The sequence below is a fragment of the Engystomops pustulosus genome, chromosome 3 (genome assembly GCF_040894005.1).
Source record: "Engystomops pustulosus chromosome 3, aEngPut4.maternal, whole genome shotgun sequence".
In the NCBI taxonomy this organism is placed as follows: Eukaryota; Metazoa; Chordata; class Amphibia; order Anura; family Leptodactylidae; genus Engystomops; species Engystomops pustulosus.
This window is the reverse complement of record NC_092413.1, coordinates 111,804,168-111,861,628: the sequence shown is the minus strand read 5'-3', so window position 1 is coordinate 111,861,628 and position 57,461 is coordinate 111,804,168. Positions and strand designations below refer to the sequence as shown.

General features: G+C 39.1%; 1 protein-coding gene across 4 annotated transcripts; it reads right to left on the bottom strand.

Moving 5' to 3' along the window:
- Positions 1–3,588: 3,588 nt before the first annotated feature.
- Positions 3,589–56,839, bottom strand: SCML4 (Scm polycomb group protein like 4). Of its 4 annotated transcripts, none has more exons than XM_072141840.1 (9): positions 56,239–56,839; positions 34,380–34,591; positions 22,835–22,954; positions 18,270–18,399; positions 16,926–17,126; positions 14,070–14,264; positions 11,991–12,269; positions 11,340–11,485; positions 3,589–7,532 (listed from the first exon to the last, which is right to left on the bottom strand). In XM_072141840.1, exons 2-9 carry the CDS (start codon positions 34,575–34,577, stop codon positions 7,407–7,409), a joined length of 1,395 nt encoding a protein of 464 aa, XP_071997941.1. In that variant the 5' UTR covers positions 34,578–34,591; positions 56,239–56,839; the 3' UTR covers positions 3,589–7,406. The 4 variants fall into 4 exon arrangements, with proteins under 4 accessions (XP_071997941.1, XP_071997943.1, XP_071997942.1 ...); XM_072141842.1 differs by having other exon boundaries at positions 11,991–12,266; XM_072141841.1 differs by lacking the exon at positions 56,239–56,839 and adding an exon at positions 36,083–36,153.
- Between the last annotated feature and the right edge of the window lie 622 nt (positions 56,840–57,461).

The following is a 57,461-nucleotide window of genomic DNA, read 5'->3' as shown; positions in this document are numbered from 1 at the left end:
AAAGGTACAATATAACATATCTTTTTTTCTGTAAAACCTATTTTTAATACAAAATCACTTTGGCAGTGTATGTACTATGCCCTGTGGGGACTGGGGGAGTGCTAAAAATGGGTCTACTGGTGACACTCCGGCTTCACTAGCAGTTATACACAGGCGCTGAAAGCCTCGAACTGCGTTTACAAACAATGATCATACAGGGAGATTTGGAACACTAAACCACTAGTCCATTAGGACCTGTGGGTGGTTTAGCGTCCTAAATCCACCTGACCTGTTCCCTTTGTTTACAACAAGATGTATGTATTGAACGTTTGCAGAGATGTCTTCAATGACAGATATAAATCTGTCTTTATATCCATCAACCTTGATTTACTACTAGTACTGTGCTGTACCCATATATACAGGAAAGGAGTAGTAGTACTGTACTGAGCTGTGCCCATATATACAGGATAAGAGTAGTAGTACTCTGCTGTGCCCATATATACAGGATAGGAATAGTAGTACTGATATGTGCCCACATATCCATGATAGGAGTAGCAGTACTAAGCTGTGCCCATACATTAAGGATAGGGCTAGTAGTACTGAACTGCACCCTTATTTAACGGATAGTAGTAGTAGTACTGATCTGTACCCATATATACTGGATAGGAGTAGTAGTACTAATATGTGCCCATATATACCAGATAGGAATAGTAGTACTAATCTGTGTCCATATATACTGAATATGAGTAGTAGTACTGATCTGTGCCCATATATACAGGATAGTTATAGAAGTACTGATTTGTGCTTATATATACAGGATATGAGTAGTAGTACTGAATTGTGTGCATATATACAGGATAGGAGGAGTAGTGCAACACTGTGCCCATATATACATATACAGGATAGGATTAGAAGTTCAGGGGATTCCATTCCTTGAATCCCTTCCCTTCCTTGGTTGAACTTGATGGACAATTGTGTCTTTTTTTAACCGTATAAACTATGATACCGTGAAGATAGTAGTAGTAGTGCAGCACTGTGCTCAAATATATCTATAGAGCAGTGGTGGTGCACCTTTTAGAGACAGAGTGCCCAAACTATATTCAAAATCCACTTATTCACTGTGAAGTGCCAACATTGCAATTTAAGCAGTAACTTATTGCTACCTGTTCTTCAATATCTTTCAATTGTATCGGCCCCCTGAGGCCACCTATACAGTTAAAAGAAGGGTCTCTCCTTACTGAAAGAATGGTGGGTCCAGAAGGAGGACCTACAAAGATAATGCAGTTCTGTCAACACCTTCTCAATTTTCCTGCAGTTCCAAACAGACAATGAAGTGTTGCTTTAAAATAGCGCTGAGAGCAGCATCTCTTAAGTTGCATGGGACTGGAGGAAGATTCAGAGGATTTGGTCCTGTTTGGTGAACTCTGTCCTGGGGTCGATGATTGAGAAAGGGCTCTGAGTGCACCTCTGGCACCCGTGCCATAGGTTCGCCATCACTGCTATAGAGGATAGGAGTAATAGTGCAGTGTTGTGTCCATACAAATATACAAGATAGGAGGTGTAGTGTAGTGCTGTGCCCATAATTATACAATTATACAGGATGGGAGTAGTAATGCAGTGCTGTGCATATCTATCTATCTATCTATCTATATCTATAAGTCCAAAAAAATAGGCAGCACTCCTATTTTTTGGACTTATTTACAAAAGACCGTTTGCCACGGAACTTACGGCTTTGCCCCACCTTACCATTTAAACCAGTAGTGCTGCTCCGGATTTTTCTTTTTCTATCTATATCTATCTATATATATCTATATATATATATATACACAATGGGAGTAGTAGTAAAGTGCTGTGCCCATGCATATACACAATTGGAATAGTACTACAGTGTTGGCTAAGTAATAGTATTAGTGTAGTAGTAGTAGTAGTAGTGTAGATAGAAACAGCAAACACGCAGACAGACAGACATGCACAGGTGGATTACTGTTCCATTCATAGCTGATGTTAAAAATTGTACAATGTTTAATAAATGTTTTAAAAACCCTACAAGTAATAATGACAGGGAATGATAGCATTTATATAGTTGTGTTTAATCACAATTATTTCATTTGACAGTATTGAAAACATAAATCATCATATATGAAAGAAAATTAAAAAGTTACTTTTAATTGTAATTAAAAACATTAAGGCTCCATATATTCCATTGTAATTATTCTGCAAACACGTAACAATCAATGTACAATTACAATATTCAAAACATGCCTCTAAATAGTGACATCATACACTTGAATAAATTACAAATAAAATATTGGAAAAATTGAAAGCACATTTGACACTTTTAATATGGTACATTTGGTTGTATTTGTCCTAAAACACTGTAGATATGTACGTATTGGCACCCATAAAAAACATGCATTTCTGCAGTGAGCGGTTTACAGTGGGCATGATAGACCGGTGCATATATACAAATAGGTTCATTACACATATGGTATTATACTGGTAGGCAGATAGGGGAGATTTATCAAGCTGTCTGATGCAGAATTCCACATTTTCTTGTCCCACATTAATTAAGGGTTTGACACAGTTTTCAGAAAGTACAAAAAGGGGCGTGACCTCTGGAAAAAAGGGGACGTGGTTTTGCGGTAAAAAAGTCTGTGCGGCAAAAAAATACATAAATACATCAACAAAATGTGCAGTGAACTAGACCAACTAATAGATGGTGCAAAATATGACTTGACAGATTTATAATCTAGCAGAAGACACAGTGATAAATCTAGTCATATTCTGCACTAGTCTAATGTTTGACAAATTGTTAAATCTCCCCCATTAATGTCTATTGGAACATATTGGTATAATAAACATTTCTCTTTCAATGTACTGCTTCCATGGTTATTTATTTCAGACATAGCTTATATAGCTGGAGTGTTGGAGTTATAGGGCTATTATTTTGGATGTTTTAGAAGTATATATATATATATACACACACACAAACACACATATACCTGTACTTATTTCTTGGACGCAAATTAATTTATTTTTAGGGTGCTGCAGAGAGGTAGCATTAAAATTCCAGGAGAAGTAGACATAGGGTAAGGAGCAGCTAGCAGTAGAAATGGGAGAGGTGAGTACACTTACTTTAAAAAGAATGTACTGTCTAATTTTAGCTTTATCACCCATTGATGCAGCTTGATAGGTATGAAAATGTATAATGTATTGTATAAATGTGTCTGTTTATAGCTAAAATAACAGAGAAACGCTGCATATAAAGATTTATATTTATGTAAATGCAGCAGAAGTGTTACCAGAGCCCCTACAGGCTCCTGCTTCTCTGACTATTTCACACTCCCGAAGCACTTCTATCACGCCTCCTTGCTTTTTTGGTGCTTTTTCCTCTTGCAATGAGTATCAGCTATGTGCAGCTACATGTAAACATACAGCTGAATTCATGATGCTGGGATCTATCAAACGGCATTAGTTGATAAAGCGAAAGTTAGAGATTAGATTTCCTTTAATGAAATTCTACAATCAAAATCAAGCATGAATAAACCAGGGACACTTACTCATATATCCAGCAAATGTGACTGTGGTAATCTTATTATATTTATTATCCATGGCCTCCTTCCTTCTAAAATAAACTTTTTAATTATACTAATGAGCCTGAGGAGCTCTGGTGGATATTGTGCAGATTCACAGGCAGTTACAATGAGCATAACCTCCTACTCTCTCCTTCCTCCTTCTGGCTGTGTATTCTAGCAGCAGCAGGAAGTGCAGGTTGGAGGGGAGTCCTGCTCTTCTACGTCTAACAGCCTGTGAAGATACAACAGTGAGGGGCTCTGAAAACACACACTTGAGCCCTCCAGGCTCATAAGCATAATTATAAGGTTGATTTTAGAAGGGAGGAGGTCATGGATAACAAATCTAAGAAGATCACCACGGTCACAGTGAATAGATCTATGAGTAAATGCCCCTGGTTTATACATGCTAGATTTTGATGGTAAATTTTCTTTAATGACCCCTCTCTACAGCACATTAAAAATGGTAAAAAAGTGGTTCCACTTATTTTAGACCTTTATAAACACTTGATCACTATGCTTAGATTCAGATAATAATGAAAAGTTGGGTTTCAGTATCTGATCGGCCACATAAATGTTTGGTTACTCACTCCATAAATACAGGTAAAATTACTTTATTGCCAAGTATAAAATAAGTTCCAACTTTTAAAACACTGCAAAATTGTATATAGGAATAAAAACTGATATGGAAATGTGTATTGCCTGAGCTGCAAAAGGCTAGATTCTGTATATACATAAAAATGTATTATGTGAAACCATTTAATAAAGAACTAACCAGCTTCAGCATTGGCCTATGTTATGGCTTTTACTTGCCCATTTATCTTCTTAATTAGTTTTTGTTCTTTCCCATCTTAAGACGTAGTAAATGCTATGCAATGGGCTGCAGCAAGCATTCAACAATTTATTATATGGAGCTAGCACCATGTATAGAAATGTTATGTCTATAAGTTTTACATTATAGACCAATGAGGAATATTGTGGTTTTAACCTATTATAGAACTGAATTCCATTGCTACAAGCAGAATATTCCCAACTGGTCAAAGGAAAGTGTACTTGTGTATAAGATCAAAATTTACAATATATCTGTAACAAAAACCTAATATACAGTAGATAAAAGGCATAACAGTGTTAAGTGCAACCAATCAGATCACTTATTCACTCTATAAGCTGTTACAGCTGTTAAAAGTTACAGACGTGATCTATTGCATTTGCCTTAACTTTTTTACATTTAGTCATATTGTGATATAATTTAAAATGTATAATAATTCTTTATTATATAGTGCCTACAGATTACACAGCGCTGCACAAAGCGTGACAAATTGGTCCCTGTCCCCATGGGGCTCACAATCTAAACATATAACTAATATTAAAGGGAGATTGTCACCAGATTTTACCCCAATAAACTACCAGCAGCCTCAGGTAGGGTATAAAATATCCTTCCTAAAACTCCCCTTTTTACATGAAATCTCGCCCATTCACCCATAAAATTCTCCTCCAAAGTCATGTGAAAGTAAGATGAGAAGAATCAGATTTAACCTAAGATGAGTCCAACTTAGAAGCTGTATAGGAAGAGATACTTCAGATGCCCCTTTACAATAAAGGATGGAACTCTAGGACATGTAATATCATGAAACTAGTAGTTTAATTGGATAAAATCTGGAGATGGAGTCCCTTTAATACCGGGTCCACATAAATTAGTAGGTTAAGCCAACATAAATCTAATGTGTATGGGCAGCTTTACTGAATCCACTACTTGATTTGGCTAAAATTCAATGAAGGCTTCAATGAACTGTCATCTTTAGGCCACATTTATACGACCGTTGGGGGACGTACATACGGCCGCAAGCTTGCAACCGTATATATGTCCCCCATAGGCTGGCAATGGGCACATGGAACATTACGGAGCGGTACCGTGCAGCACACGCGCAGCACGTACCTTTCCGTACCCGGGAGAAAAGATAGGACATTTCCTATCTTTCCCTGTATTAAGACGCCATGGGCCATGTATCTCTATGGAGAGTGCAAGGGTGAGCAGTGCTTTCCCGTTCGTCGACGCATGCCTGGGCACACGTTAGTATGAATGTAGCCTTACGCAGACAGCACCAGAACAAACCAGGGGTGGTAGACAACCTACAGGGTAGTAGAGATCAGGAATGACTGATGAAAGATTTCACAATATTACAGCACAAATTACAGTGATTAACTGGACAACCCCTTAAATTCTTCAATACAATTTATATCTTTTGTGTGATGACAATTAAGATCTGGATGGTCCCACATGACAATGTTATCATTTATCCACCCAAGATGTGTGTATATATATATATATATATATATATATATATATATATATATATATATATATATATATATGTATATATATAGTGATCCTCAGAGAATAGATAGTACCATGTAGTAATACAGTACGGATATGTGTACAGTATGTTAATACTCTACTGATATGTATATGGTATGTTTTTATATACAGTATTTGTATAATCTTATGCATCATATTGTTCAGTTACATTTTATGATTCACTCCACTAGTAAAACAATAAGAAAACTTACAGATTTGTCCTTCAGGTGTATTTTTTGCATGTCTTTTTTTTATACAATTTATATGATTGGTGTTAAGAGAACAAGTTTTATTTTATATTTATTCATAATGCTCAGGGGTTTGGTAAAGTCCACACAGAATTTTAGACTGGTGTAAAAGTAGAAGGTGATTTCACATTTGCCAGAAGAATCCACTGCATTTCAACATTCTAGAAATGTTTTGATCTCTGCCAGGTCTTTTGTGTTGCCTAAATTAATAGATTTACAGCTTATCTGCACAAAATGTGTATATTATTCTCAGGGCCAAATCAGTGGATCTGTGATCTGTTGTGTGAGGTCAGCTTATACACCAGTGTCAGTAGTAAAGACTGCAGAGCAACAAACATTTCAGGATGGAATAGGACCTTTTCTGAGTTTTGCATCACTTGTTGGCGCCCACAATTTGTCATGGGAACCACAGCCGTGTGTGTGAGCCCATAGAAGTACATGGGAATGTGTTTTAGCTATTGTTTCAACATTCATGTGCATGAGACCTTACTGTGAATTTTGTAAATTTCCATCAAAAATACATAGATATGCCTGGTGTGGATTTTCAATCTGGATTCACTGCATAGAGGGTGTAGTTGTGGCCTGTAAGAAGTTATTGCTGGGGTCCATGGAATATAGGTGGGAAGGAAAGTAAAAATGTATGAGCATGTACAATGTCTTACCTTCGTAGCTGAATTTCTAGCTTTTGCTCTCGTATTTTCTTAGAGCACAATATTGCCTTGTACCACATACAGTATAACCGCACAGAACAAATGTCTAAATCTGTATCATAGTTTACAGTAGACACAAACTTAAAGGATAATTACAGTTACATATTGCTAGAACAAAAATCATCCACTATCATCCCTAGAAGTGTTGTGTTAGACTTATATAAAAACGTATTGTGTCATACAAATGTCATATATTTGCAATACAAAGCTAATACTTCAAGGTTTTGAGAGTTGTAAGTTCATATGGCAATTATCCGGTCCATGTTGTCTAACAGCACCTGTAGTACAAAGAGTTTGGTGTTTTGCTTGTGATCCATGCTAGTTATGTCAAAGTGTTACAAAAGCCATCTACAGTTATGTCACCCACATTCAGAGCAATGAGGAGTACACCTCTTCAATAATAAAGATAGGCCAATATTAAAAGGACACAACTATTTGATAACACAAGCCTACGAAAAATAAAAAGGTGTCAGAATGGCCTTTTCGTAAGGCAACGTGTTACAACTCTACCATCTTACAGTATTTATGCAGATTCTTGATTTCAGAACTTTGCTTGTTTCAGCTTATCGATGTGGTAACAAAGTTTAAGGGCAGGTCCCAGTTTTAGTCCCAAATACTTCATAACCATGTCACTCCTCAGAAGTAGCAAGGCATTGCCATCAATCTCCTACAACAGAAATTAGATACTGAAGTAGAAAATAATGGTAAAGGAGCATATGTTATAGACACAACTGTCAGTAAAATAATCAGCAAATAAGATAATAATAAAACTCCATAAAACTATATAGTGCTGTAAAATGGAGATATTCTCCCATAGAAGCAATCATTTTAGGGAAGGGGGAAGTACCACAATAAGAGATGAAATGTAATCTTGCTGTATGCAAGTCAGGGGAATAAGAATGTGGTCAGGTCACATAAGAGCATCTATATGTGCCATATTACAGATCTGTATTACCCCCAGACCTTTTTGTTACTATAAATTTATTAAGTTTAGACAAGTTAATTTCACTTTTTTATGCCAACAACCAAAATTCCAACTGTATACCCACATGAAAGCAGTCGGTTAGAAATGGTAACAAAAAAGGCTCCATCATACATACACAGGAGTGGGGAGCTGCAGCTAGTAAATCTGTTATGGGAGCAATTGTGGCTGACAATGTTTTTGGGCAGCTCTGGTTACCATGTACTTTGTATATGCACTTACAGACTTTATTAAGTAAAATGGTTACATATGGCCGGGCAATTGTGGTTTGGCTTCACGCTACAGAGGACCTTATCAAACCGCTGACATTAGCAGCTTGAGATAGCACTCCATAGCGTGAAACAGCCGATCGACTAGCCACAAGTTGGCGTCCTACACTGTGTGACATGTTCACTTAATAAAGTCTGGAACTACATCAGTGAGTGCCACTCTGTTTCACCTATGTGAAGTGCATGTTTACTGGCCTGAGTTAAACAACACTACATCTGACGAGTTGGCCTGCAGTGTACTGAATGGATCAATCAATGAAGCTTGAATTCCTTTTTGTTTAGAGACATTATTCAAGTTTATACTAAAAAAGTTGTAAGAGCACTATGACCTTGCCACCTTAGCATTTGGAGAGGATCATTTGTGGTCAAAAAAGATTTTACCAATAGTCACTCGCAATAAAAGTCTGAAGTACATAGTCTGTACAAAGTCAGCAACTACCTATATCCCAACTTTGTAATTTCATATTACCCACTACATTTCAGCTTAGCAACTTTGTATGTCTCCTAGTTCAGCTAAACATCTGAAACACGTGCATGTGCACAGTGCACTTTTGAGACGCGAAGCGCGTGTGAGACGACTGGCATAACTACAAATAGTGAGTAATCTCACCTACCACTGTATCAGCAAAACACGAGAACTTTAGTTGCTAAAAGTTTGTAACATTGAAACATTCCACAACTTGCAATATTTCTCATTATGGGACTTATAAAGGATTATCTTATCTTATTGTATTCATGACTTTGTACTCTTTTTGTTCTTTGTATTACTGACACTAGGGCCCTTCAGTGTCGGTGTACTATTAGCCCAGCCTGTGATATACCAATTATGATCATCCTATATTATTTGTTGATATGGATTTGTGTGTAGTTAATTTCAAGTATTAATGTGGTCATATATATGAATATTATGGTACATACATATTTTATCTTTCTGTGTGGATGTATTTTATTATAATAAATGTATATTTTTAGAAGAGGTTTGTGAGAATTTGAGAGAATTGTTCACAAACTTGTCCAAGGCACATACCTTTTGGGTCTCATTGGGGGTTATTTGGCTTGGAATTTTCTCTTTTCTTCTCTGATTTTTGCACCATTTTAGACACAATGGGGCTCATTTACTAAGGGTCCTGCGACAGCACTTTGGTCGGATAGTTCGAATATTTCCGACGCATTTAGCAGAGGATTTTGGCGGCAGCAATCAGATTTTGATGCATCGGCGCCGGCTTTAATGCGACACAAATCAGGGGGGGTGGGCCGTCAGACGATCTGACTGATTCGGACTAAGCGCGGGATTTAACTTTAAAATTGTGTCGCAAGCCAAGCACTTACATGCAGAGGGAAGAAGAAGGTGAACTTCGGCAGACCTGAGCAAGGAAGCGATACATGCAGGATATCAGGCGCACGCTCTATGTGAATCGCAGCAGAGTTCATCCTCATCGGACATTCTGGATCGGGGATCTTGCAGGGTAAATAAATGTGCCTCATTATACATATATTGGGGCACATTTACTAAGGGTCCTCAGCCGCGAATCCGTCGGGTTTTTCCCGAATATTTCCTCTTTGCGCTGTATTTCACGGGATTGTGGCGCACGCGATCGATTTTTGGCGCGACAGAAATCGGGGGGCGTGGCCACCGGACAACCCGAAGGATTCGGAAAAAACGCAGAATTTAAAAAGCCATTTGTGTCGCAAGATCAAGCACTCACATACACCAGAAAAAAGCAGGTGAACTCCAGCGGACCTCGGCGCAGCAGCGACACCTGGTGAATATCGGCGCACGGACCTTAGTGAATCCCGGCAGAACCCGAATCAGCGTCGGAGAACCCGCCGTTGGATCGCGACTGGACCGGGTAAGTAAATGTGCCCCATTGTGTCTAAATTTGCAACTTTTTCATACGCTTAGCAAAGAATTTTTTTGTGTTGTACCTGATATAGCTTAAAAATCCAGATGTGGACATATGGGAAAGTCACAATTTTGGGGTAAATCATGGTTAAAAAGTTGCAAATTAACTCCACTCCCAATCATACATAGGAAAAACTTTAGAAGGGGTGTGAGAAGAGTTTAGGACTTTTGTGCAACTTTTTGCAGACACACACAAATGTCCTGACTAAAGATAAATGACCCCCTTTGCGTCTCTATTGGGAGTGCATGGGCACTGGTCATGTATATCCCAGTCTCCCTGGTTAAAATCTTTTTTTTTCTTAACTGTTGTTTTTCACTTTCACATGTGTATATGTTGCATTAAAGGGAACCTGTTGACAGAAATGTCATTCTTAGCTGGTGACAGGTTCCAATAGCCTATGCCAGTGGTGGCGAATCAGTGGTGCCAGAGGTGGCACTAGGAACACTCTCTGTGGGCACCCAAGATATCATCCCAGCACAGAGTTTCCAGATAGGACTCAAAACATCCTCCTGTAGTCCCTGGCCATTCAGGATGTGCTGTAATCAGTGCTATTTTAAAGCTACACTTCTTTAGCTGCCTGGGACTACAGGAGGAGCAATAAGGTGCAGAAAAAGCTCCGTTATTATTGTACTTCCTGCTCCAGGCCCCACAATTCTTCCTGTTCAGGAGACCCTAGAGGGAAGCTACAATGATAATCTGAATTTCTTGTCTTTCTTTATACTGTATTGGTGTCCTCAGGACGCCGATACAATTAAAAGCAGTGACCACACAGGTAGCAACATGTTACTGCCTAAATTGGCACTTTGGCCATGTTGGCACTTTAACTTAAATAAGTAGGTTTTGGTTGTAGTTTGAGCAATTGGTCTCTAAAAGTTTTGCCATCACTAGCCTATGCTCTGCTAAATTAAAAAATGCCGTTTTCAGCATTCTGAATAATTTCAGTAGTTTATAATAGTTTATTTTACATTATTTGGCACCCTGCCAGGGGAGGAGGGAGGAAGATTACACTGTTTTCCAATTTCAGACTATTAGGGATATTTATATTTGTGCATCACCATATGATGTTCCCCCAATCACTCCACAACCCTTCACAACCCTAGATATTAGGAGGTGTTTTTGCCAGGCAGCTGTACCCACTTGGCATCGAGGTGGTGCAATGGGCTAAATAAAAGCAAATCCTGGTGTTGCACCAGGAATTGTCATTATTTGAGGGATTCTTGGTGCTACTATTGTGATTATATGGGCATACTGTATGAACTCATATAAATTTACCCAACTGACTTTAATATGGAATGCTTTTCTACTAATATCCTACTTACATGTTTTCTAAAAAGGTCAACGTGTGGACCCAGTGCCTGCGGATCAGCATCCTTCACAAACCAGACAACATCTTCCACAGTCCAATTAGATGGATCTTTGCTAGATGGTCTTACTGACTCTTGGTTTTCAGGAGAAGGACTTGAGGCTATAAAAAAATATATATGAGGTCATATATATGATCTAAATGCAATACAATAAATAAGTGAAAGAACAAAAAACTCTCCCTTTTCAAAAAGGGAACTGTAGATGCTTGAACATGCATTTATGCACTCCAGAATAATCTCTAATAACTTCATCACATTGATCTTGGTATCTCTGTATTACTTATGGATTTCACACTACAAGGGCAGTTCTTTGCTGTAAGCTTTATTTGGGAAAAGAAACAGAATGGATTTCATCTGTGAGTGGGCAGTGAATATTGGGCAAGAGGAGCAGAGGAAACTGAATACCATGGTAAATGCCAAAAATCTCAGTGATCTGATGGGCTTTTATGAGGCACTAGGAGGGATCTTGGTTGGGCTGTTGACTTGTTATTTGTAATATTCTAAGGCTTTCAAACTATTATACATAAATAGGGGATTTCTCATGCCAAATAAAATGCTATGAAATAAACTCATTATCATAACCAGAAATAACTTGAACTGCATTACCACTTCTGTTTCCCTCATGGTAACTTCCACTTCTAGTGGGACTTGATGTTTGTCGTCTTAACGTTGTTGAGGTTTGACCTCCTGAAGACATCTGACTGGATCTGTGGTTACATGAAGAAGAACTTCCACCACTTCCACCTCCGAGCCGCCCTTCTCCATTATTCTGCCTTAACGTGTATAGAGAACCCATGTAGTTGTAAGCAGAATCAGAAGGATCAACACTGTATCGTTTTGTATTCACTGGATCAACCAAGTAATCTTCTGGAATAACAGTTTCTACTGAGGAAAAAGGAAACAGTGTAAACAAATAAACATATTCATGGTAAGTATATACTCGTGTATAAGCCGAGTTTTTCAGCACAAAAAATGTGCTGAAAAACCTCATCTCGGCTTATACACGAGTCAATAATAATTTTAAAAAAAATTAATACTCACCCTCCGGTGACGTCATCAGCGGCGACACCGCCGCATCGCACTGTGCGCCCGCCGGCAAGTCGCATGGACGCGACTGCCGGCACGTGAAGATAGAAGAGAGAAGCCGCCGCAGAGGATCGGGAGCTGCCGCCGAGGACCGGGAGCCGCCGCCGAGGACCGGGAGCCGCCGCCGAGGACCAGGAGCCGCCACTAAGCATCAAAGGTGAGTATCGTCGGAGGGTGAGTATTAAGTTTATTTTTTTATTATTCGCTAGGCATACTGAGGGCAGGCTGTATACTTTTTGGGGCAGGCTGTATACTTTTTGGGGCAGGCTGTATACTTTTTGGGGGCAGGCTGTATACTTTTTGGGGGCAGGCTGTATACTTCATGGGGGCAGGCTGTATACTTCATGGGGGCAGGCTGTATACTTCATGGGGGCAGGCTGATTGTATACTACTTGGGACAGGCTGTATACTACAGGGGCTGGCTGGTTGTATACTACAGGGGGCTAGCTGGCTGTATACTACACCCTCGGGTTATACTCGAGTCAATAGGTTTTCCCATTTTTTTTGTGGTAAAATTAGGGGTCTCGGCTTATACTCGGGTCGGCTTATACTCGAGTATATACGGTAGTTAAAGGACCAGTTTTCACTTAAGTTTGGGGATTCTGTTACACTCAGTTTTTGAAAGAGTGTAACAGAAAAGAAATATGAAAGGTGAGTTCCGCTCCCCATGGAGAGCATTTTACAGAAGGGTAGCTACTGCGCTCTACAGAAGTTTCCACATGCTAGTGTCAATTTAATTCATTTCTTCATAGTAAATATTTCTTTCATAAGGTTAAAGGAAACCAACCACCTCAAAAACATAAAAAAATCTAATTTATATTCACCCCTGCTCCACTAAACACTGCGTTGTGTACAAGATGTATATAGTGACTAGCAGGGGCATCGCTAGGTTAATTGTTCTGGGACAATAGCCCCGTGTCGTTTTGGCCAGAGCCCCAGATGTCTCCGGGTCTGCAGGACACTTGTCCCACTGTCCGGGCAGCTGTCTCCATTCTCACTTCAAGGACGCAAATAGAGGTGAAGCTCCATGCACTACTACTTACTTACTAAAGGGTTAGCTACTGGAGCTGTGGGGGATATTACATACTGGGGTTGAGGGGGACAATAGCTACTGGAGCTGTGGGGGATATTACATACTGGGGTTGAGGGGGACAATAGCTACTGGAGCTGTGGGGGTCATTATATACTGGCACTGTGGGGGAGATTAAATACAGTCAATTCTGAAAAAAATGTTGGAGTTGCCCTTTAATGTATTTTTTGTATATTTATTTATTATTTATTATTTATTTATTTGTAAAACTTTTAAGGTTTAGACAGCCTAATATTTCAGTTCTTGCAACTCAAGAGGGTCAGCCCAATCTAAAATGGCAAAGCAACGTGCAGTGTGATCTGTACTTAAAGTGTAAACTGCATGGTGCATTTCCAGCTACCATACCGGGCAATGTGAATAGGTTCAATAACATTGCTATAGTCTTATTTTTTGCACAGGAGCTTTACAATAACTATGCCATATGTCACTTTTAAATGTGTTAATGAGCATATTAAAAAAAAAAAGATACATTAGTTATATTGTAATAAATGCAGTAATATGAGCCTTACCGGACTCCATCCTTCCTGTATCATATTCCTTGGGGTTGTCTGATGTGGTGCTATACTGTACAAAGGGCTGATTACTGAACAGGTTGTCACAGATAAGACTGCGGCACAACTTCTTCAGGAATCTCAGAACATATCCTATGCTGTTCACCACAGGAAGGCTGAGAAGATGCTGTTTTCCTTCAAATGAAGCAGAAACTGAAAGAGAAAATATCTACGTTTATTTCATGTGTTTTGACTGCAGTGCATATGTCCTTTATTAATATGTGAGTTACATTATAGTTAGGGCACATTCACATGGCCGTCTGCGGGGACGTACCAAATTTGCGGCCGCATGTACGTCCCCATAGACGGCAATATCGGCGTGGCGCAGATACGGTGCCACACGTGTGTGGCACCGATCGGCTTATACACGAGTCAATAATAATTTTAAAAAAAATTAATACTCACCCTCCGGTGACGTCATCAGCGGCGACACCGCCGCATCGCACTGTGCGCCCGCCGGCAAGTCGCATGGACGCGACTGCCGGCACGTGAAGATAGAAGAGAGAAGCCGCCGCAGAGGATCGGGAGCTGCCGCCGAGGACCGGGAGCCGCCGCCGAGGACCGGGAGCCGCCGCCGAGGACCAGGAGCCGCCACTAAGCATCAAAGGTGAGTATCGTCGGAGGGTGAGTATTAAGTTTATTTTTTTATTATTCGCTAGGCAGTGTTTATACATGTTACATACATGTAATGAGATTCAAAGATCAGGTTCGGTCCCAGAGACGTGACATTTGCCTGATGCTTACATAAAGACACTTTGTTACTGCCTGCTGTCTTTTGTACTTTTTGATCTTCATTGAAGCCTGCCAGCTGGGCAAGTGGTTTCTAACCAGCTCAGTCCTGTTCTCCAATAAAATTTTTTGGATTTAAAAAAGAAATGTTGAATTAAAAAAACCCTGCAATTTAATTGCATTGGTATCCTACAGGTTTGGGGGGTGCTGATATTTTACAGAGCAGCCCTCTTTCAAAAAATATCTATGCAAGCGGCTGCTATGGACTGCAACATTCTAGGTTATATGTCCATATGTCCTAGGTCAGTGATGGCGAACCTTTTAGAGACCAAGTGCCCAAAATACAAACCAGACCAACTTATTTATTGCAAAGTACCAACACAGCAATTCTAGCATTAAATTAAATCTTCTTGCTCCGTGCTATACCACAGCTTTTAAGGGTTCTGAGGACACCAATATTGTTTACAGAAGGTGGGAAAATTCAGATTGCCATTGGAGCTTCCCTTGACAACCCAATGAACAGGAAGAATTGTTGAGCCAAGAGCAGGAACTTCAATGGCTCCAATGATAATCTGACCTTGTCCAAGCCCTTTCTTCCTGCAATCTCAGATAGACCCAAATGCTTAACGTCCTGGGCTACCTGGGCTACCTCAAGTCTGGTGAATTCTGTGCTTGAGCAACAGCCTGAGTGCCCACTGAGAGGGTTCAGAGTGCCACCTCTGGCACCCGTGCCATAGGTTCGCCACCACTGTCCTAGGTTATTAGAGTCTCTCAAAGTTTGTAACAATGTGCAAATTTTAATAACACTGCTGTGGGAAGCTGTGACGATGAGGCACATTTACTAAGAACAGTGCAGAGCAGTTTGCCTGTGTAGTGTGCAGAGTGCCCCAGATTCAGGATTTGTGTCTTGCATGAAGCTGGTGCCCCTACACTGCTTTGACAGAGTGCTCCATTTTTTTCTGCTGCACCTATAAGACATATTTCTGTCAGACTTGCATGATAATTGTGGTGCACGGTCTGACTGAGCACTGGAACGCCCCTTTCAGTGGAGAAATTTGTGTCGCATCTGGTATAGTGCAGTGTGCAGCACAAAGTGTCACATGGGCCACAATTGTGTCGTGTGCATTAGAAATGTGTCTTAGACACTTCTTAAATACATGTGCAAGCAGTTTGCACTGAAAATAATGGTCAGACAGAAAACTTGCGCATGGCCCTTAGTAAATATGGGCCAATGTTTAGCAAATCTCCTTGATTCCAGCTGTCTTAATTCTTAAACAGAGAATATACATATTTGTATACTCACACATGCAAGTTACATTTACACACATTTATACACACATGATATAAATATACACACAAATTTATATACTTTATATACATACACAGTTCTTCACTTACATGTACATTTATACTCTTGCATACACATTTATACACTTGTGTACATATATTGAGCATATAAACATCACATATATACACACATATACTGCATATATATATCACATATATGTTATACATATATGCATAATATGTAAATAATGGTGCACAGCCTCCATTATTTACTGTGTCAGGTCAGAAGACAGGGCCCACTGACACTGAGGGCCCCATAGCAGCTGCTATGGCTTCTACCACTGTAGTTATGTCCCTGATTTTAAAGATGTCAGCTGTTAATAAGATATCTGGATGGATGAAATGCTTTTTTGCTGTAATATAAGAATGGGGAATGTTTTTAACTGAGATTTCCTTTTCATATTGCTAAAAGGATTTATGCAATTCAATTTGGCATCAACATTATTTTTTACATTTATGAAGAATATTCTTTTGATTTATAGGTTTTGAAACATCAGTCTTCTAAATTTATCTAAACATTTTATGGAATTCTGAAATATTTTTTTTACCTCATTGTTGTTAATGCCTTTTAGTACTTAGTTTCACCATTTTAGCTAGGAGCTCATACAGCTTTAGTTATTTTAAATACCTTATAATGAGTGGCTGAATAGTATCCTGTGATCTATAAAAACGCAGTATGCTATGGCGTCATCAGTAAAACAACTTATTTTTATCGAATATTTCTTTATTCCTCATTACCTGAAACCATTTCCCCTCCATAACCCTGTTTAACTAGGGAGAACACACTCTTCTGCTGATGAGCACAGTCAATGCAGGCTTGAACTGCTTGTTGTAGCACCATGGAAGGGCGCTCTGGTCCAAAGTGGTCAGGAAGTTGCTGGACCTTTTTTCGGTCAAGGTAGGGCCCAGTGTTACCTTGCTTATTCACATAAATACAAACTGAAATTAAGAGTAAGAAAAACAAGAATGTTGCATTAGTGTCACACGGTAAAAAAAAATTGTTACACACTGAAAAACTGTTTAGTCTTCTGCCACAACACTGATATATTATGGTGAACATATGTTCTGTAGAACTAGATGTATCATCCTTTTGTATATTTTTACAATGATAAGCTATGGTGCAACAGCTGTTTTGATTGAGTCATATTATTTAGGTAGATAGAGGATGATAAGTGGCTGCTAGTTAAAAACTGGAGTACTTACTTCTGGAAAAAAAATAATATCCAGTAAAAATCCCAAATTACATGTCTGTAGCCAGCATTTATAAATAAAGAGGTTGCCATAGACTGATCATGTAGCCACAGTTACATGTTAAAGTAGTATAACACCAGGAAAATTATTTTTAAAACAAATCAGTGGATAAAATGAAGTTTTTCCCACCAGACCAATATCATGCAGCTCCAGTTTTGACACTATCCAATTCCCTGCCAATCTTTATTTCTTTCTGCGGTATTGACATCCATACCGACTGCAACAGTGACCCATTAGTCCAGATTTATTAACTGTCTTTCTCGAGTTTTCTGTCAGTCTTTGCACGTAAATACAAACTTGTTGCTCTTGTATTTATTATGCATTTCCGACAGTATAGTGTCACGCCTGCACTGCGCACGCCATTACACAATACAGTGCACTTAAGTGGGTGTTCTGGTGCATTCCAGATATGCCCATGCCCAACGTACTGAGTGCACACAGTTCATGCACTTCGGGTGCGTGCAGCATGGGCCACATTCATGAAGGCTGTACTCGGGTATTCATGAATCTGTTGCGTGCTGCACATTAGCAAAGAAACCTGCATGTAGTGCAGTTTGCCTCACTAATCGTAAATCTGGCCCATTGAGTGGATGCAGTGGTCACATGTGTTAGGACATTACTATATATTAGGACATTACTGCTATAGCAGCAAGTTGAGACCAGCGAAGAAGCAGAAGGCATCAGAATTGAGAGAATCTTCTTTTACCATTTTGTGACATTTAACACATTTTTTAGGTTAAAGAATCCAATCAAGTTCAAGTTTTGTAGCTCACACACATGCCAAATCACATGGATCATGGGACAGTGTCATTATACTAAAGTCAATTATACCTGTAAGTGCCTGTGGAACAGCAGAATTGGGCACCGTTGCTGCATCCTGAGGAATAGAACTGATGTCTGGTTCGGGAGTGCTGCGAGGAGGCGAAATTGCTAATGGGGTCATTACAACACGAGATTTCAGCTGAAAATGATAAAATAGATAAAATGTCTTTAATTGATTAAAAATGTGCACACGGAGAAAAAGCTGTAAAAGTAAAGGTGGTACACCAAATAATTAAATATAGTATTGTGATTTGATTCTTAAATGTATGTCTCTTCTTCTGAGAGATTTCTACACGAAATAGGGGGAGATTTATCATAAGACGGCGCTGCATGCGCCATTGTATGATGAAGCCCCGCTCCCTGCCGCCATGGCAGATACATCAGTTTTGAGTGGGAAACTGCAAACAATTATTAGTGAATTTTTGCAGATTTTTTTAAAGTGCGCAGGAATGGGGCAGGAATGCCCTGTGTCAGCCCACTCCACCAGTGGCTATGCCCCTCCATGCCCCCACAACACCGACATGACATGGATGTGGCGTAGTTGGCAGAATAATTGCAATTTCTTGCAGTGCACAAGAAATTGTGATTATTTCAGCGCTTCTACGACAGAAAAGTGGCGTAGAAGTATTGATAGATCTCCCCCCATCTCTACCAGGGTAAGTCAATTACATATGGATTTGCATATTTCTTCTGTGGGAAATTTACAAAAGCTAGAAGATACCATAATTCTGCTTTAATTTGTGTAAAAAAAAACCTGGCATACATGTCTTGTGCCAAATTAATTTAGTGATTTAATGGCTTTTTGGGAATATTATATAGCCTTACAAATACATCACTTATATGGAGAAGACACTATTTTAAAAGTTCACTACTTGGACTTGTTTTTTTTATACATCATTATAAAATTTTTATGTTGCTTGAGGGAAATGTTAGCGCACAAACTTTATTTTTGGACCAGATATTTGATAGTGATACCTTTTTGAGTCTTGAAGAAGGGGCAAGAGCTTTCAGAAGCTGCTTTGATATTTTTATATATTATTATAAAATAATTAAAACTATTTTCTGAAATTTTGACAAAAATTTGAACAAGCCAATTTGAACTGTCATAATGCTTTAAAAAAGCTTACTAGATTTGATATGTACCCTTCACAAGTCTTGCTTTTCCATAAAGGTTGTTATTGATGGGCTTTACTCAGACTTATCATTGCAGTACATGGTTATTATATTAATTTATGTTGGTGATGGCCAGTTAGATTGATACTGGAAAAATTGTGACAGTAATCCCTTTTGCAACCTGTTTACTATTATTTAAAGTAACAAACCAATGAAGATGCAATTAATAAAATATTTGTACAAAAGGCCTCTCTGAGGCAATGGCACTTATAATCTGTTTATCAGTACCATATGCCTGTGAAGAAGAACATAACTATTAAAGTGGTGATCCAAGACCATAAAGCTTCCCCAATTGCTCCCACTGTTTACAGTTCATATCCCTAATGAACATGACCTAACTTTCAAACTTTGAATCCTCCCTGCATTTTTGGCTGTTCATCCTCATGCAATTGTTTATAATCTTAACTTCCTATCATGGAAGTTTCTGTGCTGCAGAAACTACACTTCCCACAGTACAGTGTGCTAAAACACAGCAAAGACTGTATACGCCTATACCAGACTACACCGGGCTATAAACTATGCCCACTACACGAAAACCTGATCTTCTGCTTAACTAGTACATAGCTTTGATTAAATCCCTCTTAGTAATTTTTACAATCCTATTTGATCTTCTTTAATGAATTAATCTCTCTGGATACAACACAGTTTGATCTCTTTGCAATGTCACTTTTCTCCCATGTGCTGTCTGTTTGGAGCTAATTGTTTTACATCCAGAGCTAGGCCTGGTCCCTCTTCTTTACATTCAGCCATAGTAAGGCTGCCTTAGCACACTATGGGGCACTTTTACTAAGGGACATGCGTTAGTTTTGGACTTTACACATTCTTTACAGTGCAAACTGTTGAACAGGTATTTAAGAAGCGCCTGGGCCACAAATTTCTGCTCTGATGGGGGCGTTTTGTGCTTAGTTGGACAAATATTAATTTGAACTTCTCACGCTCGTCTCTAGGACTTCTCCCGAGCTGCACCAATTCTCAGGAATGCCATTCCACGGACTATCAGACTAATACCCAACCTTCAAGGTTTCAAACATGCTCTTAAATCTCATCTCTTTAGGTAAGCCTATAACATTCACAAACTGCATGAAATTTCAACTCTCATTTTACTAAGCCCATTCTGTGTCCTCCTCCCATCTTTTATCCGGCAGCCCCATTAACATTGGACTTTGAATAAAATATGGTAGTTTATGACTGGTTCAAGCTGCAGCATCTTTATTTATTAAATTATTTTATTCTGTTCCCTTATAAAGAATAGCTGGACCATACAAGCTCTTATACCCCTTGTGTCACCTCCTTCATCCCCATTATCTGTATATGTCTCCTATGAATATTAAAGCGCTATGGAATATGATGCTGCTATATAAATAAAGATTATTATCATTATTATCCAGGTTCTGCCACATCTTTTCATCCTGTCTCCTTAAGGCAGTACTTCTCTATGTGAAGTTTGAGTCAGGTTTCCAAGAAAAATTAGGTAGCATTCCCAAAAATGCTGCTTGTTGCCAGGGGGGGTAATACTGATGTATCTATTCTCGGTATCTCTTCTTTACTTATCTGTACCAGTATTTTTTGACTTCCAATCCATGCACAAATATCTGCAAAAGAAGATGCTTGTGATTGGACGAGAACAGTCTTGCACACTTGAAGTAAGGACAAGTGCACAAGGGCCAAGAAGACAGGAGATTGCTGGCCCTGTCCTAGTGACACAGCAAGAAAACTCTGCCTATCCATTGGAGGAGAGGTTTATGGATGTGATTTTGGTGGAAATTAAGAGAAGTGAAGACAGGGGACCACTTTATCGGCTCCAGAGCAGAATAAACCAGCCACTTAGGATACGGTAAGTATATTACAAAGTTTAGTAACTTGTTAATTGTAGTAGTTCAGGCAGGGAATAAAAATCCCTTTAGGCTTATGAAATTATATGGTTCACTTTACTATGTTACTGTCTGGTGTCATGAGTTTTCATTAAAAAAATGTACTCAAATATTTACAGGCATCTAAGTAGCAGCATGAAAGTGCTGAGAGAGGTGACTAATGTCAGAGAAAAGCTTCCTGTCTATAAAGAAAAAAATGAAATGTATAATTTTTAAATCGTAATGGTAAATTTAATTACAATTTTTTATGTAAAATTTCTTGATAAAAATCACCATTTAGAATACTAAGTCATTATTATTAATTATTATTAAATTATACAATAAACACGATTGATTACTGTATATCTCAAATAAGCTACAACTGCACATTTGACGCAACATGTAATAAATCATATTGCATTCTTGACAGCAATTTAATAATACATGGGAGAATACAAATTTGAGAATAATCATTATATTAAGTTTCGAGATTATATTAAACTCATTGGTGCATACAAAAAGTCAATGTGAGTGGTTTACACATCTAAACCATTTATGGTAATTGAGATTTTTAATAACCAGGTAGCCTCAGGGACGAGCTTCGATTGCTTAGTTCTGGAGACATCCCTGTTTAAGACTAATCACTAGAAAGATTCAAGTAGTGAATTGATTTCCTGCAATTTCTGAAATATTGGTACATTTCACAAAACAGCCCCTAGTGTGTTTTATTTGTGGCGTATAAAGTACATATGTCACTCAAAGTGTATTTACTTAGGTAGAGGATTATAAATATACTACTGTTATTCATGCTTTAGATGTGCAGAAAAATAACCCAACAAAATGCAGTTTTGAAACTTGAAAATGTTCTGAAATATTTGTGCTTGCCATTGTTACTCATATGTTAAAAAAACAGCCACTGGCACAAACCAGCTTGGCCCCATACACAAATTTCAGAGCCGTTATTATATGTAATAAATTGGTGGACCATGCTCATGTTATGTCATTGTGTAATCTTCAGGCAGAGACACATTTAGTCAGGTGATGTCCAATATTCAATACAACTCAATCCCTGTTAGAGGGGAATGGAGTTGTTTTGCGCCAAAATCTCCAAAGGACTTCCCTCCAGAAAAGGGCAAGAGCCTTTACAAAGTGACCTATCTGTCCCTTGTTCTTTCCGATATAGATATGTTTCACCCTGACTGTTCACGACAGCTCACCCAAGACTTGCCCAAGGCGGCCTATAGAGGCTGGCTCTATAAGGAACTATAGCAAGCACATTCTTAACATTAGCATCATGGGTTGTTTTAAAGACTATATTGTTTGAAAATTAATTGAGTTAATTGAAGTTTTTGAATTTGATAGGATTGACATGGAAAATTCCTACACATACAGTAACTAACAGACATATCCATTCTGCTCATTGTGAATGAAAAATAAAAGACAGATGAATTCAGGCATATTTTTGGCCCATAAAAAGTATGCATGTAAAGACAAAATATTGGTGGTGTATCCTGAATTTAAAAAATAAATAGAAAAAAATCAGATACTCACACTCTGAAGATGCAATGCTTGAAGATTTATTGTGAGGGCATGCAGAGAGTAACAACGTTTCGAGTTGGCTATGGACCCTTCATCGGGTAAGGTGAACAGTGGTGCAGGAGCCCTTATATACTAAAACATAAGGGAGAACAGCACTATCAGTTCCCATTTTGGATACACCACCCTTTTCGTCTTTACAAATGATGCATAGAAATGAATCACACTGCTGTTAATATGCATGTTACATAATGTCCATTGGGGTTAGTTCAGAAATGCACATGAACATAAAATATGATGTATTATTCAGAAACTGTTTTATAAGAAAAGTTTTACAACTTCTGTGGTTAAAGGAGATTTTTTTTTTCATTTCAGTTCCATTAGGATTGATATTTACTCTGGGTGGTTACAGAAGGTCATGCTCACATGTCAAACAGGCTCCAGACAGCCCAGACCATCTACCAATAGAGAGGGTTATGTATCTCCCAACAAGCATAAGCAATTCCCGCAGTTTTGTTGTCTACCATCCAAAAATACATGGCACTTTCATTACACCTCTGTTTTCCCAGTTCCTTTCCAGGCACAGGCTCTCCAGACCTGGAATTCTGTTGACTGGAACTGTTTTGCTCTTTAAAACTTATCTAAGTTCTGTTTTGAATTTAACAACAGTTGGGTTCCGTATGGAGATCTTGTGGTAAGTACTTCAATTTTGCCTTTTCTGTGGATCTACGCAGTACCCCAGTTTCTGGTATGAACTTCTGGGGGAGCAATGCAGCCCAGTGATATGTCCAGGATAGCCTGAAGCCTTGGAAGCCCTGTCTCACATAAGCAGGGTGTCCATTTGTCATTTTGCAGCAGAATAATTCTGAGCCACTCACAGAATGTTTTTCCAAGAATGATTGTGCCGGATTACTACACTTCTCTGACCAGCGATGTCAAGAGATTTATTGCCAATTGAACATCCTTGGAACCAGCTGTGATGCCAGCTTTGGTAACCAAAAAGCTTCTTGGATCAACAGGCCTAGGTGCAACATCTGTGGGCAAATGTGCTCCAGGCTACCATACAGAACCTATATACCTCCATGCCCAACTGTGTCTAGGCTGCAGCCTCCCAAAAAATGTATTTTTTCCCAAAAAGGCGTTATTGTTAACTATTTACATATATTAACATTACATTCACAACTTTGTGTATCATGTTTTATATTGGCCCCTTCTTTAACACAATTTCTTTCGTCAACACTTTCTGCAAGTTATAACTTTAAAATTTTTTATTTTGTGGTCGCCATAGCTCAATGGGGTCATGCTTTTTTTGGACAAAATGTCCAGCTAGGGATACAATGCAAAGGATACAGTAACAATGCATAGTATAATAAAATATGATACTTTTATATGATATACAGAACAAATATTATTACAAATAAAAACTATAAATATTGGTATATGGTTAAATCTTTGAGGTTAATAATGATAATATGATATATTATAGAATACATTTTTCAAATGTTTATTAGTAAAAACTTGAATATAGCAAGTTAGTACAGTATGCTCACTGTCATAATCTGGAGTATGGAGTATATTTGAATAGGGCAAGAATTGTGGGAGGATAAATGGTGAATGGATATATGTATTCAAACACCTATTCAGCAACATGATAGCCTCCTTTTAATATTATGGAAAAATATTATGGTTTTGGCACAGCCTGGGCCTTTGTAAAACAAATTGGGGGATATGTAATGTAGTCTTGGAACTCTTTGCGTACTGGTTCAGCCACGTGTGGGTACACATTGGGGGATGTATAATGAAGTCTAGGAATGCTTTGCATACTGGTGCAGCCACATGTGGGTACACATTGGGGGATGTATAATGAAGGTTAGGATTGCTTAGCGTACTGGTGCAGCCGCACATGGTTACACATTGGGGGATGTATAATGAAGGCTAGTAATGCTTTGCGTACTGGTTCAGCCGTACGTGGGTACACATTGAGGGATGTATAATGAAGTCTTAAAATGCTTTGCGTACTGGTGCAGCCGCACGTGGGTACACATTGGGGGATGTATAATGAAGGCTAGGATTGCTTAGCGTACTGGTTCAGCCACACATGGGTACACATTGGGGGATGCATAATGAAGGCTAGGAATGCTTTGCATACTGGTGCAGCTGCACGTGGGTACACATTGGGGGATGTATAATGAAGTCTAGGAATGCTTTGCGTACAGGTTCAGCCGCACATGGGTACACATTGGGGGATGTATAATGAAGGCTAGGATTGCTTAGCGTACTGGTGCAGCCGCACATGGGTACACATTGGGGGATGCATAATGAAGGCTAGGAATGCTTTGCGTACTGGTTTAGCCGCACGTGGGTACACATTAGGGGATGTATAAAGAAGTCTTGAAATGCTTTGCGTACTGGTGCAGCCGCATGTGGGTACACATTGGGGGATGTAAAATGAAGTCTAGGAATGCTTTGCGTACAGGTTCAGCCACATGTGGGTACACATTGGGGGATGTATAATGAAGGCTAGGATTGCTTAGCGTACTGGTTCAGCCACACGTGGGTACACATTGGGGATGTATAATGAAGGTTAGGATTGCTTAGTGTACTGGTGCAGCCGCATGTGGGTACACATTGGGGGATGTATAATGAAGTCTAGGAATGCTTTGTGTACTGGTTCAGCCACACGTGGGTACACATTGGGGATGTATAATGAAGTCTAGGAATGCTTTGCGTACAGGTCCAGCCGCATGTGGGTACACATTGGGGGATGTATAATGAAGTCTAGGAATGCTTTGTGTACTGGTGCCGCCGCACGTGGGTACACATTGGGGGGTGTATAATGAAGTCTAGGAATGCTTCACGTACTGGTTCAGCCGCACGTGGGTACACATTGAGGATGTATATTGAAGGCTAGGAATGCTTTGCGTACTGGTGCAGCCAAACGCTTGTTTCATATTGGGGGATGTATAATGAAGGCTAGGAATGCTTAGAGTACTGGTTCAGCCGCACGTGGGTATACATTGGGGGATGTATAATGAAGTCTAGGAATGCTTTGTGTACTGGTTCAGCCGCACATGGGTACACATTGGGGGATGTATAATGAAGGCTAGGAATTCTTAGTGTACTGGTTCAGCCGCATGTGGGTACACATTGGGGAATGTGTAATGAAGTCTAGAAACGCTTATAGCTATACCCACATGCGGCTGCACCAGTACACTAAGCATTCCTAGACTTCATTACACATCCCCCAATGTGTTTCACAAAGGCCCAGGCTTGACCAAAACGTCCACTATAACAATGTTTGCTATGTATAAAGAACTGTATTATCTACAAGAATTGGTGCTTAACTTTTTATTCCAAAATTGTCTTTGTAGTAGAATGCCAGGCTAGATGCACGCTGTACCTTTACTTAAAGGAAGTAAGAACTGTCTCCATGACCCTTAATGTTATATAGTCAGGGAAATTTGCTTGACTACTTGTGTATTTGTATTGTGTGGGGGTTAGTGTCTATACATTTAATGGTTAAGGGAATGTGATGTAAGATCTTCGACCTATTTGTTTTCAATGAATAGTAATTATTGTAAAGATTGGGATAGGTTATATAAAAGAGAAGAGAATGACAAGGGATGTATAAAGTACAGTTAGCCAGCAAAGTATCAGGTAAGTTCAAATTCTTGCCTCATAAAGATTGTATGCTACTATGCTTAATTATTCAAAAGTTATCTCTTCGAACAAGCTGATTCAATCTATCTGGATGATGCTTGGGAGTCTGTTCGATGGGGATTAGAGATCACAGTCGTCGTGAGAGCGCTAGTCTCTTGAGATATCTTGATTTTGTCCTATTGCAATGAGTATTCATCAGTCCCTTACCACAAATTGGAAGGAACATGGACACTTCCGCAGACAGACAACAAAATCTGAGGCGCAATTTAGAAAGAACCTAATTTGAAATGGCTGTTCCATATTTTGCTGTAGTGTTGAAGAATTCCACAGGTTATTTATTTATTTATTTATTATTGTTGATGCTCCCTTAAGTGCCGGAAATAGTGTGAGTTGTAAGATGGTTGTGACTATTAGAAATGGTACTCCGTAACTTGGTGGCTACCAGTAAGGTTTTCGGGTTGGGTTCTCTTTTGAATGTCATTTGTGGTATCTTGGGGGATATCTTGGCTAAATAAGGGTCTTTAAGCAGAATAGTCCAAAGTTTCTTTAAGTGTATTTACTGAGATTGTATTTTTTTAAAATCAGTATTAGGCTTTACCATGGGGACAAGACATTATTCCTGAGTAACCGCATTGGTTCTACTTCCAAGGTGTAACCATTTTCTTGAAAACGATCCATCAAAACCTTAGATCGCTGTTTGAAGGTGAGAACTTGAAGTTAGAGGGTAACACTTGTGACCTCTGGAGTGTTCTGAGGTTAGTTGAGACCAATGTCAATATAACATCTGTATATTTGGATATAATTGAGTGAGGAAGGTAGTTTGAGTGCTATATGTTTCAGGGAGCCAGTAGATTCCTCTTGAGTTATGGCAAAATAACTATTCAGGATAAGCTTTCGGATAAAACTGTTAAGATCTAAGAAGAGGTTGAATTCTCTGGACTGCGTTGGTGTTCAGAAAGATATGTCTTTTACTGAGTACACTAACTTCCTCACTGGTAAGATTGTGTTCTTGATCGGTTGTGGAGCTTCTATTGGTGAAAAGTTTTCTCTGTTGAGTTTATGGGATATTTTGAGAATCAATTCATGCTACTAAGGTCTTAGTCTGTGTGAAGTGGAAATATTCAGAGTGTGATAGTCCTGGTGTAGAGATTATGCCTAATGCAGTGTATAAAGGTGGTGGTGGCCTCCACTATTAGGGATCTTTTATGAAGGAGCCTCTTTAGCATACCTTAAAGGACACCTGTCAACAGATCTGTGTCACTTGTCCTGTCACCACTACCTGTTGGAGCAGCTCACAAGGATCCATCACAGCCTTTATCTAGTTATTTCATACATTAATCATTGCAAAATCATCATTTGTTTATTATGCAAATTAGGCGGTCACATGGTCAGAGGCAGTGATGTCACCCCTGTTACCCCTCCCCTCTCCTCCCCCTGCTCATGTCTGTGTGTAATGTACAGTAAAGCATTGCTAGTGTGTGTGCTGCATCTGCTGACGTGCTGCATCCTCCTAATACACAGAGACATGTTCTGCTATAACATGGTTGCCTGGAGCTGTTGCATCTTTCACATACATACACACAGGCTGCAGGGGCACCAGCACCAGGAAGCACATCATTTTACAGCTTCACATCATTATACAGGCTGTCAGTCAAGCACTGGGGGTGTGGCTGTACTTCCCACTCATGAATAAGCTGGACAGCTTGAATATGCTAATGACTCATTGGACATTTCACAGGTCATTTGCATACAGCTTTAGGACCTCATTGCTTTGGTTTACAGGCATGTAGATGAACAATGAAGGGATAGAGGCAATGCTTTCTAATGACAGTTTATGAAAATATATTTAGTTTAGGGGGGTTATTTTGCCTGACGGGTTCTCTTTAAGAGCACTGTTCCATGTGATATTCTCATTATTGGGTATAGTGTAGATCTTCAGGGAAGGAGGACTGGAATGGCATTCTCAGACCCCCTAGAAGCAATGTTTTCAGATTACATTCAGAGTACGTTTTTACAATACATCTATATCAACAGTATGTTGTATCTCTATTTTCAATACACTCTCTAAATGTAAGAACAAATCTGTCATAGTCCATGTTTCTCATTGTCTAAGAGTCCAACAGTGAATTTATCGTTTTTTTTTCCCATTTTTTTGGAATCAGATTATCACAGTGAGCATCCCGTTACCCTGTCCTATATTATCCATCTTCTATTAGTAAGTTCCTATACTCCTTTGTGTGCATCTTTGGAATTACACTTTGGGGATTTAGTAGTTTACTTACTACCTTAAACTACCTTAATTTCCCTTTACAATTCCGATGCCCACAGTTTGTACTAGTAGATACCATATATACTCGAGTATAAGTCAACCCGAGTATAAGCTGAGACCCCTAATTTTAACACAAAAAACTGGGAAAATCTATTGACTTGACTATAAGCCTAGTATTAAGCATGCCAACTTATGCCCCCAGTATATAGCCAGAAGCCTCTCGCTCCCAGTATATAGACAGCCAGCTCATACCCCCAGTATACAGCCAGCTGTTTGCCTCAAGTATATAGCCTGCAGCCACTGCCCCAGTATATAGCCTGCAGCCACTGCCACTAGTATATAGCCTGCAGCCCCTGCCCTCCACGTATATAGCCTGCAGCCCCTGTCCCCAGTATATAGCCTGCAGCCACTTTCCCCAGTATATAGCCTGCAGCCACTGCCCCCAGTATATAGCTTGCAACCCCTGCCCCCAGTATATAGCCTGCAGCCTCTGCCGCCAGTATGCAGCCTGCAGCCCCTGCCCCCCAGTATACAGCCTGCAGCCCCTGCCCCCCAGTATACAGCCTGCAGCACCTGCCCCCCAGTATATATCCTGCAGCCCATGTCCCTGGGTTACGTACAAGATAGATTCTTTAGGTTTGTTCTTAAGTGGAACTGTAGGTACTGTATATTTTATAATTGTAATGGCAGACAAATTTTTTGGGTCTCTGTGACAATTGGATTTTAAAAATTTTGGGTTGTCATAAGAACCAGGATTAACAGTAAATCTTAGATTGCAGACACATTCAACTGTTACCAATGATCATTGTAGTCTGGGACTAAAGTACTGTGAATTACCAACACATCCAGAGGCCCGTTTGTAACTAGGGGTCGACTGTATAATATATATATATATATATATATATATAATATATATATTATGCTTCCACATATAAATTAGGGGATATTTGCACAAGGTATGCAAATGGGTTAATTTGCTTGTGGAAATATGTGCTATATGGTAAGACTGCATTTGTCATTTGAAACTACAATGGTTTAAGATACTACAGTTGGGAAAAAAGTATTTAGTTAAGCACCAATTGTGCAACTTAAAAAGATGAGAGAGGCCTGTAATTGACATCATAGACCTCAACTATGACAGAGAAAATGTGAAAACAAGTCCAGAAAATCACATTGTCTGATTTTTAAGGAATTTATTTGCAAATTATAGAGGAAAACAAGTATTTGGTCTTATCACAAACAAGCAACATTTGTGGCTCTCACATACCTGTAACCTTATCCTTAAGAGCCTTCTCTACTCATTACCTGTAGTAATGGATTCTGTTTGAACTTGTTATCAGTATAAAAGACACTTGTCCACAACCTGAAACAGCCACACAAACTCCACTTTGGTAAAGACCAAAGAGCTGTTAGAGGACACAGAAACCATAAATTGTTTGCGTGTTTTCCTACTACAACAGAAGTATATGAAATCCCTGACAATAAACAAACTCATAGAAACTCAGGAGTTGTTATACAAAGAAATACTCTTTTAAGGAAACAAGATACATCAAGTAACTTTTAATAAAGTCTTTTATTGTGTTTATCATTAGACTCACAGGGGATACACAGGAGTCTATCTTGCTCCCCCGTGAACTGCAGCGTTTCCTGTTTATATGTAATTTGCATGGTTCATACACAAAGATCACAGAGATTAAATCACAGAAATGACAAGATAAAAATAAAGAGAACGCAGACCTTAGAGAACCAATGTTGATTTTCTAGATTAAATTTTGTAACCATGGAGATAGAGTCGACGGGAGCATCATGGTTTGCCTGCCCCTGATGAGTTCTAATAAGCTGTCTGAATAATCTGTGACATTTAGAAATGGCTAATAACAGACAGAATTGTCATGGTGGGTGCAGTAAAAATAGAAACAATTTACTACATTAAGTGAGTATAAAGAAAAGCAAAAAAGCTGTGGGATTCAACCATATATAGGTAAAAATTGGAAAAAAAAATCTAAAAAAGGGATTATAGGAGAAAATACATCTTGGGAAACTGACATAGTCAAACTCAGCTGCTAGAGCATCATGGTGAACATACGTATGTCATTCTCATTGTACTGGGAATATTTGGCCCAGGGGTCTCTGGAATTGATATCTATTTTGTAAAAGATATGGACTATGTATATGCCACCCACATTGAAAAACTCTACAAGGCACTTTTTTTTAGATAGTAAATGGCACTGTGCAGTGTTTCAGTGGTGTACTTTAGATGCAGTCATCTCAAGTACACCACTATGGGCCTGATGATGTTTTAATAATATTTTTATTAAAACATAAATTACTGCATATGTTTAGTTAGCATGCTAATTACTCCAAATAAAGACATCAATTGGTTTTAAACTACTTACTATTTATGCTAATACAACATGTCATATTATAGAGTATGAGTAGCTGTGCAGATTGATATTTATTTGTGTGGTAGGAAAAAAAATTTGGTCTACGGTTAAAAGTAAGAGGATGAAAAAGCCTGATCAGAGGAAGAGAAAAAAGCTTTCTCTGCTGAAGTATATTACAGTGTTTCTAATATTTGGTTGTACTATTGATTTATGCAAAGTTTGCTGAAAAGTAAATGGCTATTAAAGGGGTTGTCTGAGAGTTAGAAAAAATAGTGAGGACGACAGGGTGGGTCTGCATAAAAAAATAAAATTGTACTTACCTAACTTGTACTTAACAAACAGGGGCACAGCATGGAGAGACGGACACTGGGAGCCCCGGACGTGGAAGTGCAGGTTTATTTTTTTATGCAGCCCCTTCCCGGCCACCTAGCTATTTTTTCTTACTCTCTGACAACACCTTTAAGAGTGCAGTTCGCAATACACTATGCTTAAAACATTTCACTGTCATTGTTTAGTTAGCAATATTTCATTAAAACCTGTGAAGAACATGTTTTGTAATCAGGTTTGGCAAAAAGGAATGTGGTATATGAGAGGTTGGGCGGTTGATATGATTTTACATATCACATGCCCCTCACTCCTATGTCCCCTTTCCTTTAGTTTCCCCCACCCTCTCCTTCCAATGTCCCCTTTCCCACCTGAACTCTGTTAAAAAAAAATTCAATACTCGCCTTCCTTTTTCCCCTGCAGTCTTCTCTTCTTTCATTTCTCTTCCGCATTAGTACATGACTCTATTGTCAGGAAACACAATGTGATGAGATCATCTTGTGCGCTGGCAATAGAGCAGTGCATTAACGTGGAAATGAAGTGAAGGAAGAGAAGACTGCTGCAGGGGAACGGGGAAGGTGAGTATTTTATTTTTTTATGTTTATACAAAGATCAGCCATGGCCCGGAACCAGGTGTTCTACAGCCTGGTCTTGGGCTGCAGACCAGTGGTTGGGGAACACCGCCCTAGGGCATTTGAGCAGACCCAAACTTCCCTTTCAGCTGAGTCCCGCGTGACCTGTACATATTGCCGGATGGGCTGCCAAACATATTAATGTCCCTAGCAACTGACATAGTATTAAGGTATTAAAATTTTGAAAAAACTATTTAAATTTAGTATTTAGTATTATTTATGACTGTAACGTGAACTTCATTGAAAAAATAGGCATATAAAATGTATGATCAATTGCACTGCATGTGAAATCTTTTTTAATCTCCTAAATGCAATGCATGGACTATTAAATAGTGACAATAGGAGGTACACTCTGTGTTATGGAAAACAAACCCTCATATAGCTTTGTAAGCTGAAAAATAAAATAGGTATGGATTTTGAGTGAAGGAGTTAGGGAGTGAAAAGCAGAAATGGAAAAACCTAAAAGCGCCACGTTGTTAAGGAATAGGAATAGGAAGAAACAGCCATGACCTCCTTTGCCACAGGACAACTGGTCCAAACTTTGTTTACACCTTGGTTTAAATTGACTATTGCTACATTTTTACGGCTTTTTTCTGCTGAATGTATTTCTTCATGCTGATATAACAGCTTCATTTTATTGCTGTGCTAGTATATATTTTCCATACTTGCTGTCATTGCTGTGCCCCATCTGTTTTACACTACAATAATATATTGTAGTATTACCATATAATCTTCTCTTCTAATATTGTGTACCTTGACATAATGCTTTGTTATGATCATAAAACTATATTATTAAAGTCAAGGCCCACCAAAAGCATTGTCCCTAAATGCTAATGCAGAGTTTTCTGAAGATTACTGTATACTGTACTCACTATGGGGCATATTTATCAGGACCTCTGCGCCACGCCAGCACTTGAGATTATTTGCCCCGATCCGCCACCTTCACGCTAGTGGGGCGTGAAGGGGCGTGAAGGTGGTACGCGGCCCGCCGAGCGGAGGGCGCGGCCCGCCGGGAGAGGGCCGGCACGGTGGCATTACTGTCCCCGCGCCGGCGCACTCGCTGCTGCCGGCGACTTTTCATATGTGTTTTTTTCTACGCCAGGCAGGATAAACGCTGCGCAGCCGGCTGCCCCGATACATCAAGAGGCGGAAGCCTCTTGATGTATCCCGCTGTGAACATGCCAGCATATGATAAATATGCCCCATTAGGTAGATATAATTTATGTTTTTTTTAGATGTGTGACGGAACTTTATACTTTTTAAGGGCATGGAATTAATACTACTTTTACGTACTAGTGAATAAAATACTTGAAGCTATTGTTTAAAGTGGCAAGAAAACCGCAAAACAAACATTTAAGGAAACCTGTCATAAAAATTAAAAATTTTCAGTAATGATAGGTTCGCATATCCTTTTAAATACTAATTCCATATCTGCTGTTATAATTATTATTAGTGGTTTCACTTAATTAAAAGTAGGCATCATCATTATCTTTACACTGTCTTAGACGTTAGAGCAGTGTACAGATAATGATGATGACTGGATGCAATTTGCTGGCAGGGAGACAGGTATACCGGTAGTTTTATCAACTTTTAAAATTGAGTGTAAAATTTGAAATCATGATAACAGGTTCACTTTAAAGGAAATCTACCATCAAAATAACGCATGATAAACCAGGGACACTTTTTCATAGATCCAGACAATGTAATCTTCTTATATTTGTTATGCATGACCTTCTAAAAATCAACTTTTAATATGATGCTAATGAGCCAAAGGGGCTATTGAGGGGTGTTACCAGAGCCTGTCTATGCTGCAACTTCACAGGTTATTACACTGTTTCCCCCTTTCCATTCTCTGGCAATTGACAATTTCCCCCTCTCTTTGCCTGATGTAACCCTAAACAGTGGGTGGGGGAATTAAACTCAGTATAAATCAATAATACAAGTAAATACAATAACCTCCTTGTCTGAGTTTCACTTTTAAATCTCTGTTGAATTCCATCTTGCCAGCAAAACAGAAGGAGTCCCGTGGATATATTAGGTATTCTTCATGTACAAACATTGTACCAATTACTTATCTTTTTTGACAGCTAAGATACACTTCATGCTATATATAATGAATGAGTAGTTGGGCATATGCCTATTGTATGATCAAAAATCTTGAAAGATTCGTTGGATGAAAGAGATTGAAGCAATTCATGTTGCTTTGAGAGATATATCCAATTTTTTTCTAGTTACTTTTACAAATAATGAATGTTTTATTTAAATAATATGAGATATATTATGAACAATACCTTGAAACCAGGCTTTCTACCTCTCTTCTTTGGAATTTTTACAGTTGGAATGGATCCTGCCGTCCCTGAATATAAGTTGTGGACAGTCATTTTCAGGGGGTTGGAATGCAGAGGGGGTCTCCCTCGTTTCCTGCCCGGTATTCTAGGAGACTGCATCTCTTCTCTGTGCTCTCTATCAATAAGTATGAAAAGACTCATCCACTAACAAAGACCTGAAAGGCAACAAAAGAGCTTTAATATACAAATAAAATTTGTGTTGAATGAAAATGAGTAATTTTACATTAGTAAAAGGTTGGAGATAAATTGAGATGCATAAGTGTCTATGGGAATATGAGACATTGTTCAGGATGCTGCTCTTTTCCTCCTAACTATACTTCCACCTAATCACATAGACTCCTATAAACATACCTTTGTGTTTCTTTGGCTCACAAAGAACGTAGTGAGTGGAGATATGATTTACAACAAAGCAAGAATGCAAAATTATGTAAAGATTACTTTACATCCAATGACAGAATTTATTACATATGTGGTAATAATTATTTTCTCACAAAAGTTAATTGTCTCTTTATTGTTTACTCTTGAATGTGAAATGTAGACAAATACAAACATAAAAAGGCCTGTACAGTATAAAATCACGTTAGTGAAAACTGCCCATACAATCATCACACTTTGCCAACTTCAGGATCAGACAGTAGGACACTGCACAGGGAATCCAGAATGGTTGCGTTATAGGGACTGCAACTGGGCCCATAAACTGCTGTACAACAGCTTCAAGGGTTACAGTACTTTTCTTCTTTTACTTTCTCACTAAGGTAACAGAAGATGTCACTGGATATACCTGGAGTATTATCACTTCTCACAAGTATCCCAGCAAAAATATTATTGATACACTGTTTCAAAATACTGTTCCAAGAGTGGTGGAGCCCATCCCCTCCTTGGTGTTAGTTCCTAACAACATGCACAAGGCTTCTGCTCCTCCAGACAGAAATGGTAATAACTATTTCTCTGCTGCTGCAGGGGAGAGACATGAGAGTGGAGCGACTAGCCTTTTCCTTGTGGTAAGAATGACCATGACTACATCAGAGTGCCGATGTGTCGGTTAAAGGCTCTGTAGAGGCACTGCAATTTCGGCAGATTTTATTGAAAAGCAACCGGTAATCCGCTTTTACCCAACTAAACTACCAGCCCCCTCAGGTAGAGTATGAAATGCTCTTGGAGCCATATAAAAGAAAAGAATCTCATCTTTCAGAGATCAGAGACACTAAAAATAGGCATGAGTAGCAGGGGATAGGATTTTTATCTACCACTTGCATTTCCAAGTATGTCTTTAACTGCTTGTATCTCTAGTTCTATAGATAGGATTGTTTGATGCCATGGAACAGGATTGCTGGCAGCAAGAAAATCAGGAATATAAGTGGGGTCTGACCGAGACTTGCCATTTTTATTCGCTTACTAGGCTGTATCAGAGGTACACTTTAAGAGATTTCCTGTCAGTTTCTTGTTAAGTTGTTAAGAGAGGGGGTCTTCTCAAAGGGGTGGTCTTTTGAAGGGGATTTCACTGTATACATCAGCATTATATCAAAGTACATTGCATTGTGATGTTCCCAGTATGTGATGTTCAAGTATAAGCCGAGTTTTTCAGCCCAAAAAATGGGATGAAAAAAATCTAACTCGAGTCTATAAAAACCAATCACTGTACTCACCTTTCCGACACACCCGCAGGCCCTTTTTTGTCTTTGCCTATGCCCCGGCACTGTGTTCCTGTGTGGTTCCGTTGCACGCAGCATGACGTCAGCTGCTTGCTGACATCATAGTGTGTGCGTCTTCATCGGCAAACACTATGATGTCAGAAAGTGGCTGACGCCATGGTGCGAGCGACGGAACCCCGGAGGGACACGGAGCAGGAGCATCGCCACAGACATAAGTGGACCTGCAGGGTGTCAGGAAGGTGAGTACATTCTTTGTTTTTTTAAAAAGGCTTGGCATACTCGGGCCAGGCGGCTGCAAGGCTATATACTGGGACAAGGGTCTTGCCAGGCTATAGAATAGGAGGCTGCTGGCTATATACTGGGGACCCGGGGGCTGCCAGGCTATATATTAGGGCCAAGCGGCTTCCAGGCTATATACCGGGTACAGGGGGCTGCCAGGCTATTTACTGGGGACAGGGGCTACTGGCTATATACTGAGTGCAGGGGCTGGATGGCTTTATACTAGGGGAGAATTGGACTGACTAGCTATTTACTGGTTGTGACCAATGCATTTCCCACCCTAAGCTTACACTTGAGGCAAAAGGTTTTTTTTTTCAGTAATTAGTAATTTAGTAATTACTAATTTTTCAAATTAGGTACCTCAGCTTATACTCGGGTCGGCTTATACTCAAGTATATATATATATTATCTATTGAAACCACACAGTAAAATATATATAAATATACAAAAAAAAAGTCACAGAGAGCACTCAGCGCTATCCACTTCTTTTGAAACCCTGGTGGTGAAACTAAACAAGGGTGAAGTCAAAGCGACAGAGCCATTTCCAGATCAGCCTCGATGGTGGTACTCTGCTGAAAGCATACAGTCCGCATAACACTCCAATATCCAAGAAGACAAGCGGCACTCACCAAATAAAGAATATTGCACAGTATTGGTGAGTGCCGCTTGTCTTCTTGTATATTGGATATAATAAATTATAATTTATTATAATTATAATAATAATAATAATAACATCATACAGGATGTTTTAAATGCAGTGTGCCCAATTGTAATTTATCCAAATACATTTACAAGAAGTAAAGGTAGTTCATGGCTACAGAATTTAATAACATGTAGTAACTATAATAGAGCTCACACAGTATATCTCTTTGAGTGCAGAATTTGTACTTGAAATACATTTAACAGAGCAACAGAAAAAAATTAGACTTGGTAATAAAGGAATATAACCCTCCAGCAGTGAACTGGTTAAAGCTAACAGCCTAAGTTGTCTGTACAGGGACACACACCCTCACTTATGAGTACTTATTGATCTTTCAATTAAATATAAGAATGAAAAACTAATTTATTCCTTTAACCCAGATAAGAGACATTACAGAGCTAGCCATTCAATTGCATTACATTAATTAAAGGTTCAGAGGGTCACCATATCTATGCATAAGCGAACCCTAAAGGCAGCTCCGTGTCTGACTCCAGTTTTTTTTTTTGGGAAACATACCCGATTTAGCTTATAAATGTGAAACACCAATGGGAGCCAGTTATCAATCATGAATAATGCTGCTTTCCTCGACTTCCCAGCTGTGGTGAGTGATCCTGAAGAAGAACACACAGCTTCTTTTAATGGATCAATGCCCATCAATTTAAGCCTCTGTATATCTCAGGGGACATTAGTCACATTTTGTATAAAATCATTGTATTTTCATATTGATGACTTCTGTATTTCATGACCAGTGCTTCAATCAGAATGGGGCAATTCATACATTCTAATGAAAGCATTTTCACAGAATTGTTGACACATTTTCAACAAAAACATCAAAAACAAATTCTAACAGTTTGGTAATAAATGTGTAATGAAATGTACCACAAAAAAGGGGGGGGATTATTAAGACTGGTGTGAAAAATATTCTAGTTTAAAATGTATTAATAAGGAAATGCTGGTACCCATTGGTGGGTTAATGCGTCAAATAATTAAATCTACCCCATGCAGAAGCTGAAGTAGATTTCAGCCATTGTTTGCACTAGTTTTCTGGGGATGGAATCAGTGTCGAAATGAACACAGCTCTGTTGACCTTCTTCAAAAATGCTGGGGAACTACACACTGAGAAACTGTGTTGTATATACTCCCTGAGGGTGTAGGATGCACCTCCTGAGGTATGTTTATCGCAGGTCAATAACCACTACAAAAGATCTAAAATGATCAATACATGACAAATGGTAATACTAGTTCCATAAAGTTTAACCTGCATATTATATAATAAAAGTCATACAGATGGGATACACTGATCAGGTCTGTTGCTGATTTTTCCTTGTGGCAAATAAGCATCAGATGTGTCTGAATTCCACCATGGCTGAAAATGGCCACATGAAGTCAAATTTTTTTGGCTACCACTTCAGGTATCCGCTGCAAAGGACGAAAGTTGCCATGAAAGCCCGCAGCATAAACTAACATGATGAAACTTTAAAAACACATACCACAGTGCAATTTGGCAGGTCATGTACTCAGTACTTTGACTGCTATATGTTTTAAGTGACATCTACTTGTGAAATCTGGTGATTTTCCAATGGGAAGTGCCATTAGTCAATAGTTAATTAAAATGCAAGTTGGCATTGGGAATAAACAGATGGGAGATGAAAGAATTTTCATTGCATTTGCTTAGGGTCACGCTGCCTGCTAGAAAATGGGAAACCACCACACAGTTTCTGTTTCCATTTCTTGGATTAAATTACAGATTTTACTGGAAGCAATAATAATAAAATGATATTAGCTGTCCAGGCAATACTTCAAAGCAAAGTTAATAAAAAAGTAATTGTATAATTGTTGACAAGCATTAACAGTTTAGAAGCAGACATGTAATAGATGTTTATGAGCCGATCTATATTATATAGAGATTGAAATGTTATCAAATACTATATTACAGTATTCTGTTACAGTAGCAGTAAGAAAGTGAAGCTAAGCTAAGTCAGATTGTACCGACGTATTAAGACTTGAGCGTTGTGTGCCAGCCTTAAAGGGGTTGGCCACTTTTCAATAAATCTTTTCCATTAGACATGTTTCTGCATGTATATGTACCTGTGCCTTTGCCTCCTTTGTGAGCTTCAGTCTTTCCCTGTTCTCTCCATGCTGCGCCCTGCATATATATACAGAACTTGCTGTTTCTCACTCATTCAGTCCATCCTCATAGTGTCTCCCACAGTGCCTCTTTCTCATACAGTCCATTTCACTTAAAGACATAGAAATAGGGTAGGGCAGTGATGGCTAACCTATGGCACTGGTGCCAGAGGTGGCACTCGGAGCCCTTTCTGTGGGCCATCACCAGAGATGACTCCAGGTATATTCCTGCAGTCCCAGACAGCCCAGGACTTGCTGTGCACAGAGATATTTTAAAGTGACAACTCAACCTGGGACTATTTTCTGCTTTATTGGTGTCCTCAGAGTGCTGGTATCAATGAAAACTGTGACAGAGAAGGGAGTACAACAAACACCAGAAAAGATAGATGCATATACTGGACCAATGTACAAATATGAATTTTATTAATCAAATCAAGACAAGACAAAAAGTACAATAAAAACACTAAAAGGGTACAACAATAATATGTACCCAGCTCTCACGGGTCCAAGAATGACCCAAACCCCCCTGATTCAAAAGTGCCCACCAATACAATATATTGGAGTATCAAAACTAGCACAGTAGAGTAAACAGATGCATGAAAACCTGTGGTGAACAAATATGTGTGAAGGTGTAAAACACCTGCCCTACTGATACAATACCCAGCTAAATCAACTGCATGAGAACGAGTGTAATAGAGGAGGACAGAGAGCCAGGAGGGTGGAGAACCCCACGGGTATCGTCACTGCAGGGTGACTTCCTCAGGGGTCAGAGAAGGGAGTATAAATCACAAATTAAATTTCTGTGTTGGCACTTTGCGATAAAACGGGTCTTTGTTGTAGTTTGGGCACTCGGTCTCTAAAAGGTTTGCCATCACTGGGGTAGGGGGAACAGCAGGATGAGTCATAACTCTCCTGCTTCAGGACCTTCTATTCATTAGTGTTCAAACTGAGAGTTTTGAGATAACACTAAAGTAAGTAGCAGGAATGCTGAATCACATGATGAACATTCAAGAATTATTATTAAAGCAGTGAAGGCGCATGGGCAACTTATATAAAAGAGTGGCCAACCCCTTTAATGATCAGCACAGATGGAGCCTGAATTACTTAGAGATCCCAAACTCCATTTTTGTAATTTTAGCGCTACACTTGTGCTCTGGAAATCTACACCAATCCCATGCAGGCTCAGATTTCAGCTTTAACCTGAGGCAAGCATAGTAGATTTGGCTGGCCAAGGCATCCCTGCCTTGGCCCATCTTGCTTCCCCATCCTGTTGCGCCTATTTGTTTTAAAAAGTGGTGCACATGGTGTAAAAGAACAAAGAAGTTTCAATTTCCATGGCGTCCATCATATAGATAGTTCACACTATGATCTCGCTATATAGACATAGTGCAATACAATCTGAGTAAATACTAATAATATTTAGTAGCTGACAATAGGTAAACAATATTGCAGATACAAATTCACAATAGGATTCATAAGTTTTTCTGCAGTTTATTTATTAGCTAAATATTACATCAGATACTGAGCCTTGTTATTCTCCCAATATTTCAAGTGAAAAGCATGTCTGATATATAGTGCCCTATGCTCTGCTATAAACCTTACTTAAAGATGAATCTCAGTGAATTTGATATCAAAGAATATTTGAAGCATCTATCACTGTCACAGCTGTTTGATGAAAGAACAACTGGAGGTGAATTGTTAAAATACTTCTATTACAATTCTTTGCAGTCACTGCAGATCACATTTTACTTCAAATTTACTTCAAAGCCACTCAAATAATCATTTCCATAATGAGTAAGAAAACATATATGATAAACGCTAAAAAACATCATAATATCAAAACAATTTGTTTGTCTTTAACAGACAAAATAAATAAAACGACGATACAGTAATGTGTATGGCATTATAGACTAATATATAAAATTATAATGTTCCACATTTGTTTGTATTATACACTTCTATTGCTTACAGACTGAGAATAATTAAAATTAACTAAGCGCTCAAGCGAACAGCAAAGACAGACAAGGCAAGGATCCCATCTAGACGAAAGGATTTATTCAAACTCCATTATACATTATTTGGGAACATACACTTAGAAACAAGTTATCTAGCAATATAATACTATACGTGTTTTTAAACCACCATCAATTCATAGTTTTTTTGAAACTTTTTTTTTATTTGTTCTATAAAGCAGTTGATTGCAGGATCAGGCAGAGGAAGACATTACTGTGGTGTTGTTACAGCCAATAGCTAAAGAGTAGGAAGTGATGTCATGATGGGGGGGATATTGTTTTAGCACTTTTCCCTATGCACCAGTAGTTGTTATTGTGGTTTTAGGCATCTACAGTGTAAAGAACATGATGGGAATTACATTTTAGGGCATTATAGTGAATTATATTACCTTAGTAAGTATACTTAGCTATTTACAAAAATGGACCTAGATTTACTACAGCTGTTTTATTATTGCAGCACATACCAAACCATAAATCAACTAAAATTCCACATTTGGAACAGTATTTTTCGGACTATAAGGCGCACTGGATTATAAAGCGCACCATCAATAAATGACTGCTAAAATGTCTAGGTTCATATATAAGGCGCACCGGAGTATAAGGCGCACCTGATTATAAGGATGAATGACCAGCAGGTGGCAGACCTGTGCACAGTTCAAGGCAGCTGTTGTCTGTAAGTAAGGTTCATATATAAGGCGCACTGGACTATAAGGCGCACCTTTGATTTCTGGGAAAATCAAAGGATTTTTTGTGCGCCTTATAGTCCGAAAAATACGATATATAAAACCTCCTTACAAATACTTTAACCTACTGAAGTTGTAACCTTGTTGTCTCCTTGTATAGATCCATATCCAAAATATGTCAATCATCTAGATCAGTGATGGCAAACCTTTTAGAGACCGAGTGCCCAAACTACAACAAAGACACACTTATTTATCGCAATGTGCTAACATAGAAATTTAATTTGTGATTTATAGTCCATTCCTTGTCACAGTTTTCATTAATACCAGCCCCTGAGGACACCAATAAAGCAGAAAATAGTCCCAGTTAGTGCTGTCACAGTGCTCTGTGCTCTGCACAGCAAGTCCTGGGCTGTCTGGCACTGCAGGAAGATACCTGGAGTCCTCTCTGGTGATGGCCTGAGTGCCCACAGAAAGGGCTCTGAGTGCCACCTCTGGCATCAGTGCCATAGGTTCGCCATCACTGATCTAGATCAACCATAGAGCTACAAACATACACACAACAAGTTGTAAAGAGGCTACATTTAGCACATCTATGTATACTTTGCATTGTTAGTTTTGACAATACAGCTAGGACAGTGACAAATGATCTCCCAAGAGCCCTGAAAACCCAGTGATACCTCTGTGTTTGCTCATGACAATATCTGCCTCAGTTACTCAGCTTTGCTCAATTTTACCTCTCTCTGCATGTTAAAATTGTTAGTTTAAATGATAAAAATAGAAAAATTAATCCTTACCATAGTCGCAAAAATACATTATGCATGACTTGTGCAGGTGACTATTAACATATTCTGGAATCCTGAAATTATATGCAGCTTTAATGTATTTTCAAAGTAGATAGATAAAAAAAACTGAAGAGGCTAATTTCATGAAATATACAGTGAAAAAAAATTACTCACTTTAATTGGATTAATAGGAGACTGAAGATGACAGTGGCACCTTCGTGACGGTATGAATGATTATATTAATGAACTGAATAACAGAAAGTGATGACAAAATGCCAACATATTGAAATGCTGTGAACATGTTATTCTTAGAAATTGTTGTGTCTATTTCTGGGATGAAAATAAATTAGAACAAAAATGGCATAAACAATATAAATTTTAAAATTAAGTGACAAAATAATGTATGTAAAGGTTTTTTCCTTTCAGAATTGTTTGCATGGAGAATTGTTTGATTTCTAGTTCGCATTGTGGCATTAAGGTCTAACGTAAATCCTATAAAGGAAATCAACCGTTAATATTAAACTTAATTAACCTAAACATACTTACCTATCTTTCTCCTCTCCAGTATCCCAATGCTGGTCTTCTTTAATTTTGACACGCCAGGATCGCTGAAAAAACAGTGTTAGAAAAAGCAGCCCTGAGCACGGGAAGCAATGTCCGGCGCTACAGGCTATTAAATATACACACCTCCTGCATGATAGGACACCAACATGGGAGAGGGAGGTGATGTCACACAGGAGGTGTGTATAATTAACAGCCCGGAGCACCGGACATTGCTTCCCCGCGCTCAGGACTCCTTTTTCTTACTCTGTTTTTACAGCAATCCTGGCGTGTCAAATTTATTTGTTGTGTGAATACACACTACAAACTTTTATATTTAGTTGCAATCAAATTAGTGGGGGTAAGGAAGGGTGTCTATCTCACAGCAGGTCCTTCTTTGGGTTTTTAAATCACAGATTTGTGTTGTTATGCTATTAGTTGGCAATGAGCAAATTGAGTAAGAATATTATTGCAGACAACCAGATCTGGTTGCTGCAACCTCTACACCCTCTAGATTTAGGTCACTTGAGCACCTTACAGAATTGTAATTTCAATCACTAATTAACAAAATATATTTATAAGCTGTTCTTACAATATAACATATATTATTGCTGAAAGAAGGAAGTATCTTTCCTGTTCGTTGACAGAAAATATTAGGAACTGAGTGATACTGGGAGACTAGACACATCTGAACACTTGTGAACTTTGATTTCAGCTAAGACTGGTGGATATAACCAGCAGCAAAGGATTTGATCAATAAAATGAATAGATTTTAGATTATAAAATAGATTATTATTATAAAATAGATATCACTATAAAATCTTTAACTATATTGACAGTACACATAAAGCAACCAAAAGCTATATATACACAATATATATAATTATACATTTCAGCAAATTTAGGCAAGAAAATTGTTTATTTTGTTCATAAGGAAAAATAAGTTAAAAACGGAGGTTTAGTAATCAAACAAAACCATAATTCAAGTGCTTTACATAACCTCTCTATAAATCCCAGGAAATCATTAGGAATTCTACCAAGTTAATGGAGGGAGCATCTCCTACTGATTAGCTATTGAGCAAGGAAATTCCTTCCGGTGTTAGCCCCTCCTTTTAAACTTATGAGCACAATAAATGAGAGAACCTTCATCTTTTTTCTATTACGCGTTTAAATATGTCTTGTCATGCCTAGCTCTATACTCTGGGCGCCATTGTTTGAATAGAATATTCTCCTGCTTCAATTACAAATTCTATGCTCCTCTCTTAGACCAGAAAGCTCAGATTTTTATGCTACTTGAAGAGAAAAATAACACATTCAGAATTTTCTAAATGTGAATAATTACCTGTCTGCCAAGTCTGAAATTGACACTTTATGTAGTTTATTTTATAAAAGGAAAACCATAATCTTGTAAAAAAAATATAGGGAATGTATTAACACTGGCATCTTGTATGTCAGTCTATACCTAAAGTACACTGCTGATAATTGCTTTATAAAACATACACCAGCTATGAGATGGTGAACATTTGCATAAAAAAGCATGTTAATTTCAGTAAGACCATAGCTAATTTCTGTCCCATTATGATTCCACTCTGTCTATGCTGTTTAGTCAAATGCATATGTTTGGATAGTAGAAAATAGGCTGAGGGTGATTGCTTGCTATAACATCAGTGTTATGGGTAACAATACTTTCCAATAAAATATGCTTTATCCCCCATACCCACGATACCAGATTAATTGTGGGACTACCATTGGTAGCATACTTCTGCCAAATAATGGCCACATACACATCGGCTGCCTTTGGCTAGTACTAGAAGGTTAACAGGTTCCCCTTGCAAGTAATCCCAACAATTTAATATTGTTTTTATATAGATGAGGTTAATAAATGAAACTTTCTAATATATCTAATAGGAGTAAAATAACTCTCTGTCTCTGTCACAGGGCTGGACTGTGTGCTGACATGAAAAATCCCGTCAGAGCAAGGGGCACCAATGGCAAAAACTACAAGGACCTAGATAATAAAATTATGAAAAATAAATCATTTATTTATAAAGTGCCTCATATTCTGCAGTGCTATAAAGATAATGGGGTACAAATACAAACAAAATAAGACATCACAGAATAATAACATGGTCAGAAGAAACAACATAAATGAGGGTCCTGCTCACAATAGCTTACAATCTAGTAGGAGAAAAGGGTGAAACAGGAAGTTACAGTGCTTGTACAATGGTCCAGCCAATCATTTAAAGGGGTAAAATAAATAAATATAATACATTAACCCTTTCACGACCCGTGACGTAATAGCACGTCACGGGTCGGCCGCGGGTGCATGGAGAGGGCTCACGCGCTGAGCCCTCTCCATAGCCGGTAAGTCTTTGCTGCATATTGCAGCAAAGGCTTACCGGTAACACCCGCGATCGGTGCTAGCACCGATCGCGGGTGTTTTCACCTCGATCGCCGCCGGCAATGCTGCCGGCGGCTTCAAAAGCATGGCGGCGCGTGGGCGCCGCCATCTTTTCTGGGATCGCCGCTCCCCGTGACGTCATCGGGGAGCGGCGATCCGTCGCCATGGTAACCTCGGGTCTTGCGAAGACCCGAGGCTACTTCTGGTTAACCCATGCATTACAATGTGCTATCAGCACATTGTAATGTATGAGGAGTAAAATCCCCATATACTGCCATACTGTAGTATGGCAGTATATGATAGGATCGTGCAGACCCCCTAGGGTTAAAGTACCCTAGGGAGTCTGAAAAGTACTAAAAATAAAAAGAAAAAAAAGTTAAAAGAAAAAAAATTATAATAAAAAACCCTAAAAACTCAAATCACCCCCCTTTCCCTAGAACTGATATAAATATAAATAAACAGTAAAAATCATAAACACATTAGGTATCGCCGCGTCCGAAAATGCCCGATCTATCAAAATATGATAACGGTTTTTCACTGTGTTTAATCCCGTAACGGAAAATCGCGCCCAAATTCGAAAATGGCACTTTTTTTGTCATTTAAAAAAATTAAAAAATTCTATAAAAAGTGATCACAAGGTCGTACAGTCCTAAAATTGATAACATTGTAAACGGCATCAAAATCCGCAAAAAACGACACCACTCACAGCTCAGTACACCAAAGTATAAAAAAGTTATTAGCGCCAGAAGATGGCAAAATCCCCAAAAAATTTTTTGTACAGGAGGTTTTAATTTTTTTAAATGTATGAAAACATTATAAAACCTATACAAATTTGGTATCCCCGTAATCGTACCGACCCAAAGAATAAAGTAGACATGTCATTTGGGGCGCACAGTGAAATCCGTAACATCCAAGCCCACAAGAAGGCGGCACAAATGCGTTTTTTTACCAATTTCACTGCATTTGGAATTTTTTTCCCGCTTCCTAGTACACGGCATGGAATATTCAATACCATCTCTATGAAGTGCAATTTGTAACGCAGAAAATAAGCCGTCACACAGCTCTGTACATGGAAAAATAAAAAAGTTATGGATTTTTGATCATGGGGAGTAAAAAATGAAAATGAAAAAACAAAAAAGGGCCAGGTCCTGAAAGGGTTAATACAGTGTAGGACTTGGTTTCCTTAGGCCCATCAGAGAAAATAAATCTGGGGGCCAACTCTTCGTTATCCCCCTGGAAATATACTCTAGTAGCCTTCAAATTGTGTTGTTTTCTGATGGACCTCTGGGGTTCAGTATTGGTTGAGTCAGGGCCCACCGGAGGATCCTCTGGTACTCTGGTGGGCCAGTCCGGCACTGCATTAATAAATAATACTGCATGAGCTAGTCACCAGCCACTAAATACATTTACAGAGCTGGATGGTCAGCAAAACGAAGGGCTGGGTGGCTAAGAACTTAGGGATATTTTGTGAAACTGTGAAATTCCTCAGATGTTTCTCCCTCATTACAGTTTACAAAATCCATGTACAATTTTTTTTTAAAGTTCCTGGGGCAGAATTTGACTTCAGATGTTTTAGACACCATCTTTAGTTAATAAAAAATGGATAAAATGACAGAATTTGCATAACACTGATTCTGACTGTGTTTTTCTGGACCAACATAGCATCACTTTTGGGGGGAAAATTTAGACATAGACATTGTACCAAATGGTGAGGTATAAAGTAAGTGCGGACTTGTTGCCACACAACCTTCTTCTCTATGTAGAAGTCTACAATTTATTAAAGCTCTCAAACAGTGCATTTAGACACGTCAAATTCTGAATTTCTATGCTGTTATTACGAGCCTTGGTGATGGGACAATGTTTAATTGGTGATTCTATGTAACATACTTTAGCGACATTGAGATAAATAGGAGGTGAGTGAGAAGTGTAAAAAAGGATATCAGTTCCCAGTGGATTTAAAATGTTATTGCAGCTATTATTTTACAATTCAAATAGGTCAGACCTGACGCAGTCTTCCAATAATGGTGTGTCTTCCAGTGATCTATTGCTGCCAGTATTTCTAGAAAACTGCTGCATGTGACACATTGCTGAGTCGGCAAATACATTTCAATGCCTTGTGTGTAATTAGGACACAGTCAATCTATATCTGTGCATTAGTAGGCAATTTAGAATTAACTATTTCATTCAAATATTGTTTTATATGTAGGTAGACTTTTAGAGAGCAGATCAAAGGGATGCAATCATTATTTCCCTCTGGCATATAGTCGGGAACCTAATATCTAGTCATACAATATTACCGGTATACTCACAGGTAAAAATGCTTGCTATTTATAGCATATGTCCACATAAAAATGTTTCTAAAGAGTTTTTCAAACTTTTCGTTGTTGACAGAGAATTTTGCTGGGGCACACAAGAGGAAGAGGGAGCATTTCCTGCTGTATCAGGAAATAGAAAATATCAACAAACATAAAAACTCTTGTAAAATGTCTAAACTGCATTTAATATTAGTAAAATGTTTATTTGTAGCTGAGCTTTTATTTGCAAACATTTTGAGAATAGTAGTCAGGGTGTGCTCAGCTCAGATGCCATATATGATATTTTTAACCAGTCAAAATGAGAAATAACAAGCTAATAATAAACAAATGACCTACCAGATGTTTGTTATGTATTGACATAAACATTTTTTCTTTCAGGGGTTTTCCGGACACATGAACTAAATATGACCTAGCCATTTAATAATGACTGAAAAACACTTTCCACAGCACACGTCCAAATATTCTATCCTGATCCAAAATATCGCACAGTCACCTATACATCCAATGCATGCTCCTTTGTATATCCCAAATACCATCAACATATGCTTCCAGAAGGTTTGAGTTATAACCCTTGTTGATGTGCACTCTATATATATAATATAAATAGTTGAACGATGGAGGTGGGGCACCCACCAACCCGACTGATCACCCTTATGCAGCAGCGACAGCTACAGTGTATTGGATGGATGGTAGAACCCCATGTGCAGCCTTCATTAATTAATTCACCCCATAATTAATCTACTAATCTGATGCAATTTTTATTTAGTAAAACAACCACTTTTATTGGAATATGGCCACATAGTACAGTGGAATCTCGCTGTGTGACATATAGAGAGGAGGCCAAAAAAAGACTACATTAGTTCTTTTGCTGCAATAAGCTGTGGATCTGCTATGCAAGGACCATTAAATCTACAACCTTGCACAGCTATTTGCTATGTGGCAGAACAGGCACAGTTCTAAATATTCTCCATTAAATAACACAGAATGAAAAAATTTGCTACTGAGTGAGATCCTGACTGTCTGCCATTTTTATATGGATATCATACTGACACATTAATTTCCACGGACCCATGCATATGAACATTACAGATCCATTTGGAGGCTGTAGAAAACTCAGGGCAGGTCTGCCTTCTGCCTGTGTTTTGGCCTTTAAGGGCTCAGCCCTTTCTATAAAAGTACATGGAAATGTAAAAACGATGGATGCCACACACAGGTGTCATCTGTCTGCCTTCCATATTTACAGCTACTTTTAGAGGTAACACAATCGTGTGACCCTTCCACAGGTTGGGACAGGTTATTGCCATTATTTGGCAGCCTGGCACAGTGTAAGATGGTCTCCCTAACTTTGTGCTCTCTAACTTTTAGGCACATGTCCGTGATGGCACATGACTGTCATGGAACATGACCGAGGTGGCACATGGACTGACCACTCTTGACAACTCCTTATAACACACAGCTCTGTGTCAGGCTTCAAGGTTGTGGATCCTCTGGACCACTGCGGACGATGACACAAGCCACTACCTGGGACCGGAGTCTAAGTGGTACCCGGTTTTCACCAGAGCCCACCGCAAAGCGGGTTAGACAAGCTGCGGCGTGGTACCACCAGGCGTGACTTGTCCGCAGTGGCAGCCAAGGTCGAGGTACAGAAACGGCAGGCAGTCTCGTAGACGGGACAGGCACGAGGTCAGGACAGGCAGTACAGGATCGGAGTCAGAGACTTAGCAATAGGTCAAGGCAGGCGGCAAAGGAGCAAAGTCAAAGGCAGAACCAGGGTCACAACGGAAATACACAGAAATAGCACACGGCATAAACAAGCTTTCTCTAGGGCACTAAGCACAAAGTTCCGGCAGGGATCACAGGAAGAGGCAGGATTAAATAGATTACCTGGAATGGCCAGCGCCAATTAATGGCACGCTGGCCCTTTAAATCTGCGGAAGCCGGTGCGCGAGCGCCCTAGGAGTCAGGGATGCGCGCGCACGGCCTAAGATGATGGAGCAGCCGCGGCGGGGAAGCCTGAGCAGGAGCCGGGGTCCGTGAGTCGCACCTGCAGCGCGCTGGCGTTGGGTGAGAGGCACGGGTGAGCCTGCGACCCAAGATATGGGTCGCGGGACCACCCGTGACACTCTGATTACGTTCTATAATATAAGGAGCCATGCGCCTGTCTGACATCACATTACCAGGGACATATAATTATCCCCAGGAAGAAAACAATGAAGCTACTAGATAACAGCATGCAGAAATCTAAAAAAAAACATTAAAGGGGTATTCCTATTACAGAAAATGTATGTAATTTTTTTTATTGATAAATAGTTATAAATTTTCCAATATACTTTCTGTATCAATTCCTTACAGTTTTCTTGATCTCTGCTTGCTGTCATTCTATAAAAAGCTTCTGTGTTTACTACTAGTGGAGAGACCATGGTCACACAGGTGCACGGCTCGTTATACCCTACAGCTCTGATTACGGTCTGTGATATAACGAGCTGTGCACATGTGTGACCATGGCCAGATTTCTGTTCACTAGTACCAAACATAGAGCGTTCTATAGAATGACAGCAAGCAGAGATCTTGAAAACAGTGAAGAATTGATACAGAAAGTATATTAGAAAATTGTATAACTTTTTAGCATAAAAACAATAACAATAATTTGCCGAAATGGGAATACCCCTTTAAATATTGACACAGAAAGTATTGGAAACTTTAAGAACTTTTCATTACACAAGCAATAACATTTGTCAAAACTGGAAACCCCCTTTAAGATTACATAGTGTTAATTGGTCTTTCATTGTAAGTGAAATCTGAGACCTGATTGGTGGGAGCTTCAGCCACTGCAGTCTCATCCTGGTGATAAGACAAACCTGCTAACACTGAGTTCTACAGACCTATGCTCATGCAATTCTCAAGCATTAGCTTGAATCTTGTTGTGCCATAGAAATACATATTTTATTCTAAAGTAAATCTGCAATTTACAAATTAAAATTAAATATCAGTAAAATACATCCTAATTTCACTAAAACCCCAGGACTAAAGAAAATGAGACAGAATGTTGAAAGAAAAAAATTGAGCAAACATTCTGTAATTAATATATTTTCATTTTAATAACAGCATGTGGACTACAGCAGGTGGCAGAAGTTTAATGTGCTTATCTATCAGTTTCTTAATCTCTGTTGAGTCAACAAAATACAAGCTGATAAAATGTGAAAGGTAAGATATATGGAACTGTAGGCAAAGAAGCATCTACACCAGCAACAATTATTAAAAATATCATTGCCACTTGTGAGTCTGTGGCTCTCTATGCCAAGAAGACAAAGGCTCCTTCTCAACACAACCATCTACATCTCTAACCAATCACAACAAAAATGGATGTAAAGATTTTGAAACTGGATCTTTACTGTGCAGCTTAACCTAGAACACAACTTGGTAATGCTACAGGAGTAAAATCCCAAGCAAACCAGAAAGTCTAAAACTTTCTAAAACTTAACATGGACAGAACTCATTGGGGTTTATTTATGAAGGGATTGCATTTCCGTCAGACTTTCCGACATTTTCGCTGCTGTAACAGGTATTTGGCAGGGGATTGCGTCGCACGTGATCGGATTTTGGCACAGCGACGCCGACTTTCATGCGACTGATCAGTGTCGCAAGACAATGCACTTACATACACCAAGAAGAAGAGGGTGAACTCCGGCGGACCTGAGCGGGGAAGCAACAGATGCAGGATATAAGGCGTACCATCATTGTGAATCATGGCAGATGTGCATTCCAGTTGGACAATGCACTTTCGGGGATCGCGCAGGACGGATAAGTCAATGTGCCCCATAGCCTTCCTTCACCTAAAACATCCTTCCTACCAGTGCTTACTCTTACAATCCATGGTTCTACACTCTCGGTCCCAAAAGTCCGCTGACTTTAAGAAATCTTCAACTCCAGGCCATATCCTTTAGATCCAGGCCCTTACTACATCCTGCCACCTGAAGAACATCTCTCGCATCCGACCCTTCCTCAACCTAGAGTCTATAAAATTACTAATCCATGCCCTCATCATCTTTCACTTCTGCAATATTTTTCTCTGTGGTCTCCCAGCTAACTCCCTAATGCCCCTCCAATCCACCTTTAACTTTGTTCTTTCCTTTCCTCTTTGCCAATGTCTCAACTTGCACAACCAATTCACTTTAAAAGCATGATCGTGCCAGCTAAGGTGAGAGACAGAGGGAATACGGTTCCCTTTGTCACTCTCCTGTCCCCCTGCAACACTATCGCAGGGTTTCTGGGGGTTTCCATGGAATCCGGAGGTCAGATGAAGACCTCCTTGTCTGCCCCGTATGGTGGTCTGTTAGGCACAGTCCAATACTGGGTCTAGTAGGCCAACTGTCAGTAAAACACTGACAGATACAATACACTGCAGTGCAGAAGTACTGTTCTGTATTGTATGAGGGATCAAGGTATCCGCAGTGCAGGTCCCCTAGTGGGACAGTAAAAAAATTTTAATAAAAATAAAAAACACAAAAATCACTCGTATCTCTATACAGTATATATTTAATTTTTGTGTTAAAAAAAAAATAATAACCCCCCCCCACACACACACACAAACACAAAATTGGTATTGTTGCGTCTGTAGCAAGCTTTCTATGTATAGAAAACGATCATGTCTTTTGGGATTTGAGCAGGAAAAAAAATAAAAAAACTGTGGTGTCCTGAAGGCCATTTTAGGTTTGCCTAATAAACCACTACCCCAATATTGTCAAGCAGTGTAACTCTATCTACGTTGTTGTTTCTTTTATGATCCCGTGTGGTGGTAGAAAATCAACTTTAAAATGAGCTGTAAATTGGTTGTATAAAGTCAAGGAGGAGGAGAGTTTAACACTGATGTCAAGGTGGGGACTTTTGAACGCTTCCTCATCTGTGATAGAAATCATACAGCAGACTTCAGAATATCTGGTTAGTGATGTCTCTGGAGGCAGGACCATCGATTACAGTGAAGGGGGTTTTCTGAAGAAGAGAGAGCTTGATTTCAGTGTTAAAAACTCCTTTTTGACTTTATAAAACCAATTTACATCTTACTAGTAGATTTTTTGGATGATCCCACCAAAATGAATCATAAAAGAAGCAAAAACTAGATTAAAAAAACTAGATATTTCTGAACCCGCTGGCAAAGCTAGCTCCAATCACGGGTGTTACCGGTGTCGGTACTACGTCACGTGTTGGTAAGGAGTTAATGATGCGCTTTAAACATTTTTTACAAAAAGTAAATTATTTTGTGTGTCCTTTCAAGAGAAGATACGGCTAGTCTAGCTGTACATGCTACAATTCTATTTTTTTTTTTACATAATAGGCGGTTTCCAGGTACCAAAACCAGGGCCTTAAGGGGAACATGGGATTTTAGTTGATGACAAGTTCCAATAGCCTTTGCTATGCTGATTTTAAAAATGCCTTTGTCAATGCTCTGAATCATTTCAGTAGTTTATATAAGTTTAGTTCACGTGACTTGGCTCCCTGCCAGCAGCATGTGGTAAGACCCAGAAAGAGGGGGGCAGATGCAGCCTGTGTGTGCCTGTGTCAGTCTCCTCTCCGCTACACTCATGCAGTTTCCTCCCTCCCCACTTCCTTTCATGTGCATTGAGCAGGCAGGGGAAGGAGTAGAGGAAGATTGCATGAGGAGACACAGACACACACAGACTGCATCAGCTGCCACCCCTGGGACTCACCACATGCTGCTGGCAGGGAGCCAAGTAATGTAAATCAAGCTATTGTAAACTACAGAAATGATTCAGAATGCTGACAAAGGCATTTTCAAAATCAACATAGCATAGGCTATTGGAAACTGACACCAGCTAAACATCACATTTAGGGTGACAGATTTGATTTAAAGGAGATGTCTCAAGTAGACAAATCAAGTGCTTATTCTGTATTAGGGCATGTAAACATCACAGATGATAATCCCCTGCTCAACAACCCTCTTCATGAATTAGAATGAACTGCTTTGTACAAGCTCCTCTTGATCTAGAGGACACATAAAGTGATTGTTTTGCCAGGTCCCTCAATCCTCAGAGAGTGAAAGAAACCACAATGTTTGCAAAAATCCAACAAATAAATCTGAGTTTTTAGTTTTCTGGACAGCAAGTATCTTGGGGCACAACTGTACTGTAAAAAGACAGACATTCCCCAGTCCCTGCATTTCAGATATGGAATGGTCCCAGAAGTCAGGCCCCACCAAAAATAACATTTTAACATTTTACCACAACACTCCATAATAGGAATACCAATAAAATATTTGTCAGCTTGTTTATTTTCTACAGATAGCAACTACGGTAATCCTTGGACTAGCTAATAAATAATGTGTGCATTGCTTCTTCTACCTTGTTGTTTAAGATTCTGTTTCTACAAGATATAGATACAAAATAACCACATTTAACGCTGCGTACCATAGCAATTAAAAAGGAGTTATTAAAAAGAAATATCAACATGTTACAGATTACTAATGAGCCTGGTGATTTGAGTGCACGGAAGAGGCTAACTGAGGTCTTCCTTTGTATATCATTCAGGTTCCGCTGTTCCTCCTCTTGACAGAAGGGAGGAGGGGGAAGTAATATTGTCACCAGAGGGAAGCACTGCAGAATCTGCCTGTCCAAATCTGAAATGTGCCACTACACAATTTTTACAACTGTCTACATAAGACCATACAGTATATAGCAAGAAATCTATATTGTAGACAGTATTAGGAAAAACTAAAATAACCTCAACAACACTAAAGAATACATTAAATATAAAATAGGCAGCATACATAGAAATATGAATTCCCATTATTTGTCCCTGCTTCCTGTACCCTGGGCAACAAATTGTTCTAAAAAGAGATTACCAGTGAAGCTATTAAATCTAATAGCGATTCCTGTAAGACATATTGTGCTAAAAACACAAAAGCTCATTGTTTGTGTTGAATGATTCAGATCTATCTTGCTCTATATGTGATTTTCTGAAGCACATTACTACCAGGATGACATTACGCTATTTACGTTGCTAGGTTACTAGATGTGACTTTGCATATTCAGTTTATATTGTGTGCATTTGTGATATACAGCCAAGCGGCACAAACAAGGACAACAATCCTAGTGCAGATTAGTCATTTTGGAACTGAATATAGGTATATTTGTGTCTTTGTGCAAGGCAGGATATATATGTGTGTGTGTACACTAGACAACTATACTAACAATGCTGATTGCATTTCATAGATTTCCTTTGTCAATGTTGCAACATACATATTTTAATGCATTTCAAATGCTTGCAGAATTTTTGAAAACATTAATGCATTTTTTTCTCACTGTGTAACAAGGGCAACATCATATTGAAATTTTAATACAGATTTTCATTCCCCTTAATTTGCTCAGAAGTTTATCACAATTGGAGAAGATGTCGGCAATAACAAACACAATTATGAATGTGACATCTGAGCAATATGGTTGTCACCAAGCTTCTGATGTCCGAAAGATATGGAAGTGACCATGGAAGAGTTTATATAGTGTTTTCCCCCTATTAGTTGTCTGAAAGGGTTAGATGACATTCAGCCTACAAGACATCCCTGTATGGCTTCTGAAAACATTGAGCTGATAGTAAATCTGTATTAGTGGAGATTACAGCTTCTCCCAAACTGAAGTACACCAGGAAACAATCAAATGACCAGCAGGATACACAATCCCCTTAAAAGGCCGTGTCCACTGAGAGCCATTCTTTCTATTACAGGACTAATCATGCAGCTCTAACATGAGTCTGACACTTGCAAGTAGAACTGACTGTGCAAAGTGCTACTATTATAGTTCTGGCTGGTCAGCTTACAAACTCATTCACCTGGAAGAATTGTAGCCTTCCCATGACAGTGCACTCATAGATGTGTTTCTAATACCAATTCCGAATACAAATTCTGCAGTACAAACAGGCATGGCTCATGATTGCTCGTGTTCTGCATCCAAAATATCACTTCTTATTTACATTACAATGCACAATACTAAAAAAGACATCATTACAAAATAATGCCTTGTGTTATATGTTTCACTCTTTAGTATTATGCTAAACAAGGCAGCAAAATACTGTATAGGGTAAGAGCGCAAATCATACATGTTCTAAATAGTAAATAAAAGCTAATTCTATGCATGGAACATGTCAGTGTATATAGTGGTAGAAGACATATATGAATGTGCATCTTCTCTACTGAATTGCTTGCTCCTTTTAATCTGCTTACAATACATGTAAATCTATCATATTCTTCATTTGATATGCCCATGCCGGCACATTGCATGTGTGCAGAAATGGTGCCACTTACCTTTGTCAGTGCCTTCACAGGGTGTTGTGACTGGGAGGACAGCTGAGTGCCAGGGCATGCACATACAGCAGAGCCATCTTCTCCCTGTCTGCTCTCAAGCTGGAAGTCTCCTCCAGCAGCTCAGCTCTCCAGCTGCAAACATCTCATTAGACTAATGCATTCAGCACAGGCAGAAAACTCCATTTACCATAGCTACAGCAATGAATTTCCATTACGATGACAGATTCAACCACATCATGTCCGGAATAGCAGCCAACCACTGACTTGTACAGAGCACACACATTTTACATGCACAAAACGGGGCCTGTGTGTTGTGTCCCTTCCCCTGTGCTGCTCAGCCAAAAAATGGCACTCTAGAAAAGTAGGCATCTAATGCATATGTGCAGATCCTCACCCTGACCACTCTGCCCTGGCATCATTAGGTCACATTTGCTGTAGTACAATTCCCCCAACACACACACACACATCACAACATTTTGGCTATTATTAAGAATTTTGGTTGTAACTACATCTCCTTCTGTTGCCATAGAAACCAGACTGTAACATCTCTTTGTCCTTCCAATGCAGCCAAGTCTTCTACACAGCAAACATGACACCCAAATATGTATCCCTACAACAGCACAATCCACACACCTTCTACATACAAAGAGTAGGCTGGTGCCACTGATATGCTGGGGCACAGGGTAGCCTGCAATTATTGTCTACATGTAGAGTCTATGAGGTTATTATGTATGCAGATGTAGTCAAATTGCAGGAATATTAGACTGCCTTTCAATCAGCAGACAGAAAATTCATCATTGGGATAATCTCTTCCTAAGTGATTGTGAATTGAATATTATTAGATGGGGGGAGACTCTGCTGCCTGTACAATTCTCCCCTCCTCCACCTAATTGTAGCCTTCCCCTGCACCACAAGATCTATCTGCCAACAAAAACACACCCGATAACTGTGTATGCTTGTTTTCTAACAGCATGATATGGAAATAGTGCAAATATTGTGAGATGTACATTGCTAATCTGGGTTACAATTACACCTTGTATATCTCTACAATCACAGGCGCTTGCAGCCACTTCTTCACCTCTTCCTCCCTGTTACATGTGGTTTGTGTTGTGGTGTCTTTTCTTGTAGCTCAGAAATGAATAAGGCACACATAGGAGTTCTCTTATTTACTACATAAAGACATACATATGGTAATATTAATATACCCTTACTAAAGGAATTCA

Excerpts from the sequence above, each read along its gene's own strand:
- SCML4 (XM_072141840.1), bottom strand. The coding sequence starts at position 34,577 with ATGAGTCTTTTCATACTTATTGATAGAGAGCACAGAGAAGAGATGCAG. Across the intron at positions 17,127-18,269 it reads TGTTCCACAGGCACTTACAG|TTTGTATTTATGTGAATAAG; the intron begins GTATAATTGACT and ends TCTTAATTTCAG. Across the intron at positions 11,486-11,990 it reads CCATGAGGGAAACAGAAGTG|CCTCAAGTCCTTCTCCTGAA; the intron begins GTAATGCAGTTC and ends ATTTTTTTATAG.